This window comes from Anguilla rostrata, chromosome 12 (assembly GCF_018555375.3).
Source record: "Anguilla rostrata isolate EN2019 chromosome 12, ASM1855537v3, whole genome shotgun sequence".
Taxonomy (NCBI): Eukaryota; Metazoa; Chordata; class Actinopteri; order Anguilliformes; family Anguillidae; genus Anguilla; species Anguilla rostrata.
Window position 1 is genome coordinate 40,101,785 of NC_057944.1, and position 70,359 is coordinate 40,172,143.

At 49.8% G+C, this 70,359-nt stretch overlaps 3 protein-coding genes across 8 annotated transcripts in view; 2 read left to right on the top strand and 1 right to left on the bottom strand.

Annotated features, from left to right (window-relative positions):
- Nucleotides 1-4,924: 4,924 nt before the first annotated feature.
- LOC135236636 (collagen alpha-1(XXVI) chain-like) lies at nt 4,925-36,421 on the top strand. 2 transcript variants are annotated; one of them, XM_064303113.1, is made up of 14 exons: nt 4,925-5,828; nt 7,825-7,947; nt 11,163-11,260; nt 24,061-24,122; nt 24,580-24,706; nt 27,119-27,235; nt 27,370-27,501; nt 29,746-29,850; nt 30,370-30,422; nt 30,743-30,805; nt 32,198-32,233; nt 32,777-32,821; nt 33,024-33,108; nt 33,294-36,421. In XM_064303113.1, the coding sequence occupies exons 1-14, from the start codon at nt 5,668-5,670 to the stop codon at nt 33,452-33,454; spliced, it is 1,368 nt and encodes a 455-aa protein (XP_064159183.1). In that variant the 5' UTR covers nt 4,925-5,667; the 3' UTR covers nt 33,455-36,421. The 2 variants fall into 2 exon arrangements, with proteins under 2 accessions (XP_064159183.1, XP_064159182.1); XM_064303112.1 differs by having other exon boundaries at nt 4,927-5,828; nt 11,157-11,260.
- Nucleotides 36,422-37,166: 745 nt separating this feature from the next.
- LOC135236639 (myosin regulatory light chain 2B, cardiac muscle isoform-like) lies at nt 37,167-42,251 on the bottom strand. The gene is made up of 7 exons (XM_064303117.1): nt 42,145-42,251; nt 41,078-41,164; nt 40,746-40,821; nt 39,738-39,842; nt 39,163-39,241; nt 38,462-38,510; nt 37,167-37,385 (listed from the first exon to the last, which is right to left on the bottom strand). Exons 1-7 carry the CDS (start codon nt 42,145-42,147, stop codon nt 37,281-37,283), a joined length of 504 nt encoding a protein of 167 aa, XP_064159187.1. The 5' UTR covers nt 42,148-42,251; the 3' UTR covers nt 37,167-37,280.
- A 7,325-nt stretch (nt 42,252-49,576) lies between these two features.
- Nucleotides 49,577-70,359, top strand: part of LOC135236635 (protein CASP-like) — an 88,785-nt gene continuing 68,002 nt past the window's right edge. For all 5 annotated transcript variants that reach the window (XR_010324637.1, XM_064303111.1, XM_064303108.1 and 2 more), the window contains exon 1: nt 49,577-49,730. Coding sequence is in view for 4 of the 5 variants with exons in the window: in XM_064303111.1 (XP_064159181.1) it covers nt 49,668-49,730 (63 nt within the window). In the remaining variant the exon portion in view is untranslated. The remainder of the gene's footprint in view (nt 49,731-70,359) is intronic.

Sequence of the window (70,359 nt, forward strand, 5' to 3'; positions counted from 1 at the left end):
TTAATTCGGCATGTACAATCATTCTTATTGGTGGAGATCCTTAAACCCAAACTAGTCGATTTTTGAATTTTCACTTAAAATCCAAACTAGACGGAAAACCTTGAATCACTGCGCATGTGCAGTTTCTTCATCCTCATCACCAGTATGTGCTGTTTTCATGTACCTAAATTTGTGTTAAATCCTGTTTATGTGAAAATAGAAACCTGTCCTCAGTCCTGGCCCCGGAGAGCCTCGGCATCCGCTTCGCACTCTGCCCTGTTATGATGAGCCTGGCTGATCACACACTGGACTGACCTCGGGGTTTTTTCGGCTGAAGCTGCTTAGTTTCAGTGGGGCGGGTGGATTCTAGCTGTCCGGGACCCCTGAGTCAAAATGTAAACACCAGCTGCAGTGTGTAAATGGACTGCATTTTATATAGCGCTTTTATCCAAAGCGCTTCACAATTGATGTCTCACACACCCATACACTCACACACCAACGGTGAAAGGCTTCCATGCAAGGTACCAATCAGATCATTGGGAGCAATTAGGGGTTAGGTGTCTTGCTCAGGGACACTGACACACCCAGGGCGGGGGATCGAACCGGCAACCCTCCGACTGCTAGACAACCGCTCTTACCTCCTGAGCTATGTCACCTGGGATGACATAGTGTTTAACAGTCCCGAGGGCGGGCTGCGTATTATGGTTTTAGACCAAGTTGTCCTATGAATGAGTCATTCTGGAGATTCTGGTTGGAGTTCAGGTCAAGTGTGGGATCCAGTGCGCGTTACAGAAATGCGCTCTGCTGCTGCTGCTGCTGTGTTCGCTGCTCATCGCTGCAGCGACCTCACCGATGTCAAGCGACCTGGACTTGGAGTCTGCAGCTGCAGAGGTACGGTAACTATGTTCTGTTCTTCTTGCTATTCTGATACTCCGTCTTCTCTGGTCGTTTCAAATGCTGATGACTGAAAACAAACCCACAACCATACCCTTTCAGTAGATTCTGGAAAGTTGTATGATTTTGACAGGGGGCCACTGACCTTTTATCGTTGGCTGTCATTAAGTGTGTTACTTGAAGGGGCCGTGGCAGTACACCAGGCTATACACCGCAAGCCCAGTCTCCATGAGCAAAGCCTGTTACGCTTTCTTGAAATGCAGACGGTGTGAGTAGGGTGTAGAGGTCACAGTGCAGACGGTTTGAGTAGGGTGTGGAGGTCACAGTGCAGACGGTTTGAGTAGGGTGTGGATGTCACAGTGCAGACTGAGTAGGGTGTAGAGGTCACAGTGCAGATGGTTTGAGTAGGGTGTAGAGGTCAGACGGTGTGAGTAGGGTGTGGAGGTCACAGTGCATACGGTTTGAGTAGGGTGTGGAGGTCACAGTGCAGATGGTTTGAGTAGGGTGTAGAGGTCAGACGGTGTGAGTAGGGTGTAGGGGTCACAGTGCAGACTGAGTAGGGTGTAGAGGTCACAGTGCAGACTGAGTAGGGTGTAGAGGTCAGACGGTTTGATTAGGGTGTAGAGGTCAGACGGTTTGAGTAGGGTGTGGAGGTCACAGTGCAGACGGTTTGAGTAGGGTGTAGAGGTCACAGTGCAGACGGTTTGAGTAGGGTGTAGAGGTCACAGTGCAGACGGTTTGAGTAGGGTGTGGAGGTCACAGTGCAGACGGTTTGAGTAGGGTGTAGAGGTCACAGTGCAGACTGAGTAGGGTGTAGAGGTCACGGTGCAGATGGTTTGAGTAGGGTGTACAGGTCACAGTGCAGACGGTTTGAGTAGGGTGTAGAGGTCACTGCAGACTGAGTAGGGTGTAGAGGTCACAGTGCAGACGGTGTGAGTAGGGTGTAGAGGTCACAGTGCAGACGGTTTGAGTAGGGTGTAGAGGTCACAGTGCAGACGGTGTGAGTAGGGTGTAGAGGTCACAGTGCAGACGGTTTGAGTAGGGTGTAGAGGTCACAGTGCAGATGGTTTGAGTAGGGTGTAGAGGTCACAGTGCAGACGGTTTGAGTAGGGTGTAGAGGTCACAGTGCAGACGGTGTGAGTAGGGTGTAGAGGTCACAGTGCAGACGGTGTGAGTAGGGTGTAGAGGTCACAGTGCAGATGGTTTGAGTAGGGTGTAGAGGTCACAGTGCAGACTGAGTAGGGTGTAGAGGTCACAGTGCAGACTGAGTAGGGTGTAGAGGTCACAGTGCAGATGGTTTGAGTAGGGTGTACAGGTCACAGTGCAGACGGTTTGAGTAGGGTGTAGAGGTCACAGTGCAGATGGTTTGAGTAGGGTGTACAGGTCACAGTGCAGACGGTTTGAGTAGGGTGTAGAGGTCACAGTGCAGACGGTTTGAGTAGGGTGTAGAGGTCACAGTGCAGACGGTGTGAGTAGGGTGTACAGGTCACAGTGCAGACGGTTTGAGTAGGGTGTAGAGGCCACAGTGCAGACGGTGTGAGTAGGGTGTGGAGGTCACAGTGTAGACGGTTTGCGTAGGGTGTAGAGGTCACTGCAGAGGTTCGAGTAGGGTGTAGAGGTCACAGTGCAGACGGTTTGAGTAGGGTGTGGAGGTCACAGTGCAGACGGTTTGAGTAGGGTGTGGAGGTCACAGTGCAGACGGTTTGAGTAGGGTGTAGAGGTCACAGTGCAGACGGTTTGAGTAGGGTGTAGAGGTCACAGTGTAGACTGTTTGAGCAGGGTGTAGAGGTCAGACGGTTTGAGTAGGGTGTGGAGGTCACAGTGCAGACTGAGTAGGGTGTAGAGGTCACAGTGCAGACGGTTTGAGTAGGGTGTGGAGGTCAGTGCAGACTGTTTGAGTAGGGTGTAGAGGTCACTGCAGACGGTGTGAGTAGGGTGTAGAGGTCACAGTGCAGACGGTTTGAGTAGGGTGTAGAGGTCGCAGTGCAGACTGAGTAGGGTGTAGAGGTCACAGTGCAGACGGTTTGAGTAGGGTGTAGAGGTCGCAGTGCAGACTGAGTAGGGTGTAGAGGTCACAGTGCAGACGGTTTGAGTAGGGTGTAGAGGTCACAGTGCAGACGGTTTGAGTAGGGTGTAGAGGTCACAGTGCAGATGGTTTGAGTAGGGTGTAGAGGTCACAGTGCAGACGGTTTGAGTAGGGTGTGGAGGTCACAGTGCAGATGGTTTGAGTAGGGTGTAGAGGTCACAGTGTAGACTGTTTGAGCAGGGTGTAGAGGTCAGACGGTTTGAGTAGGGTGTAGAGGTCACAGTGCAGACGGTTTGAGTAGGGTGTGGAGGTCAGTGCAGATGGTTTGAGTAGGGTGTAGAGGTCACAGTGCAGACTGAGTAGGGTGTAGAGGTCAGTGCAGACTGAGTAGGGTGTAGAGGTCACAGTGCAGACGGTTTGAGTAGGGTGTAGAGGTCACAGTGCAGATGGTTTGAGTAGGGTGTAGAGGTCACAGTGCAGACGGTTTGAGTAGGGTGTAGAGGTCACTGCAGATGGTTTGCATGTGGTAGCCCATGCATACACAAGCACGCGTTTAATTATACTCCTCGTAGTGGAGGCTGCGTTGTAAAACTGCACGCTGCTCATTTGGGGGAAGATTTCCTCACAGTGCTGGAATTTACCCGTAAGGAAGAAGGACAGACGGACCGCCTCCCCGCTTCAAGTTCGTACCTGCCGCTCACCTCCGGTCCTCTGTGTGTGAAACCGGGACTGCTGGCTGGTAAGGACGAGGGCTCCTTAATCTACTGTTAGAAGAGTGTCACGTGACTGTTTCATTAAGAAAACAGGGACAGAAATATGAGACGTTTTTTTTAATAAGACTCTTTATCTGAGGGTGAAAAACTGTATAAATTCCTGATATTAACATGGAAATGCTGATTATTATTATTATGTACAATCCAGATTATTTGATGTGTTCCCATGTACTTTCAGTGTAATAAAGGTACCAGGTTGCTTTTAAACGTAACTCTGAAGTCTTTGCCTGCCAGTTCCCCCTCCTCTCCCCGGAATGCCCTGTGTGTTTTCGGTGAGGTGTAAATTCGGCCGTCGCCCACGCTCTGGAGCGCAGTGCTCACGTTCCACTGCCCCGTCACCGAAAAGCAGCCGGCGCAGAGCTCCGTATGTTTCTGACGCGTGGGGGAAAACTGGCCTCGGAGTTTAACGTCTTTTTTAATTTTTTTTTTAAAGATTGAGTCATTAATGACCTTCTTTAGCCATCCTCGTGAGCACCACCAGCAAGAGCTTTACCACTGAACAAAGCAATAACATAATTTGACCACAAGAGGAAGCTCTACTTCTGCACCAAAGCAGTAACGTCATTTGACCACCAGATGGTGCTCTAGTACTAAACCAAAGCAGTGACATTAGCTGGCCACCAGAGGGAGCTCTACCACTGAACTAATGCAGTTGAATAATGATCTTGATGTGTATAATTATTAATGGAGCGATTCTGAGGCATTGCATGTCTATGGACTAGCGACTTTCTTCTTACACTTAGTCCCTCGGTCTGTTTATGTAACAAAGCTCAGGTTCATCAGATATTGGTGCGATTGATTGATTGATTGACTGATTGATTGTTTTGTACTTTAATGATACGCAAAGAAGAAGCAATTTGTATTGCTGATATTCACATTATGCGTTTTCAGATTTTTATATTAGTTTCACTTCAATCTTAGAGGGCAAGGAGATGGTCGGGGGTGAGTTTAATTCTGTCAGTATTTCACTACATAGAGATACTAATATTGAAGCTTCACACTTAATTTATCAATGAGTTTGAGTCTTTATTGTCTTTATTGGTATTACAGGTTTTATGCATTGCATACCACCACCCCCCCTGCATTTGTAAACCCTGGGTTGCGTGCGTTTCTCTGTACTACTCCGGGGTCGCGGCTTTCCACAAAATAATTGAATAAAATTGAAAACACATCCAATCCTTCTGAGCGCCATGTTTCCCACGTCTTCACGGTAATCTTTTAAAGCTGACGTATGAGATCAGGTTTGAGAAATTAGAGACGTAATGCTGTCTTCTTGAATTGGTCTTCTCCAGTGTGGATATAAAATCACGTGGCTCTATTCGGATTATCAAACATTCTATATTGGCTGTTCAGCACAAGCCCGTGCTTGCTGAAATACCAAAACGGGGAACGTGACATTTCAATTAAAAGCAGTTTCTGTCATTTAATTGTGAGGTTTAAGTACTTTCAGAGTGCATTTGCACACCTGAAAGGATAAGTCATGCAGAATATAGCCATTTTCATTTATTGTAAGTAATGATCATTAATGAGAAGGTTCACCTCGTTTTTTCTGTAAGATTATTGTCAGATAAAAACGGTTGGCCTGCTTTCAGGAACTGCAATCACTTCGAAACTGGCGCTCTGAACTGAAAACCCTGCTCCCTCTCCAAACTTCAGTGCGTTTTAGCGCGCGCTTCCCAGACGCTGGAGACATTTAAATCCCTCCCGCAACGGTGAGAAGCAGGCTGCTCTGTTGCCACACATTAGTCAGAGAGAAGGGTGTGTGAAGGCAATTGTGTGCGCAAGATTAGCTCTATCTCTGAACGAGCAGTATATCGAATACGTAAACAGCGCGTTTACCCTTGCGCATTTTAGTTATCGGTGATATATACGCATATTTTCTTTTCCTCTACGTTGTTCGTTCGTCCGGCCGGCGCTATCACATTAGTGCTCACTTCCAGTGTGTCGGCAACGCTCTACTACAATCTCCGAAGCAGACGAACAGCGGAATCGGCAATGAGGATAACCGTAGTCTTGCACGTTTTGTGCATCTGGATGTTTTCGTCCTGTCTGGCGCGAGGGTCCCGGTTTATATACCAGTTTCCCGCGGTGACCGTACCGCACTTCAACTCTGAACAAAGCGCGGGACCCCCGGCCACCGGCGGCGCGCATCGCAGGTAAGTATAGGCACCTGGAACGGTACATTGGTGAAACGTTATAACTGTACTTTGTTTCCGCTTGGTTTTATTACGGCCATATTGTGCGCAATAAGCAACAATATGGATAAAATGAATGCTGCGGTTTTAACGCAGGCGGCCGGTTTTAATGTGGCTGAAAAGTGCAGGGAGAACCTCCCGCGAGGCGCGCGACTTTGCCTGATCAGCACCCTTTAGGGGCTGGACGCTGCAGATGAGGCAGTCCTGAGAGAGCTGTTCGGGAGAGGCCAAGTTTCAAGATTCTAGAGAAAGTATCACACGTGTAAGCATCTATAATATTTAATTGGGCGATGTGTAAAAGACCTCCCGGTCAGTAGTTTTTTGGGCGACATGCAGAAGAGTACATATAAATTTACTCCTAGTTTTACAAAGTGTGTGTTGCACATGCATCATTTCAGCTTATGTATGTGCATACTTTTTTTTTTTTGCATACTAAAAAAAATTGGAGTTTAGATCTCCCAAACAACAGCAAGATGTATCATAAATGGTTTGCGGTTCTTCCACATTTAGGAAGAGGTTTTGTTCCGTGATTGCAGGTGCAAGCATGTTCACATCGGTGATTATGTGTGAACAGTATAAATCATGGTCAAGGAAACTATAGCAGTAAGCATTTTAGACTTCCAGAACAAAAGGTTGTCCGATGCCAGTGCTACTGTGTCTGTCTCTGGGGCATTATGACTGGAGGATTTCAGTCTGGAGAACTGCAGGCTGGCTGGTTTTTGTTTTAAAATTTGTCAGCAACCTTTTCAGACCCAATGAAGCTGGTGAGATGAGTTCACTGTGTGATCAATTGCTTTCATTTAGAAGTTGAACGCAAGAGTGAATACTATACCTTTGGATTAGAGGTGTGGAGTGCTGCTGCTGTTAGCTCAAGGGTGTCAGACTCCAGTCCTGAAGGGCTGCAGTGTCTGCAGGTTTAACTCCAGACCTGGAGAGCCGCAGTGTCTGCTGGTTTAACTCCAGTTCTGGAGGGGGCGCTGTGTCTGCGGGTTTAACTCCAGTCCTGGAGGGGGCGCTGTGTCTGCAGGTTTAACTTGGAAACAAGGTGTATGGGCTCGTTATCCAATCAATGATTACCTTGAATTCCAGGAACACCAAAAAAACCATGAACCCCCCCGAATAAGCATTGGAGGTGCCATTGTTAGATATGGTGTCCCAGTCCCCCTAGTGGGCAGAATGGGAGGTGCACCCGCCAGTGTCTCATCAGTCAAAATCAGCCTGATGCTGTGAAATCCCCCCATTAATTAAGACGCTTCTCTTCAATCAGCACTTCCTCGCTTATCTCCCAGCGTCCTTGGCGGGTTGCCTGGGCAACACGCTGCCTCTCCCCTGGCGCATGGCGTGCGGCAGGAATCCGCGGAATCTTCCGGCAGATAAAAGCTCCGCTCGCAGGCCGCTGGCAGAACGAGCCGTTTTTATTTTAAAAAAGAGGACAGAGACGGATGTGAAAGCACCTTCACGAGTTTCTGCACTGCGAGCACTTTTAATGGGAATGTGACGGCAGGAAGGTCAGTCAGCAGCTCTGCATGGTCCTGCTGGTGGCTGCAGACTCTGAGTCTCCCTCACAGTCACTGTGTGTGTGTGTGTGTGTGTGTGTGTGAGAGATGTGCAGAAATGGAGTGCATTGAATGGATCTTGGGAATATGATTTTTTTTATCTGGAAGAAAGCGGCCACACTTGAATGACCTTCCAGACAGGTCCTGTTTTTGGATGATTCATTGGGGGCTGGTTCCGGAGGGTGACCTCTCCTCAGCCAATCAGAGACCAGATTTATGACCCGAACAATGTCAAATTACAGAGATGCGGAACTTGCGTGCGGGGTCTCCATGCATATCGGCACGTTAAAGTTTTGGGTTTGGGGTGGGCAGGGGGGGGCGGTGATGTTTGAGCTCTCTGCATCTCGTGCGTGAAGGAAAGACTGGTACTAATGCGCCCCCTGGTGGTGTGTCTCTGCCAGGAACTGGTGCCAGTACACCGTGTCGAAGACGGTGTCCTGCCAGATGCACAACGGCACGGAGAAGCTGGTGCAGAGGCTGCTTCACAGCTGCCGATGGCCGGGACCCTGTGCCAACCTCATCAGGTACATTACCACCAAGTCCCCACGTACACCTTTACCACCGAGTCCCCACATACACCTTCACCACTGAGTCCCCACATACACCACACACCTTTACCACAGAGTCCCCACATACACCTTTACCACTGAGTCCCCACATACACCACACACCTTTACCACAGAGTCCCCACATACACCTTTACCACAGAGTCCCCACATACACCTTTACCACCAAGTCCCCACGTACACCTTTACCAAGGTCCCCACATACACCTTTACCACAGAGTCCCCACATACACCCTTACCACTGAGTCCCCACAAACACCACACACCTTTACCACTGAGTCCCCACATACACCTTTACCACTGAATCCCCACATACACCTTTACCACCAAGTCCCCACATACATCTTTACCACAGAGTCCCCACATACACCACACACCTTTCCCACCGAGTCCCCACATACACCTTTACCACAGAGTCCCCACATACACCTTTACCACCAAGTCCCCACATACACCTTAGCCACAGAGTCCCCACATACACCTTTACCACTAGAATCCCCCAAAACTACACACCTTTACCACCAAGTCCCCACATACACCTTAACCACAAGTCCCCACATACACCTTTACCACAGAGTCCCCACATACACCACACACCTTTACCACCAAGTCCCCACATACACCTTTACCACTGAGTCCCCACATACACCTTTACCACCAAGTCCCCATACCCACAACCTTTACCACAGAGTCCCCACATACACCTTTACCACAGAGTCCCCACATACACCTTTACCACTGAGTCCCCACATACACCTTTACCACTGAGTCCCCACATACACCTTTACCACAGAGTCCCCACATACACCTTTACCACCAAGTCCCCACATACACCTTTACCACCGAGTCCCCACATACACCTTTACCACAGAGTCCCCACATACACCTTTACCACAAGTCCCCACATACACCTTTACCACTGAGTCCCCACATACACCTTTACCACCAAGTCCCCACATACACCTTTACCACTGAGTCCCCACATACACCTTTACCACAGAGTCCACACATACACCTTTACCACAGAGTCCCCACATACACCTTTACCACCAAGTCCCCACATACACCTTTACCACCAAGTCCCCACATACACCTTTACCACTGAGTCCCCACATACACCTTTACCACTGAGTCCCCACATACACCTTTACCACAGAGTCCCCACATACACCTTTACCACAGAGTCCCCACATACACCTTTACCACAGAGTCCCCACATACACCTTTACCACCGAGTCCCCACATACACCTTTACCACTGAGTCCCTACATACACCTTTACCACAGAGTCCACACATACACACACCACATTCTCAGCCCCATGACCCAACTCCCTTCCAATCTGAGTCATTACATTTTTACACAGTTTGCCTTTTTCATACAGTCCATTTTACAGATTCATCATTATATGACAGACAAAACTCTGTCTCTCTCGGGCATAACAGCACACAGCTGGGGAGTCTCTTTTTTTCTTCTTTTGGGTTGAAAGCTGTGTCACAAATGCTTAGCCTGTAGCACTTGAATGTATGAATGAATATGCTTAATAAGAAAGTCATGCAGAACATGTGCTGTGCTCAGTTGTGTGACAAAGATGTTGGAGTACGGTCAGGGGCGATAGACTGTGTGTGTTCATGGGAGTGGGGGTGGGAGAGTGGGGGAGGGGGGGTGTATCTAATGTGAAAAATGTTCTCGGAGGGCCACAGAGCAGGGACTTCAAAGAGCCGCCGCTCTCTGCCAAACTTCGGGCCACGTCGCCCGATAAGACCTTAATTCCACATCCTGAGTTCAGCGGGAACATGGCCGCCATCGCAGAGGGCCGAAGTGCTTTGTTTAGGCGAGCCCTCGCCCCCGTCCTCAGTCACAGCACTAACGGCTGTCCCAGTGAGGCGCGTTTACCGCTCGCTGTCGCCACCGCTGGCTTACAGGGGCGTGGCCTGCGGGGGCGTGGCCTACAGGGGCGTGGCCTGCGGGCCCCCAGACGGGCGCGTTCAGCAGCCATGCGAGCCCCCGATGTCGGAAACCAAAGCTTCTTTCTGTGAAGTCGTTACATTACATTACATGCATTTGGCAGACGCTCTTATCCAGAGCGACGTACAACAAAGTGTGTAAGTTACAGTCAGGACAGTGTAGGAACTCCCTGTGCAACAAGAAGCGCTTCACCAATGAAAGTGGATGTTTTTTGCAATCGCTCTGGGCCAGCGGGAAGATCACTGAAGCACAACACAAGTGTGTGCCTCGGTCTCTCTCCACACGCCGGGGTTCTGTCCTGGTTTAAGTGCCCTCAGATCAGCCTGACATGATGCACATGTCAAGCCCTACCTGGCCTCAGCTGTGAGCGCCTCTCTCTCTGTTCAGGAAGGACATGTACTTTGTTCCGAAACAACGCTTGCTCAAAAACACCAAACTGCAAACTCAGCAGCGTGAAGCGTTTACGCCGATAGCTTAGCTGTCTCTGTCTGTCTCTGACGGGGCTGTTCGCTGTGTCGCAGACACAAAGCACGCACACCTCCACGTCTTGTTTTTATTTCCCCTTGGCAAGTCCAGGCATCTACTGCCATTCCATCATTCAGGTTTTATTGATTTGAAAAATGACTGTGACATCCGTTTTATTTATTTGTTTATTTCTAGTTGTATCTTGTCTTTGGCACTCATCCCAGTCTTATGGAGGGACGTGATGAAACCGTAATGAAGGTGTTGCTTTGCTCTGAGGTCTGCGATTCACCTGCACAAGGTCTTATTCAACACCTCAAACCTGTACCTAGGACTGCAAGAGTAGGGAGGGCTGTACCCAGGCCTGCAATATACATGCAGCATCTAAACTGTGTGGTTTGTGATCCCTGCCCCTGATGCCCCCCCTGTGATTCCCCTGCTCCTGTGATGCACTGCCCCCTGTGATGCCCTGCCCTGATGCCCTGCCCTGTGATTGACTCCCTGTGATTGCCCCTGCTCCCTGTGATTGACCCTGCACCCTGTGATTGACCCCGCCCCCTGTGATTGCCCCAGCCCCTAGTGATTGACCCTGCCCCCTGTGATTGCCCCTGCCCCCTGTGATTTCCCCTGCTCCCTGTGATTGACACTGCCCCTAGTGATTGACACTTCCCCTAGTGATTGACCCTGCACCATGTGATTGCCCCTGCTCCCTGTGATTGACCCCGCCCCCTGTGTCAGTTACAGGACTGTGATGAGACCAACCTACAGGGTGGTGTACCGCCAGGTGACGGCCCTGGAGTGGCGCTGCTGTCCCGGCTTCCTGGGCGACAACTGCAGTCAGGGTGAGTCACACTAGTTCAGCCAATCAGCTTGCCAGCTCACATCTAACCGACCAATCAGAGAACTGCCATGTAGTACACTCTTTGGTCGCCCTTGTCTAGTTAGTCAATGGTGTAAAATTCGGTTTGCTTAACCATAACGAGCAGCGAAAATGAAACAACCTAAGGACAGGTATGTGAGGGGAGAGGGTACCTGTCTATGAGCCATGTTGTTTTTAGAACGGAGAAGGGCCGGTGTGGGGCAGGATTCAGTTTTAGCCCAGCGCTATGATACCTGATTAAACTAAGTAACTATTATTCATGGTCATCAATCAAGAGCATCTTGCTCCAGAGTACCTGGGAAGTTTGTCAGATTGGCTTCCCTGTAATCTTATTGGTCCTGCTTAGTGTCCCTCTCACCCCGCCTCCCTCTCTGTGCCGTTCAGGGTCAGAGTTTAGAGGTCAGAGGTCAGGGAGTATCCATTTTAGGGGGCTGAAATTTAATCTGAAAGTCGAAACCTCCAGCTGAGTCTGGTTCCTCCAGGGTTTCCTCCTGCATGTCGCCCAGCGAGGCTTTCCTGCCCCTGTCACCTGGGCTGGCTTTGTAGGGGTTTTAGGCCAGAGTTCATACTCTTAATAAAATATGTGATATAAGTTTAGATCTGGTTGCCACCAAAAATATACAGTTAGAGCAGTGGCTTTTCACTACCGTGTGTACGTGGTTCTGGATTAGAGCGTCTGCAAGTGACTGCAGTCTTTTGGGATGTCAAGTGGTGAAAATTCGATTTCCATTATATTTGTGCCATTTCATGCAAGAGCATTTCTTAGCATTCAAAAGGCTAAGCAGCACAAAGCATTTCATAGAGAGCATTATGGGAAATGAAGTCCAGGGCCTGAGATTTTCAAATGTGTTTGAGTAGCGCCCAGACTCCACTTCCCAAAAGTGGTGGGGTGTTAATATCGATGGGATGGTCCTGCTGTTTTGAGCAGCTGACCACCGAAGTGTATGCATTGGTAGAATTTTCTGTTTTCATATATATGTACAAAGTTTGAAACTTGCTTTGCGTAACAGGAGAATATTCATCCTGTGTCTCCAGACTTTCTGAAAATAGTGCATTTTCTCTCGTTCTGTCATAAGACATGGAGCCTGTTCCCATTCAGTCCTTATGGTGACATAAACTCCGTCCTCATTGGCCTGAAAGCAGTCAAATCTGCTGCACATTAACGACTGTTACGGACACCGCGGCCTGTGTCGAGTCAGATAATGAGTCTGTCCTTAACGTTTGACTCGCACATGTGCTTGCATATGGATGTGATGGAGGGGACTGTTCACCCGAAGTGTCTGGGGGGTGAAGGGGTGGGGGGGTGGGGGGGGGGAGGGACCAGGGAACTCAGGCTTCAGTCAGTAATCTGCAGCCTGTTAAAGCGTGTGCTCTCAGAGACGTGCAGAAACAGCTCTCTTTCTTTATCTCTTTTTCTCTCTGTCTCCCTCTCTTTTTTTCTGTCTGTCATTTGCTCTTTTTCACTTTCTTTTCCCCTCTTTCTTAATTTCTAACTCTCTCTCTATTTTTTACTCTTCTTACTCTTTCATTCTTTCGCTGACATTCGTCTCTTTATTGATTTCTTGGTCTTTCACTTTTCCTTTTTCTCTTCTTTTGTTGTCTCTCTTTCTCCCTGTCTCCATCTCTCTCAGACTAGAGAGGTCCCTGTTATCCCCGAGTTACCCCTGTGTTTAGGCTATAGTCTGCATACGGTCTTATCTACATTGAGCTCCAGACCTCTGTGGAGACACTGAATAGTTGAATCGTTACGGCATTACCTAACCCCCCAGCCCCCCCAGAAGCATACATACCTGTCCTCCCGCAGAATCTTTACACCAGAATGAACAAGATTTATAGTCATGTTAGATATAAAGAAACCAAACACACACACCCATACACAAAAACATGCTTCTTCACGCATATGCACGCACACGCACACACACACACACACACACACTCAGTGCACCTGCACTTTTGAAAAAGAGGTCATCAGCTCTGTTCCTAATGCAGCATATCCTCTACCCTAACCCCCACCCCCTAACCCTAACCCCCAACCCCCATAACCCTAACCCCCTCCCCAAATGTTTCCCTGATGCACTTGACAGCCCCATGACCTGCACACACAGTCAGGCACACATGAGACTTTGTGCTTCGACCATTTGCGAAGCACAGATTCCCCGGTAGGACATGTTCTCAGTGTAAAGGCACCCTAAAATGGCTGAGGTACAGCTATCTCTCTGTGGGGATAGCACTCCTGCCAAACTCCCCCCCCCCCCCCGATTTCTCCTCTGTGAAAGAAATGAGATCATCGCAGGATTAGGCACTCTGCCCCCCCCCACTTAAATGGTTTCCATTGACAGCGATGTTGTGTTGATGGAAACCAGTTTCTGCTGCTGGGTCAGGATTTTGGCTAAACCCCCTTTCAGGCTCTTAAGCTTTGGTCACACGGGCGTTCCAGACCTGAACGGTACCGTTCCCCGGTCCCGGCGTGCGAGGTCCCGTCCCATAACCGCTGTGGGGAGACCGCAGGGAGGGTTTGGGCTCTGCAGTGCGGCACTGAGCCTGGGCCAGGAGGGATTTCAGCAGGCCGTGTTTCAGTGTCTCACCGCACACTAGCGCCCCCTCTGGTCAGGAGGCCACACAGCACCTGCCCGTGAAGCCTCCTCCCCCAGTGCTGCCGAGCATTACATTACATCACAGCTTATCCACTCTTATCCAGAGCAACTTACGCAACATTTTACAGCATTTATAATGCTCAAGGGCACTATGGCCATGTCCTACCCGGCAATCGAACCTGTGACCTTTAGGTTACAAGACCAGGTCCTTACCCATTATACTACACTGAGTAGAGAGCAGCACTGGCCTGAGGAGAGTGGGCGCTTTCTTATTTGTATTTTTAAGAAAGAGAGGCAGTCAGCGGCTGGGCCCGGACAGCTGTCTGCACCAATCGGTGAAGCTTCTGCTTTCATCGCCTCTGAAGGCAGACAGAGACAGCTGCTTCAGTCCAGAGCTCCAACCCCACAGCACAAGCCTGAGAAGCCCTCAGACAGGGAGCGCATTGAGCGAAATAAAAATAAAATATACACATCACTCTGTGTGTTGGTCAGCTGTCAGTATACGGGGAAAAACATTAAACATCGTGTTGTGAGGGCGTGTTTTATGAACTATGGTGTGTGTCTGTAAAGTAGGGGGGAATTATTTGGGGGGGGCGGAGGGGAGGTGAGAGTGATGGGACTGCAGCAGCAGCACTGTAAAATAGTGGGCCTGTTTCTCTGAGGTTGCAGGTTTTATTCCCAGGTGGAGCCATTCCATCACTGAGCGAGGTACAGCTCCTGCCCTGCATCAGTAATTACCCATCTGTGTGAGTGGATTGCATGTGAAGATATGAGCTCTGAGAGTCGGTCTGGGTAAGAGCTCTGGTGTTAAACCGTGAGAAACACAAATGTGCGTTAATGTGTGATTAATGTGCGTATGTTATGATATTGTGCGGTTATGTGTTGGTTATGTTGTGTGATTATGTGGCGTTTGTGTATTAATGTCGTTTGGCGGTGTTGGTTTATGTGTGTAATGTCGTTGATGTGCGGTAATTGTGCTGATTAATGTGCGTTTAGTATGCGGTTGTTGTGTGCGGTTGATGTGTGTGGTTGATGTGTGCTGTTAATGTGTGCGGTTAATGTGTGCGGTTAATGTGTGCGGTTGATGTGTGCGGTTTATGTGTGTGGTTAATGTGTGCGGTTAATGGCACAGAGCTGGCTGGGGTCTGGACAGGCTGGGATGGCCTCAGATTTAACACACAAACCAGGGGCAGTAAATATCTCCATGACCCAGGGTAACACATGGCAACAGCATGGTCCCCCATAACGTCTCCATAGCAACGGCATGGTCTTCCCCACATTTCCCAAGCTGAACTGTACATCGGACGTGAGGCTTCGTGCTCAGTATGAAGTCACACTCACTAAGCGGGACAAGCCCATCAGTCACAGTGTTCAGCTTCATAAACAGCTTTGTAAGCCCACCCTGAGTTTCCCAAAAAAGACTTGCAGAGGAAATTCTGCGCCTACTGCCCCACTACCCTACTGCGCCTACTGCCCCACTACCCTACTGCCCCTCTACCCTACTGCCCCTGCTGCCTCACTACCCTACTGCGCCTACTGCCCCACTACCCTACTTCCCCACTACCCTACTGCGCCTACTGCCCCACTACCCTACTGCCCCTCTGCGCATGCCCATTTCTTTAGTGCTGTCTGTTTTATGTATCGTTCAACAAGCAAACTCTTCTCGATTGTGGTTAATTAAGGAGAGAAGGAAGATTTGATTGAGGCTTTCAAATTCATAAAGGAGATCAACATAGTGAACGATAAGAGATTCTTCAGGTTGAGTTCTGTTAATAGAACGAGGGGACATAAATGGAAATTGGAAAAAGGTAAATTTTGTACATATTTTGTAAGAATTTTTTTCAGGCACAGAGTGGTCAACATGCCAGGTCACGTAGTAGAGGCAGAAATTTTGATTTTCAAGACCAGGCTTGATACGGTGTTAGATAATATCTAGTCTGTAATCAGAGCACTAGGTGCAATTTAGTCAGGAAAATGGCGAACACTGTTGGGCTGAATGGCCTGTTCTTGTCATTAAATGTTATGTTATGTTCATACACTTTCTTTTTACAGTCTGTGATCATGTCAAACTTTACCTATATGCCCATTGTACAGAGAAAAAGGGGTTTTACTGGTGTCTGTAGGGTGCAGTAAATGGTGTCTGTAGGGTGCGGTAAATGGTGTCTGTAGGGTGCAGTAAATGGTGCGTATGGTGCTGTAAATGGTGTCTGTAGGGTGTGGTAAATGGTGTCTGTAGGGTGCAGTAAATGGTGTCTGTAGGGTGCGGTAAATAGTGTCTGTAGGGTACAGTAAATGGTGTCTGTAGGGTACAGTAAATGGTGTCTGTAGGGTGCGGTAAATGGTGAAGTGAGGCACGTGTGCGGCTGGATTTTTTCCCACATCCCAATGCCTGGGTGTGTGAGAGCCGTGTCCCATTCAGGGGATTCTGTTCCAGCGGCTGGGGGGGGGGGTGGGGGTGTGTGAGATCAGTTAGCTCAGATCTCTGACTCGAATGCGGGATGGGGGTAGGGGGGAGGGGCGGGGTCGACGGTATGACCACTCTTGGCTCGTGTACTCCCAGAGCACACAGGGCTTTGGCTGGCAGGGGTTAAGGGGGGGGGGGGGGCGGAGGCGGAGGGGCAGGGGTGTTCTCATAGAACACAGCACACTGGGCTTTGGCTGGCAGGGGTTGGGGGGGGTGGGCGGGGTTGATGGTGGGTTGGGGGGGGGGGGGCAGGGGTGTTCTCATGGAACACAGCACACTGGGCTTTGGCTGATAAGCTCCATGAAAACAGATTTCCCACCCTGGCTCAGCGTCTGAGCACTTCCTCTCTCTGGCACAGCTGTAGCACAGGGCTAGAGAGTCTTCACCTGGGGTGTGTGTGTGTGTCTGTGTGTCTGTGTGTGTGTGTGTGTGTGTGTGTCTGTATGTCTGTATGCATGTGTGTGTGTGTGTGTGTCTGTGTGCATGTGTGTGCGTATGTGTGTGTGTGCGTGTGGTGTGTGTGTATGTGTGCGTGTGTGTACATGCAGAGTTGCAGTGGTGATGAAGATGTTACCCAGTTCACACAGATAGGATACTGACACATCGCTTCTGTTTATTAAAATATTTTGACAGATACTCATTCACTTCACTCTCTCTGTGGTTCCCCTCTCTTGTGTTGGGGTCTTTTCTATGGGTGGGGCCAGGACACATTTACAGATATGCAGGGGGTAACCCCCCCATTAGGGAGTGTGTGGAAGAAGCTGACGATTTGCAGGGAGATGTGTGCTACCCTTTTCCTGATACTCGCATTCCTTCCTTATTCCAAAACCAGTGAGTTAATTTACAAAATTAGTTTTTTTTCACATTTGCAAGGTTTCCTCACCACTGTTCCAAAAATACTTTTATTAGGTTGGCAGGGGGTAATTGCTCTTCTGCATTTGCATACATTTGCACGCATTTCGGCAAACATCTTAGTTGTTGGCACTTTCGAATATTGCAGTTTATTTTGTAAACCTTGGGACCTTGTCTTAATAGTTTGTGCAGGAACCCTCAAATGACTGTCAGTGTCTCCAAGGTGGACCATTCACAGAAAAGAGGTATTTAGACAACTTGAGAAGCTGTTAGTATGAATTTTTTTTATTAAAAACATCCTCAAACACACATGGGTCAGCCTGATCAGTGTGGGTGGAATTGCAATAGTTACCTGAAAATAAACCAGTTTTTTAAAATTGCAGCTGTGATAGGTTTTATGTTAATGCTTGCCCTTTTTTTCTTTGAGTGATCAGATATAATTGCATGAGCTGCCTTGTTAGGATGTTTTCACACCCTGTTGGGCAGACTAATCGGTCTGTAACTCTGAGGTTCTGTCGTAACTCCGGTGTGGAGAGGTGAAGCTTTGCTTGTGTCTGTCAGAACACAGTCCGGAAAGAATGGCCCTGAAGCAGGGGTGTCCAACTTTATTCAAAAAGGGTTGCACCCGCTCGGATGAGACAGCCCCTGGCCTAAAACCCTGTCCTTTCTCAACATTATCGGCCCCCTAGTACCGAAGATCTTTAGTCCTTTAGCCCGTTTTGCTTGTGATTGATGCTGCTGCTCCAGCAGATTACTGGCTGTGTACAGGGTCCATTTCAGACCAAAGTGGGGGAGGGAGGGATGAATACAAACAAAGTCAATTCGCATGAAAGAAACAAACCAGCATATTTTGGCTGTTTGCTTAACCTTTGCAAACGTATACATGGATTTTTTCCCTCATGGTTAAAGTGTTGGGAAAATCACATCCATATGGAGGGGGCTGACCCTGTCCCCCCCCCAGAGGAAACCTGCCAAACAGGGGGACAGAGGGGAGGGGAGGGCAGTCTATGAGGGAGCTCTGATACACCCCAACTGAGCTTCGAGGGAGGGGGGGGAGTAAGGAGGGTGAGAGAGAGATCGAATGAGTGAGTGAAAGTCTCAGATTGTGTGTGTGTGTGTGTGTGGACTCCAACCTGCTTGGTTGTGGGGCAGCTGTGCTGTGCTAGCAGTGGGCAGCATTGCAACGAGGGGGGTGGGGGGGGTGTAGGTGTGGAATGGGGGGGTGTTGCTGGGGGATGCTGGGTGATGGGGGGGGTGTCCTGCTCACACACACAAGTCTAATATGTTCCAGATGAGATGGCTCCCCCCCCACTCCTGCTCTCCCCCCTCCTCTTCTTCTCCCCTTACAGTCACAGGAGTCCACTGTTCCTTCCTGATCCGCTGGGGGCTGGGGGCTGGGGAGTGGGGCGGGGGCAGAATGAGCTCACAGTCAGTGCACAGACAGCCTCCCCTGTCTGGTGCATCTGAAAAACCACATCTCCGTTTCGGTTGCACCAAAACTGCTACAGAGCGTAATGAGATTCTTTGACTCTGTATTCAGAACAAACAGACGATGTGTTCCCTTGAACATAACGGAGACAAGATCTTTCACAAACCCCCAGTGGAGTGCTCTCCCTGCTCGGCACCCCTCCCTGCTCTGGACCCCTCCCTGCTCTGTTTATTTATCAAACTCAGTGGGAGGCGAGAGCGGGCGTCGGGAGCGTCCCGGAAGACCCGGGTCCCACCGGCAACCCAGCGCCCAGCGTACCACACCGCCCGTCCCACCGCACCCAGCGGTCCTGCACCACACCGCCCGTCCCACCCACCACACCGCCCGTCCCACCGCACCCAGCGGTCCTGCACCACACCGCCCGTCCCACCACACCCAGCCGTCCCGCACCACACCGCCCAGCCACCCCGGAGCTCGCGACAACCAATCAAAGACAAAATAACGTCCCTACGACATTTTACAACTCGCTAAAATAATAAAAATAAAGTAAAACAGCGGTTGCGTTCGCGGTGTGGCCAGCAGGGCTGAACAGCGGCGGGGCGCACCGGCGTGTCCCGTGGAGGTTTGGCTCGGCCAGCGGCGTGTTCACGCCACCCATGTGACCCGAGCGGAAGCCTAACGAGGCCCTGCGCGGTGGGAGGTCCTACCATAGACCAGAGCGAAGGTCGAAGGTCAGAGGATGGGCTTCTCTCCCTTTTGTGTCTGGCGTGTACTTTCATTCGCTTCGTCCCTCACGGTGTGGAGATGCAGCCCACGGCCATCGGCTGATTCTGCACTGAAACAGGTCCGTAAAGGAGCTGGGCTGTCTGCGGGGGTTCACTGTGTGTCCATAACAGCCACCTGCTGATCCACACATTATTACCATGAGTGTAACTAACCCATTAACCAGCTATTACCTGGTTATTCACTACCTATTAACCAGCCGCTAACCGTAACTCAAGACTGCGCATGTAGGTCATTATTCAGTCCCTGGAGAAATCTGGACGAATGACGAATGCCAACCTTCTCTTCAGCTGTTCAGATGGATTCTTTTAGGCCAGAATCTTTCCTACAACACAGTGTCCCTAACCAACTGTGCCAAGCGGCCATCTTTACAGCATGTCCACAATCAGGCTGGGGACTCCTGTGCCAAGCATCCATCTTTAAGGCATGCTCTCACACCTGATATGTGCCTCCTTGGCGTTGACGTCATGCCTTGTTGAAAGATGGCTGCTAGCCTTCATATTTTGGGAAAAAGCTGCCTGCTTTCTCAGAGTTAGCTTCCAGGGAGTTTATCCTTCCTCTGTCTCCCTCAGGCTGCTGTATGGGGGAGTTAGGGTGGATATGCAGGGAAATCTGTGAAATGGGGGTAGTGTGTTCAGCCCTCGCTCCCTAAAGCTTGGGAAAGAACAGAATCTAACCCTTCTGCTCTCTATCCCCTTTCCCTCTCAGACCCATCTACTCCCCCATTAACCCCCCCCCATCCCACGCTAGCACACCCCGCCCCCCCAGCCCACACCAGCTTGCTGAAATCTGGAGTTTTGCTGTCCTCAGCACAATGAAGGGCTGCTGATTATAGAGCCTCCTGTTAGCTGGCTGTTTTAGTCCGACCTCAGTACCATTACCGCCCCATTACCGCCCTGTAACTGCCCCGTTACTACCCCCTTACTGCCCTGTTACTGCACTGCAACTGCCCCATTACCGTCCTGTAACTGCCCCGTTACTGCCCCATTACTGCCATGTTACTGCACTGCAACTGCCCCATTACTGCCCCCTTACTGCCCAGTTACTGCCCCGTTACCGTCCTGTAACTGCTCCATTACTGCACTGCAACTACCCCGTTACTGCCCTGTTACTGCCCCGTTACTGCCCTGTTACTGCCCTGTCACTGCCCCCTTACTGCCCTGTTACTGCCCTGTTACTGCCCCGTTACTGCCCCATTACTGCACTGCAACTGCCCCATTATTACAGAAACGGCGACTCAGTGAAAACACACACGCTCCTCCAGAGTGGGGCTGCTCAGCTCCCCCCCAGCGCCCCCACCCCCACTCAGCCCGCGCCCCCCCACCCCCACTCTCTGTGAGTAGGCACAGGGTGAAGGAGAGCGTGGGCGTGGAAGGAGGCTGCTCAACCCAACCACCAAGCCCCCCCCCCCAGCGCCTCACCCGTGTGACGGGAGAACAGCTGGGAACAGCTGGCCTCAGCCATCAGTCTGCAGGCTGTCGAAGCCAGGGCCAATTTTTTAAGGTCTCATTTTTGTGGTGAACCCACGTCAAGCTGGGCTCAGGTCTGAATCAGACCGCTCTCTCACCCCTGCCCACCCCCACCCCCTTCCCCCACCAAAAAAACGGTTGTACATACTCAGATATTCAGGTGGGAGAAAAGTCAGTGAAGGATCTCCTGCAAACAGGGCTTCTCCCTTTGAATCACCCGATGTGGGTTGATCTTACGGTCATACTGGCTTTCATGCAGAATCCCTGCGGGACATGTTGAATTTGCCTTTGTTTGATGCGAGGAAGTTAAGTGTAACGATATAGTAGTAATAGTAGTGATGGTAGTTGCTGAAGTAGAACAAGTAGCAGTTGTCATGGTGGCAGTAGTAATAGTAGTTGTAGATCTTGTAGTAGTAAAACAGTAGTAGTATCAGTAGTGGTAGTTATTATGGTTGTAGTAGTAGTAGTAGTTGTTGTTGTGGTTGTTATTGTTGTCATGGTAATGGTAGTTGTGATATCCCTCTCTCCTTTGTCTGTATCCCAGTCCTGTATTTTCACTCAGCTGTGGGGCAGACTCACATCCAGGGAGGGTTGAGACTCCAGTCTCAGTCTGTCATCAGCCCCCCCCCCCCCACACTGATGCTGCGTGTGACCCCAGCCTGATGGGGGTTGTGCTGAGGAGTGCTTGTGTGGGGGTGCTTGAGTTTAGGTGCTATGGAGACCTGTTTCTCTCACCGTGCCCATGTGACTGTCTGCCTGCCTGCCTGCTCTGCCTGCCTGCCTGCTGTCTGCCTGCTGCCTGTCTGCTGTCTGCCTGTCCTGCTGCTGTCTGTCTGCCTGCCTGCCTGTCTGTCTGTCTGTCTGTCTGTCTGTCCGTCCGTCTGTGTGTCTGTGCGTGCATGCATGTGTGCGTGCTTGGAGATGGAACTTTGAATGTGAAGAACACAAAGCAGAGTGTCTGGTGGGCCTGTGGAATGTGTGGCTGCTCTATGCAGCGATCGCTCCTCAGCTCTTTCAGTAGCATAGCAAAGTATTCTGTTCTGTCTGTCTGCCCCAGCAGATACAAAGTGTGTATCGAAACGTTGAATTCCTCACTAAAATACTTTGTGTGTGTATTTTTGTTTTGTTTTTCTATTCGTGTAATTAAAGTAATTTTCGAGCGGATATCCTGTCTCCACCCATGGATGGAGAGTTCCCCTCTGGGGCGGGTCATTATTATTATGGCACGGCAAATTCCTCCCGTTTACAGTCGACGCCCATGCTCAGATTAGCCAATCGGGAGAGTTTAGGGCCTGGAATTGGGCTTCTGTCCAAAGCGGTTCCACACAAAGTCACATGATTACCTGCCACAGGTGAGCTCGCTGCAGACCAATCACAGGCTGTGTCTCTAGTTTAAAAATCAGAAGTACAGTTCGTCCCAAACTCAGAGATCTGCCTCACAGGTGAAGTATTCAGCATCGCAGGTTTTTAGTCTGTTCAGTTTCTCACATTTCACTTTCACTTGAAGACAAACAGGCTAATCATTATCCTGGTGTCTTTTTTAATGTAAATCCAAATATATTAAATAATAAGGTGATTATATCCTACTAATTATAAGAACACACATACTAGGAACTGCTCCTTGCATAACTTGACCAACTGGTATTTTGAATGGAAGTGATTAAAAATGTGCAAGCGCAGATCCACACTCGCAAACGCCCCAAGTCCAAAATGTAACAGAAAAGTCCCTGCGGTAAAAACCACAGCCGCTCTGGTCTAAAAGCGTACGTCCTGCGGTCTGCGACATTTCGGTCGCTCGCTGTTTTTCTCCTGCTTCGGCCCCATGTGACGGGACTGAAATCAGACCTCACTTTCTGCTCTTTTATCAGGAGAAACCTTGTGGAGATATGGGGGGGGGGGTAGGGCTGGGATGCAGTGCGGTGGCCAGTGTGGGTTTTATTTTAAAACCTGTGAAAATCACACCTCATGGTGTGGGCGTATGCATTTTATCAACCTGCACTGAGACTACTGATCACCTGCAGGCCTGAGAAATTCATCCTGTTCTCTCTCTGCTCTGCTCTCTACCCTCTGCCCTAGCGCACAGCTGTAGAAATGCATCCTGTTCTCTCTTTGCTCTGCTCTCTGCCCTGGCGCACAGCTGGAGAAATGCATCCTGTTCTCTCTTTGCTCTGCTCTCTGCCCTGGAGCACAGCTGGAGAAATGCATCCTGTTCTCTCTTTGCTCTGCTCTCTGCCCTGGCGCACAGCTGGAGAAATGCATCCTGTTCTCTCTTTGCTCTGCTCTCTGCCCTGGAGCACAGCTGGAGAAATGCATCCTGTTCTCTCTTTGCTCTGCTCTCTGCCCTGGCGCACAGCTGGAGAAATGCATCCTGTTCTCTCTTTGCTCTGCTCTCTGCCCTGGCGCACAGCTGGAGAAATGCATCCTGTTCTCTCTTTGCTCTGCTCTCTGCCCTGGCGCACAGCTGGAGAAATGCATCCTGTTCTCTCTTGCTCTGCTCTCTGCCCTGGCGCACAGCTGGAGAAATGCATCCTGTTCTCTCTGCTCTGCTCTCTGCCCTGGCGCACAGCTGGAGAAATGCATCCTGTTCTCTTCTGCTCTGCTCTCTGCCCTGGCGCACAGCTGGAGAAATGCATCCTGTTCTCTCTGCTCTGCTCTCTGCCCTGGCGCACAGCTGGAGAAATGCATCCTGTTCTCTCTCTGCTCTGCTCTCTGCCCTGGTGCACAGCTGGAGAAATGCATCCTGTTCTCTCTCTGCTCTGCTCTCTGCCCTGGCGCACAGCTGGAGAAATGCATCCTGTTCTCTCTTTGCTCTGCTCTCTGCCCTGGTGCACAGCTGGAGAAATGCATCCTGTTCTCTCTCTGCTCTGCTCTCTACCCTGGTGCACAGCAGGACTCCCAAGTTTCCCATCCCTGTTATTCATTTAATATCAGGCCATTCAGTGACTCCTAAATACGCCGTTTAATTTTCAGAGTTAAATCAGATCTGGGGTCATTTTATTCTGATCAGAGTTCATGTGATCCCTGTTGGACTTGCTGTTGGTTGGATGGATACCCGTTTAAACTCTGAGCAGAATTAGCACTGAATATTTCCCTGTGTTTAAAGCTTCTTACGTCTCTCTCTCTCTCTCTCTCTCTCTGTTTCTATCTGTCCATCTCTGTCTCTATCTCCAGAGTGTATGAACTGCAGCAGCTATGCTGACATGAGCAACAGACTGAACGTTATTGAGTCCAAAGTGAGTACTGTAATAATATCAAAATAAGCTGAGCTCAAATAATGAGCTCAAATTTAAGTGTAATTTATTGTGTTCGACTATTAAAGATAACTGGACCAGCCTGCATGTGAGACTTGACTGGTTCCAGACCTGTGTAACATGTCATGAAATGCTTTATCAGTGAAGTTCCTGCTGATAACTAATGGTCAGTTAATTGTTATCACTTGAAAAGAAAATGGATATTTTGTTAAGACTGCATCTTCTTTCGTGGGATTATACATTTTGATTAATGAAATCCTTTGCTGAAAATTCTGTAGGAGTTTTATTTGTTCAAAAATGTCCTGCAACTTAAAGAGTTGAAGTAATACAAGTGCGTATTTGACTCTGGGTCTGCTCTGTGTAAAGTTCCTGCAGGCTGGTGGGATGTGATTGGCTCTCATCGCAGAAAGCTAAACTCGTCTGCTCTGATTGGTTCTAGATTCTGCTGCTGGAAGAGGCAGGGCCTCCACCTTCATCAGCCAATGGCCTGCCAGAAGGATCGACAGATAACGAGGTGGACACACCCAATCCCACGCCCCTCTCCCCTCCCGCTGTAGGGCTCCCAGGTGTGTGAGCCACTGGCTTTCTAACACAACAGGCATATATTTCTATGGAGATGCAAAATATTGCCGTTCTCGATTAACCATTTTTTTGTCACCATGAAAGGTTGTTCTGATAGGGTAAGTGTTTTTAAATGCTGAAAACACTATCAGGCTTTGCACAAACACTGATCTATTTGTGATAAAACAAACTTATTTAAAATCTACAATTATTTAATGAATGATATTAGAAATATATTTCTAAATATACCAAATATTTCTCAATGAGATGTGTCTTAATCTAACAACAGAATGTATTATTCAGCTGAAATGGCAACACTTTGAAATGTGTTGTCGAAGAAATTCGGAGTGCCTCAGTGCATGCTGTGCGTTTTTGAATATATGGCAGTGTGTGTTCATTATCTTTGGACTTTCAGAAGTCTGAAGCTCCCAAAAGCGTGAGGAATGGAAACTGATTCATACCGTCTAGAGACACTTTTCACTGTTTTATTTCCCTCCCCAGCTGCATTATCCACATGCAGTCCGTGGCTCTCCCACCTTTAAAGACGTTAAGTGGATCATTACTCAGCCAGTCTGTGTGGGGGGGTGTGGGGTTTGGGCTGTGTGGGGTGTGTGTGGTGTTGGGGGGGGGTGGGGGGGTTTGGGCTGTGTGTGTGTGTGGGGGGGTGTGTGTGGTTTGGGCTGTGTGTGTGTGTGCGGGGGGTGTGTGGGTTTGGGCTGTGTGTGTGTGGGGGGGGTGTGTGGTTTGGGTTTGTGTGTGTGTGTGGGGGGGGGGTGTGGGTTTGGGCTGTGTGTGTGTGGGGGTGGGGGGTTTGTGTGTGGGTGGGTGTGGGTGTTGGGGGTGTGTGTGGGGGTGGGGGGTTGTAGTGTGTGGGGGGTGTGTGGTTTGGGCTGTGTGTGTGGGGGGGTGTGGGTTTGGGCTGTGTGGTGTGTGGGGGGGGGTTTGGGTTTGGGCTGTGTGTGTGTGTGGGGGGTGTGTGGGTTTGGGCTGTGTGTGTGTGTGGGGGGGGTGTGGGTTTGGGCTGTGGTGTGTGTGGGGGGGTGTGTGGGTTTGGGCTGTGTGTGTGTGGGGGGGTGGTGTGGGTTTGGGCTTGTGTGTGTGGTGGGGGGTGTGTGGGTTTGGGCTGTGTGTGTGTGGGGGTGTTGTGGGTTTGGGCTGTGTGTTGTGTGGGGGTGTGTGTGGGCTTTGCTGTGTGGTGTGGGGGGTGTGTGTGGTTTGGGCTGTGTGTGTGCGGGTTTAGACTGTGTGGGAGGGTGTGGGGTTTGGGCTGTGTGTGTGTGTGGGGGGTGTGTGTGGGTTTGGGCTGTGTGTTGTGCGGGGTTTAGACTGTGTGGGAGGGTGTGGGGTTTGGGCTGTGTGTGTGTGTGGGGGTGTGTGGGTTTGGGCTGTGTGTGTGTGTGGGGGTGTGTGGGTTTGGGCTGTGTGTGTGTGTGGGGGTGTGTGGGTTTGGGCTGTGTGCGTGTGTGTGGGGGGTGTGTGGGTTTGGGCTGTGTGTGTGTGTGGGGTGTGTGGGTTTGGGCTGTGTGCGTGTGTGGGGGGTGTGTGGGTTTGGGCTGTGTGTGTGTGGGGGGTGGGGGGGTTTGGGCTGTGTGGGGGGTGTGTGGGTTTGGGCTGTGTGTGTGTGGGGGGTGTGTGTGGGTTTGGGCTGTGTGTGTGTGCGGGGTTTAGACTGTGTGGGAGGGTGTGGGGTTTGGGCTGTGTGTGTGTGTGGGGGGTGTGTGGGTTTGGGCTGTGTGTGTGTGCGGGGTTTAGACTGTGTGGGAGGGTGTGGGTTTGGGCTGTGTGTGTGTGGGGTGTGTGGGTTTGGGCTGTGTGTGTGTGTGGGGTGTGTGGGTTTGGGCTGTGTGTGTGTGTGGGGTGTGTGGGTTTGGGCTGTGTGCGTGTGTGTGGGGGGTGTGTGGGTTTGGGCTGTGTGTGTGTGGGGGGTGTGCACTTTAGGGATCAGTGTGCGTATGTGGATAGCTGTATGCTGGGCTCAGAACAGGCTTGAGCTCTTCTAGCAGTGAGGACTGAACCCTGACCAGGGCAGATTCTGCTCGGCTGCCAGACGGTCAGACTCAAGAGAGTCTAGTCGTACCCGTTCCTCAGGCACAGGCCACTTTATAAAATCAGTCCCGTTCTCCTTTTGCACATACCGGTTACGGTTTTATTTGCCTAGCACCTGCCCTCATCCAGAGCAACATGCAAAGTTTGCATATGATATATAAACATGTCATGTGTTCACACAGTTGGTTATATATGCTGAAACAATCCAGGTTAGTTGTTCTTTTTTCAGCAGTGCAATGGCTGTTCCCCTCCTGGGATTTGAACTGGTAACCTCTGAGTTATTAACATGATTCCTGAGCTGCTGTGCCACACTGTCACTGGGGCCCCTTTTTCTGCACTGGGGGGGTTTATTGTTCACTATTTTCCTTCAGGGGTTAGGGGCCCCCCAGGCCCAAGGGGCCCCCCAGGGACGCCGGGGTCGTCCGGCCCCCCAGGACCTGCTGGAGAGACTGGACCCATTGGGAAGCCAGGGCCCATGGGATCTCCAGGTGACCCCCCCCCCCTCCTTACACATTCATAGAATCCTGCTTTTCATCAGTCCTGATTGCTCCTATTGATTATGTGTTCCTGTGTAAAATGTGTCTATATGTTTATATGTTTCTGTGTGTTTCTGGGGTCACAGGCCCGAAAGGGGAGATGGGGTACCCTGGAGAGACGGGCCAGCCTGGGCCCCCCGGCCCCCCCCGCCCCCCAGGGCCCCTCCCTGCCTTCCCCCTGCGGGGCGATGTGTTTGGGCTGACGGAGCGGAAACAGGGTGAGCACCCCCCCTTTGGCCCACCCCTGACCCTTATAAACAGTCCCAGGGTTCTGTGGAGCAGCAGAGAGCTCTGGGGAGGAGCAGAGAGCTCTGGGGAGGAGCAGAGAGCTCTGTGGAGGAGCAGAGAGCTCTGTGGTGGAGCAGAGAGCTCTGTAGAGGAGCAGCAGGAGCCTCTGTGGAGGAGCAGAGAGCTCTGTGGTGGAGCAGCAGAGAGCTCTGTGGAGGAGCAGAGAGCTCTGTGGTGGAGCAGAGAGCTCTGTGGAGGAGCAGAGAGCTCTGTGGTGGAGCAGAGAGCTCTGTAGAGGAGCAGCAGAGAGCTCTGTGAGACTGCGTTCATTCTTACTGGTCTGTATTTCTTCAGGGAAAGCTGCAGTTTCTGATATCTACATCCTGAGCTCGATACAAACTATTTGCTGAGCACTGAGCTGGACTAACGCGTGGGCTGCAGCGGGCTGCTGGAATAGAACTGTTCGGGTCCTTGGGGTTGGATGACACGGGCAGTGTTTCCGCCGCGGGACGGGGGACGAGGGGCGGTTACGCCTCCGGTCCAGAAAGCGGCGGTCCGTTTGGGGCGACGCGGTTAGCCTCGCTAGCGCCTGACCTTCCTGCTGTGGGGGAACACGTCCGGTATGTTCTCCGTCTGGGTCAAAACATATTTGCGTCTGAAGACAGTCTGCTTTTCTGTTTCCTGTTTTCCTGGTTGATTCAAGGCTCCTGTCTCATGGTTCTGCTTTGACATTCCAAAAATATAACCACCCTTCTTTTGTGGCACAAGACGGTGTGATCTGTTTTCTCCCTGTCCAGACTTTGGACATTGCGATTACAATTTATATTTTCATTTTAACTCAGATATTTTTATGATGTTTTTCTCTCTCCCCTGGGTCCCGTCAGCCATGGCTTTGTAAGGCCTGAGTCAGACCTGAGGGACTGTTTCATCTAACTGTGTGAGACTAGAGCTGTCTCATGGCATGTACGAAATGTTTATTTATCCTTAAACGGAATTTTTAAAAATCAGTTGTATAATTAAACTCATTTGTATACTTATAAATTATACCAGCACCAATGAGACTTCCAAGAATATCTTTCTTACAGCATTGGGTTTTGTGGGAAGGAACCTCACCAGTACTGCAATGTGTACACTGTACTTCTGCAAGTCCACCACCAGAGGGAGACACGCGCCCTCTCTTGCAGAAGCCAGGGGAAGGAAGCTGTGTCCAATTAGGAGGCTGGCTGTGTCAGGGCTTCCACCGTCCGGGTACGGTCGGCCTCCTGTAAATCAGACCCAATTTGTAGCCTGTCAGCACTGCTGTCTGGTTCTGGAAGCCAAAGGCTGCCCCTCGGGCCAAGAAACCTGCTCAGTGAGACGCGGGGAGAGGTACGGTGGCGGGGTTTGGAAATCAAAGCGGCGGTGCTGGTGAGGGGTGCTGCGAGCGCACTGCAGGAACACCCAAATGAGTTCCAGAGGGACGCGTCCCGTTACTGGGAGCTCTGCAGCTGCTCGCCGATGTTCTGCCCAAACCGCCTGCCCCCTCCCCCCCAGCTCCTGGGCCTGCTGATCACGCCAGCAGGAAGTCACTGAGGCAAGCGAGACTCTCACCCAGGACCGTGAGAAGAGAGGAAAAGGCTGCTCTGCACTGCCTGACTCTTTCCTCCTCGTCCCCGTAATATTATAACATAATTCCTGCTTTAATATACACACCGCATTCACAGGACAGCACCAAGACCCTTCTTTTAGGACCCCTATTGGTAAAGTATACCGTGAGCAGGGAGAGAGAGGCACTCTTAACAGCCTTGGGGGGGATGGTCCATTCGTTTTCTTTACTGGATTTCCTGGGACTTGTGTAAAGGTTTGGGGACACGGTGCTGGCAGACATCGCGTTTCGTCTGAAGCTGTGAGTCCCCTGAGCCTGATTGGCAGCAGGTGGCTCTGCATGGCTGGGCTGGATTCAGACAGAGGGCTTTCTGGTGTGGCTGAGAGTGTGTGTGCTTTTACACCAGGGATTTCAAATCCTGGAGGAGTCTGCCAGTTTAACTCCAGTCCTGGAGGGCCGCAGTGTCTGCAGGTTTAACTCCAGTCCTGGAGGGCCGCAGCGTCTGCAGGTTTAACTCCAGTCCTGGAGGGCCGCAGTGTCTGCAGGTTTAACTCCAGTCCTGGAGGGCCGCAGTGTCTATAGTTTGAAAAATATCTATATTTTTCATACTTTTACCATACATTTCTACCATTGTTTCTGTGCTTAATAGATGAGGACAGTCCCCTTCCTTCTTCTCTACCTGCATCTGTAAACCGACAAGCCACACCTGGCTCCCCCGGCCCCCCCGGCCCCCCTGGCCCACCTGGACACACAGGTAAGCAGCGTGTGGAGAGAGAGAGACTCACACACACATCCCTGATATTACTCAACAATGCGAATCACTCAATAACAATCAGAACTTTGAAATGCTTTAAACTCCAATGAAATTCCTGCAGATTTGCCAATATTTTTAAAAAGCAACATTATTTGGAAAATTCTACTTGCGTGTAATTTTTACATTTTGGTAAATTTGTAATATGTCAGAAAACCTTTCAAGTATTAGCAGGAACATTTCCAATTTTTACTTTTAAAATATTACAGCATTTTAAATGGATTATCAGCACACCTGGCAAAAATATGAGACTTCACCTGATTGCCTGATTTCTGGGGTGGGGGTGTGTAAGCTCACCCACTGACATGCTTTCTCTGGGGTGTGTAAGCTCACCCACTGACATGCTTTTCTCTGGGGGGGTGTGTAAGCTCACCCACTGACATGCTTTTCTCTTGGGGGGGGGGCGTGTGTAAGCTCACCCACTGACATGCTTTTCTCTGGGGGGGGGTTGGTTTTTTGTAGGTCCCCCAGGCCCAATGGGACCCCCTGGGGCCCCTGGCACTCCTGGACAGGAAGTGAGTAAAATGCGGTTGCACTTCCTGTCTTTTTGCTTTGGGCTTCCGTGTAACACTCAGAGATCTGCGGTCCCCTCTCTGCCTCCTGCCTCTGACCCAAACTGTGTGTGTGCGTGTGTGTGTGTGCACGTGCGTGCGTGCGTGCGTGTGTGTGTGTGTGTGTGTTTGCGCGTGCGTGCGTGCGTGCGTGCGTGCGTGCGTGTGTGCGTGCGTGTGTGTGTGTGTGTGTGTGTGTGAGTGTGTGTGTGCGTGTGTGCGTGTGTGCGTGCGTGCGTGCGTGCGTGCGTGTGTGCGTGTGTGTGTGCGTGTGTGTGTCGCAGGCGCAGAGAGGCTCTTCTGGGAAGACCGGGGAGCCGGGACCCAAGGGAGACGATGGGGAAAGGGTGAGGCTGCACGCTGCGTTCGCTCAGTCTGCTCGTTACGTCACGCCACTGTCACCCGTCACCCGCTGGAGTCACATGATCAACGCCACACGCAGTGTCGCTAGGCAACTCTGCCTCAGCTAGTGACCGATGCAGCGGCACCCAGCGCTGGCGTTTGAGTCTGCGTGCTGTGCCCCTCACCAACACAGTCAGGAAGCTCCGCTGTTCTTCTGGAAGCTTCTGAGAGCTTGCACTGGGGAACGGGGGTTCGAGGAGGCGGGGTTTCCGCCCTGGCGGGGGGAATGTTTTCCTGGATTTATCGAGTTACTGACTCATTTTCAGCCTCATAACGGAAAAAAGGTCCCGTGTCCTTATTTTGACCGCTGTTTGGGACGATAGGCTCTCCCGAAATGAGCAAGTGGGAGGGCACTGTCCCCCTGGTGAGGACAGGATGGGGGGATGGGGGGATGGGGGGGGGTCAGATAAGGGTTATAAAGGACCTCCGTGTGTCAGAGGAGCCCCCACCATGGGGGATGGGGGGGGAGGGGGCTGTGCTAATGTACATCTAAAACCTCACGCATCACAGTGAAAAAATCAAAATGTAGCCGGACGGGCACCCTCTGACCCCCTGGGAACGGCCGAAAAGAGGAAGTGAGCGGTGACCCCGAGATTTGGGGAGGTCCCCGTAATTCAGAAAGCAGATCCGGACCCTCCGACCTGCAATGGGACGGGCGGGCGGGGGTGGGGGGGCGCGGCCGTGAAATCAAAGGAAATTTGAGGGGGTAACATGAGTGACCGTGTGATCCTGCCGGTCCTGTCTGCAGCCCCCGTCTAAGTGCTGACCTGGGGTCACCGTCTGAACTTTACAGATGAGAGTGCGACTGTCCCGTCCTGCCAGACACCGGTCAAATTATTACTTTAAAAGCTTTAACCCCCTTTTTTATAGACACTAGTAAAATGCCCGTACTTTTAAATCTTATTTTCCTGTGCATGTTCGGCATCAAATGCTTCCTTTATGTGATCTTGCATATTCCTCTACACTCTTTTTGGTTTTGTTGGGAATTTTCAGGAGGTTCGACAGGAGTGCTATAAAATTTTATACCTAAAGAGTTTTTATTTTTAAAACAGTAAAAAGGTTGCTTTACAGCAAGCAACAAAAAGAAGATGGCAAAATAATCAAACAGAGCAGACATAATTGCATACATTGAACACACTAGGGTGTCATTGGGCAAGAGCTAGTCTATGAGATGATGTTTTGTTTTTAAAAGTGATTTAAAAGGTGACCCTGAGTTTGGCAGTCTAACTCCCTCAGACGGGACATTCCAAAGCTCGGGGGCGCTGATGGAGGGGCCCGCTCACCCCCCTCTGTCCCGAGAGCAGTAAATGTGTGACAGGTGCTTCTGTCTCACGCAGGGCCCCCCGGGACTGACCGGAGAGCAAGGTCAGCCGGTGAGTATGCTCTCAGGAGCCTGACCTCTTTCACTGGCGTCGGTTTACAGGCTGTTTCTCCCAGAGGAGGTTAATGTCATAGATAAAATTTCAGCGGAGTAGGTATTATTAAGTAGCACTGCCAAGCTGTTATATTCTGGATGGCTACGCTGATGTTTTCCACTTTATGTCCACTCTTTGCCAGTGATGTAATGCAATGTAATGTCTATTTACGGTTGTACCCTTTCCTATCAATGAGACATTATGTGTGTGTGTTTACTGTGTGTGTGTGTCTGCTTACGGTGTTTTGTGTGTGTTTACTATTTTGTGTGTGTGTGTGTTTGCTGGGTAGTTTGTGTTGTGTGTGTGTTTGCTGAGTAATGTGCGTGTGTGTGTTTTGTGTGTATGTGTGCGTGCATGTGTGCGCATGCTTGCGTGCGTGTGACCGTGTGTGTGTGTGTGTTTACACTGTTGTGTGTGTGTGTGTGTTTACACTGTTGTGTGTGTGTGTGTGTGTGTGTGTGTTTACTGTGTCCCTGAAACTGTCTGTGCTCCTGTTTGCAGGGTGCCCCAGGTCTTAAGGGGGATCCAGGAGAGAGTTATTCAGAGGTGGGTGATTTAAAGACCTGCTTCTGGGGAAGATCATTCCAGAGCTTAGGAGCACTGGGGTTAAATGTGTTTCTGTAGCAAGCGCCACTTCTGTGATGTCACTCTTTTGTGCTAGAGGAAGTGATGTCATCACGTTGTGCTGTGTTGCTGAGGCGCTCATGGGAAATGGAGTTCTGTAGCCGAGTGCTTTTCTCTGCATCAGGGTGAGGGTGTGCAGCAGCTGAGGGAGGCGCTGAAGATCCTGGCTGAGCGGGTCCTCATCCTGGAGCACATGATCGGCATCCATGGTGAGAGAGACACCGCTGTCTCAGCCTTTTGCACACATACACACACATGCTCACACACACACACGTACATGCACAAGCGCATACATGCGCGCACATGCACACACGCATACACACACTCAAGAAACAGCAGAACAGGAATGATTTTTAGTCAATGATTTTCAGATTCTCTCTCTCTCTCTCTGCAGAAACCACAGTGGAGCCTGGCTCTGGATTGGGCGTTCTGGGTGACCCCACCCCCTCACCTGTGGTGAAGATTAAAAGGGCGGAGCCAGTGGACCCCCCTTCCCTGCTCCAGGGAGCTAGAAACCTGATTGGACAGAACCGAGAGAGGCGGAGCGACAATTAATGCATCGTGGCCAACAGGGGTGCTGAATGCACATGTGACTGAGCTGTGATTGGCCAGAGGCTGATGCTATGGGGGCTTCCGGGGGCTGGAACAGACAGGGCGGGGCTGTCTGTCTGACTCTGGGGTTGGGTGTTTGTGATTCGTCACCAGGCTGGTCAGGTGACCAGAAATACCCCCTCTCCAGGCTGAGCTTGATTTCCTCCACCCTGGAAAGCACATGCATTAAAGATTAAACTTCTCTTTTTTACCGTAATATGACTGCAGTAATAAGATAAATAGCAGTTTCCTTATAGCTAGTGCACTTCATGTTTTTTTTATTGGCCCACGGTTTGTCTCAGAGTCCCAGCAGCTTTAGACAGATCCAGCGATTCCCTAACTCCAGTTAATAAGCAGCATATGTTTGCGTTTTGTGATGTTCGCTTCGATAAGCCGTTCCCAGCATGCTCTCCCGTTGACGTTTGTGAAGTGATGACAGGAAGTCCTCCCTGCGCAGGTTATGCCGCTGACCTGCGGGACAGACGTCCCTGACTCACTTCTCTCACTGAGGAGCACGCAGTAAACTCCCGCGACTTCATCTTCAAACCACATTCTTCCTCAGCTGAGGTTCGTTTCAGTAGCACGGCTTCTGATCACGTTTCCGTGCCCACCAGTCGTGAGGGATTGCTCTTAGCACTGGACTGAAACAACTTCAGCTGGAGATTTCTGAGTAATCTCCTCACATTCTCTCTTTTAGGAATCATCACGTCAGTCATGGTTGTCATGGGAACTCTCAGACAACCAGCAGGTAGCACAGGTGGAGCTTTGGATAGCTTTCTTAGCTTTTTTAAAAAATCTTTCATTCATAAAAATCATATTTAACAGAAACAGTATATTTTACAAACATAGCATTAAATGTGTAAGTCCAATATAATATACGTTTATATAAAGGGAAATTAAAGTCCTTGGGACTGAGATTTTGTCCTTGCTGACGTTTAGGAACACTTGGTACATTGTATTATAATTCTTAGTGACCAAGCTGTAGTGTTTTTTTTTTTTTTTTTAGAAGAAACATTAAGTATTTTCACTTTTATTTCTGAATGATTGATTTAAACAATAATTTAAGTAAAAAAATCTTGAACTTGGGGCAAAAATTAACTTGAACATAAAATATTGTACACCTGTATTATTTACATAAATTAATTTTGATTTAAGTGTGCTGGCAGTGCACAGGGAAAGAGCATTACATATTAAATACTTATCTTATATTATTTTTATTTTATTAGTTCAAGCTCTGTTCCCCAGTGTCAGACATTGTGTTATGAACATGCCGTATGAACAGCCAGTGCATTTGTGGCAGTTATTCGAAACCATCCGATGATATTTGAGCTTAAGTAATGGAATGCAGTTCCCCTTCCTGCACTGCAGGGGGCAGCGACAGTCCAACTGCTGTCTCCGTCCACACTGGCCTGGCTTCAGCAGAGCATTCTTGTATTAATCCCAGCGATTGCAGACTCGCCCCCCGCCCCTCAACGTTCCTGCCAGTCAATCATCACTTCTTCAAAGCTAGAACCCTCCTGTCCACAGAGCATACTGTTCCTACTGTCCCTGAATGCTCATTTCATCATTTATTTCTCCTTCTATTTACAGCAGACGCTTCCAAATGTATGACATTTTTAAAAAAACACTAAGGATAAATAGCCTGACTATAAAGGGAATGAATTGGTGGAAAGGAATCTCAATATCTGAAACTGTATTTTTTTTTTTAAAAACGTATTCCTGCTCAGACCATGACTGTATTTTGAGTGGAAGCCAGCCAGCCAACGTGCAGACATGCTGTTTGCTTTCATTTCAGATCTGTGCCCCCCCCTCAACCCCCCAGCAATAACACATCAGACTGACAGTCTCTTACTTTACTGCCTGTGTGCGTAATCCAGCAGGTTACAGCCCTGCCCAGTACAGCTGCCATTGACCGATGGCCGTCTCATAGCACTTGTATGGTTATTCCTGGGTGTCATTTTATGAGGAATTTCTCCTTGGACTGGCTGGTGTCGGCAGCATTTATCCCAGTGGGAGGGAACTCCTCATTGCTTCAGTGTTTCTGTGGGCTGGCAAACCATCCACTTATAATTCTTTTCCCTGAGTTTGTATTTTTCTGATTTTTTGTGTTATGACGTTACTGTATTAGCTCCTGGGGTTCAGAGAAAGCCTGCTGTGGTTGTGTGGTGTGAGCCAGTAAGAGCCGGGTTCTGTGCCGTTCATCAGTCAAACGCAAGGTCAGAAACTCCTGAAAGTGGCTGACAGAGGATCGGCTGACGTCACGGGGCGATTTCGTCCCTCGCACCTGTTTGCAGGACGACGTCGTGCTGTCGTTGGTACTCCGCTGCGAGGTTTGATTGACAGCAGGCCGCAGCTCTGTAAGCGTGTGGAAACGCTGTGAGTCACGTTCATCTCCACCGCTGCCTGGTTTGGCCGGACTGAGAGAGCTCTGTTCTCAGTGTGCTGCTGAGGGAAACGCTGGCCTTGTAGCTGCTCACATCTCAGCTTTTTTTTCCCTTTTCATTCATCAGCGCTGTTATTCCATTGGCAGGAAAAGAATGAATACTGTAAGACCGACGCGTGCCACCCATTCCGATTTAATCCTGTAATCCTTCACAGCATCTCAGTGAGGACTTTTGAATGGCTTTTTTTCTTGTGTTTTTTTAAGTGTCAGACATATTATTTATAGTGTGGTATGTGGAAATATAGGATATAATATGTTTGATGTTTTTTTTTTTTAAGTGTAAAAGAACGTGGTCTGGCAGGCATGTCACAGAGTAGTTTAAAAACAGTAATCCAGTAGTGTGTGTCACATGACCTGTTTCTGTGTTGTATGTTTCTGGCCTATCGGGGGAGGTTCTGGAGTGTCTCCCGTGGTTACAGTGCCTGATGTCTGCGGATCAGATCCCTGAACCCGAGGCTCTCTGTGTTAATAAAGGCACACCAGCTGCAGATGTTCTGTGCCTTGAGCTTGTATCTCATTTTATTTTGTATTTTATAAATGAAAACAAAATCCTAACTATAGAAGGTGAGGACAGTGGTGTGCAGTGGAGATTTTAGGCTTCAGTCAGGTTTTAGTGTCACCCCACCCACCCCACCCACTCTCACGCACTTCCCTCACACAGACACACACACTCTCTCACACACACACACACACTCTCACACACACACACACACACACACACACACACACACACACACACACACACAGACTGCATGGCACATGGGGGATCTCAGTGTCACTTCCCAGATACTAAGTGTCTCCGGGCCGGGCCTGGGCTGGATCAGGGCTGGTTTTGGGGTGACTCCGGGCCGGGCCTGGGCTGGATCAGGGCTGGTTTTGGGGTGTCTCTGGGCCGGGCCTGCACTGGATCAGGGCTGGTTTTGGGTCAGACTCGAGGTGCAGATCCGATCCGGAGTCGCTCGCTGACGGGGCTGTTACACTGAGCCCCAAAAATCTCTGGGCACAGCAGCGTGATTTAGGAGATCGGAGGCGACTCCCTGCACCCGTCCTTCTTATAATGGGACACTGTCATTGTAGTCTTCAGCAAGGAGAACTGCTGCAGTAAAATCTCCAATTCTAAATGGACTGTGTGTTCAAAAAGGTTAGCTCTACGTGTTACTCTAGTTAAGCGCCTTTACTAAATGCATAAACGTTGACAGGATAGTGAAACCGTAAGAAACTCTGAGGAAGTCATAAGGGTATAAGGGTTTTTATTGAGCTGGCGAAAAGGGAGGCGGAGTCTGGGAAGGGAGGATGATCATTGGCTGTCAGGCTATTTACAGGCGGGTGTTCCCAGCATCCTCTCCCTCACTCTTGCTCCTTGTCCTCCCCGTGGGTGATGATGTAGCACAGGTTCTTGTAGTCCAGGTTACCGGCGACATCCAGGGGGAAGTTGGTGAACATCTGATTAATCTGCAGAGGGACCAGAGTGTTAGACTCTGTCACCCATGTCTGTCTGCATGTCTGTCTGTCCCTCTTCTGTCAATGGAATTAAATGTTTTCTTTATTGATTAAAATCTATTTAGATTGCCAAAAGAATAATCTATAATGCTGTCCTAAACATAAGGGTCATGTACTTACACAGTATAATGTTCCTGAACAATATGATATGTGTTTCTAATTTTGATTTACCACAGGAATATATATATACATGCGCTCAGTTCTCTGGCTCGTGTCCCAGGTGCTGTAAGGCAGTACATCATGGCTGTGGGGGTGTGTGTGGAATGGCAACCATGCTGATTATCCCATCTCCCTGGCAGTGCTGTGGGAATGTGGCTTTAGTCTCTGTGTTATGGATATGGATGTGGATGGATGTGGATGGATGTGGATGGATATGGATGTATGTGGGTGGATGTGGATGGATATGGATGGATATGGATGGATGTGGATGGATATGGGTGCATGTGGATGGATGTGTATGGATGTGGATGGATATGGATGTGGATGGATATGGATGTGTATGGATGTGGATGGATATGGATGGGTGGATGTGTATGGATGTGGATGGATATGGATGTGTATGGATGGATATGGATGTGGATGGATATGGATGATATCGGTTTTCCTTGCCTTACAGCACTGCGCCATGTAAGTGTGTGTTAACATCGAACGCCAGGTGCTGCCTAATGTCTGTCACAGGAACGAGAGCATTAGCTCACTGTAAATTTATACGGCTTCTAGGAGAGCTCGAATTTGAGCAATTTTACGGTGTGTTTGAAGGAGGGAGAGAGGGGGGGTCATGGGGTTTGAAGGGGGGGATCTATGATCCATACTTTTGTACACTCTGTGAGTTGGACCGTGTCTTTCGCACACTGCAGATGTTTCTGCCGCAGATTTACTCTACTCTGATGTGCTGTGTTCTGGGGCTCGGCGTGTTGGAAAGCGTGTTATTAAAAGCCGGACTGATACATGGAACAGGGACGGGCAGCCCTGGGCAGGTAAAACTGGACCATCTCGCCTCAGCGTCTCAGAGAACGCACGCGGCTTACCTCCGCTTCAGTAAACTTGTCCGCTTGAGACATGAGGTTGTATTTGATTCTGAAATTAAGAAAAAAAAAATTAAGTACAGGTGAAGAAAAAAACTATTTCCTACGCAACCAGTATGCATCCCACACACTATTGCCCCCCAACCCCCGACACCCAAGGGCTAGAGACGGATGATGTAATAATACCACTGGGTTTGTCTGGTCACTTCCAAAAAAAATATGTATCTTTTAAGAAAGCACCTTTCTGTGAGTGAAATCACCTGCAGTTTTCCTGACGGTAGTCATTTCTCTTGTGCATTGAACTGCAACATGAAACTGATTTTAATATTTTTAAAAGTCACTTAGCATTTAAAAGTGAACTTTTGGGAAAGTTTTCAGCCAGTTGTATGTCCCTTACAATTCAGAGTTAAAATTATTGTGTTGGTCCAACCAAGCAGTTTCACTGGGTTTTTATTTCCCCTGAACCATCCCGGGGTATTTTAACCCTTTCAGACCTGGTCATTAGTGCTGGGGGGAAATGCAGTGACTGACCAGTGAATGCACTCTGCAGTTTCTCCCACCGTCCCCTGTGTGTAACGTACATAACTCCTCTCAGTATGACTCATTTCCGCTGCGTTTTGGTCAGTGTTGCGGTCGGGGTATGGATGGGCCGCTGCGTTTTGGTCGCGGTTGCGGTCGGGGTATGGATATGCAGCCAAACTTACTCCTCCCCCCTCAGAACTCCTTTTCCCTCCGGGTCAAAGATCTTGAAGGCGTTGAGAATGGTCTCCTCAGGGTCCGTGCCTGAGAAAGGACGGAAGACTCCGAGTCAGCCTTTCACATCAAGTCACATCAATGCCAGCTAAATGGGAAGACTCTTGCTTTTTGTAAGAATAACTTTATTAGGTAATGCTTGCCAGGACAGTTGAGCAGTCTGGCAGTTTTGCACTTAGACTGTCTCAGTCTGTCTCTTAGGCCTGCTCAGTAGGACGCTACTGCACTGTGATTCCTTATCTAAGGGCCTGTGATCCTTGCAAGTTGTTCAGGATAAGAGCATCTGGAAAATGCCAGCCGTGTAATGTAATGTAATGTAGTGCACTATAATGCACAGTCTCAGTCAGCTGGGTACTGGAGAGGCTGCTGCATTAACTCCAGGTGATGGAGGAGACTGTAGGCCGGTCCTGGGCCCAGGTGCATGTGCCACAGGTGCATGAATAAAGGGGGTGGGTTGCGTGCGTGTGGGGGGGGTGTTGACAGGGTCAAAGTGACACAGTCGCAGCTCTGTCGGACGCGCGCTGACCTTTCAGCTTCTCGCCGAACATGGTGAGGAAGACGGTGAAGTTAATGGGGCCCGACGCCTCCTTCAGCATGTCCTCCAGCTCATCGTTCCCCACGTTCAGCCGCCCTGACACGGGGACACACGCGCAGGTAAGCACGCACGCACACACACACACACACACAGGTACATACACGCAGGTATGCACGCACGCACACACATATACACACATATACACACGCACACACACACGGGGACACACACGCAGGTAAGCACACACACACACACACACATATAAACTTGCACACACACACGGGTACACACGCAGGTAAGCACACACACACACACACACATATACACATGCACACACACACGGGTACATACATCCAGGTAAGCACACGCAGGTACACACACACACACACACAGGTAAGCATGCACGCACACACACATATACACACACATATACACACGCACACACACACGAGTACATACACGCAGGTAAGCACACACACACAGGTATGCAGGCACACACAGGTATGCAGGCACACGCAGGTACACAGCACACACACGGGCACAGCGCACACACATGAATAAATGCTAATTATTTTAATACCATTTAGCACAGCTGTAACATGCATACTCAAACAGGCTTTAACACAAACAACAGTTACACACGCTGCATTGCCAGGACTGTGTTGTGTGTAGAACTGAAATGCTTGTGTGTGTGTGTGTGTGTGTGTGTGTGTGTGTGTGTGAGAGAGAGAAAGCGTTGGGCGAGGGCTGTGTTGTGTGTAGAACTGAAATGCTTGTGTGTGTGTGTGTGTGAAAGCGTTGGGTGGGGGCTGTGCTGTGTGTAGAACTGAAATGCTTGTGTGTGTGTGTGTGTGTGTGTGTGTGAAAGCGTTGGGCGGGGGCTGTGCTGTGTGAGGGCTGTGTTGGGTGGGGGCTGTGTTGGGCGGGGGCTGTGTTGTGTGGGGGCTGTGTTGGGCGGGGGCTGTGTTGTGTGGCTTTGCACAGGAGAGGGGCAGGTACCCAGCGCTGCGAAGGTGTCCCTCAGGTCGTTCTTATCGATGAAGCCGTCTCTGTTCTGGTCCATGATGGTGAAAGCCTGGCAGGAGGAGACAGGTGAGTGTGCAGGTGAGTCGGAGGAGACAGGTGAGCTCACAGGTGAGGATGGAGGAGACTGTGAAAAGGGCCATTAAAGTTCTTTCCAATATCATGGACAGTAGCACTAATACCCACCGCAACAGCCACTGGATTTATAAATCATGATTTTTTTGCTTCGGTGGAAAAGCGCTGAAACGTTTAGACTGATTTCTCAGAGGTTCTGAAAGATGGGTTCCCTCGCCCTGTGTCCCACTGACCTCTTTGAACTCCTGGATCTGGGACTGCTCAAACATGTTAAACACATTCGAGCTCGCTCCCTCCTTCTTCTTGGCCTTCTTTGGTGCCTAGAGAAAAGTAGAGTGTACTAGAGTACAGTACAGTATAGTACAGTACAATAGAGTATACCAGAGTACAATAGAGTAGAGTACACTAGAGTAAACTTCAGCACAGGAGAGTACTCTACAGTACAGTAGAGCGCATTAGAGTACATTACACTAGAGTACAGTAGAGTACATTACACTAGAGTACAGTAGAGGACATTACAGTACATTACACTAGAGTACAGTAGAGTACATTAAAGTACACTATAGTAGAGCACACATTAGAGTACATTACAGTACATTACACTAGAGTACACGAGCACAGGAGCGTACATTAGGGTTGAGTAGACTAAACTAGAGTTCAGTGGAGTGAAATAGAGCTAATTAAGTAAAAACCAACAGTGTTAGACACTGAGAATGACTGGAACCACATTCTGCATTTATTGGCTCTACTCTGAAAAGTTTAATTAGATTTTATTTTACTATTAATGAAGTAGTCAGTCTGCTCTATGGCATTAATGATCTCAAACAACCAGGTCTGACATACCTATAATGCCTATTAGCAAGCCTATCAGCTTCTGACTCATCAATGTCAGCTGAATTTTGCCCAAACGCCTGACCAACATCCGGAAGCACCTCAAACACCTGATTTTAATGTGTTCAGCCGCAAGCAAAGCTGTTTCTGGAGATATTTATGAAGCCCAGTAAACAACGGCATCTCACACACATCCCTGTGATAGAGCTGTTGAGTTGTTATCACAGACAAACCAAGCCAGGAATATTCTAATCTGAGCATTTGGGTTAGCAGTACTGTACTCTACTGGCATGTACAGTAGCAGCCACTTTTACCCAGAGTAACGTGCAGTGCAGTGGGATCTGTGGCCAATCAGTGACTAGCTATCAGGTAATAGAGAAACCAACAGCTCTACTGGCCTGGAGGGCCAGACTGCAGTGTCCCTGAGTGGTTGTGTGAGTGTGGAGTGGAGAGCGCTGGTGATCCCTACCATGGCGATGAGCTTCCAGTCCTGATCCTTTGTCTGCAGAGACCCAGAGGGACAATGCTGTCTGACCCCTCCCACCCTGCTTTTATATGGATGCCATTGGCTGGCCCCGGCACCCGCGCTCTGCTTAGAGAATGCAGGGGAACAGCTGGGTCGGGAAAGGGAAATAACTTACCGTGCTGGTCAGCGTGCGCTTTTACCCACAATCCTCTCCACCCCCTTGTAAAAACAGGCATGGCAGGGATGCTGGTCACCTTGACAAAAGGTGTTGCTATCTTAAGACTGGGGGGAGCTGGGGGAGCTGGGGGTGGCTGGGGGGGTGGGGGGGGGGTTTCTGTTCCTCTGAACCACTCATGGCATGGGTTGCCCTTACCAGATGTACCCCAGAGGGGGCCTTATATTGTTTGATTTCTCAGATGTGCCCCACCCCCTTGTTAATCTGATTGGTCCTTTTATGGGTTTGAATGACAGCAAGCCAGGAAACGTCCGGGCAGACTGGTGGGTTTTAGGCGGTATGGTGAACTTGGTGGAGTAATCAAGTGTGAAGTTGTAGTCGCAGTCGATTTGTCCAAACGCGGCGTTTCTGGGTGCGCCAGAATCGGATGGTTGCTCGGCGAGCAGACATGCAGAGGTCCACAGCTGTGCGTCCATCAACAGTTTAAAAATGTATTTATCACTGCGGTCTGCTGGTGGACGGTCAACGTGAGGATCAGCTGCTCAGAGAAGGCAAAATATTTCTTGAATCATTCTGCCACCTGTGGACCAATGTAGAGGCGATTTGCCACTGCTGTATTATCATTATTTACCGTTATTTATATAGGGAAGGTTGGCCTTGTGAACCTTGGCCCTGTTACTACCAAGTACCCTAACCTGCATGTCTTTAGACTATGGGAGGACACCAGTGTATTTGGGGGAAACCCACGCAGACACAGGGAGAACGTTCAAAACTCCACTCGTCTGGGATTCAAACCCAGGACCCTTGTTGTGAGGTGACAGTGCTATCCACTGCACCACCATGCCACTTAACACTGCTAACAGCTGTAAGAGTTTAATTAGAACAGAGCCTACTACTGAGGTACTGCCAGCAGGAGCCTCAGAAAAGCAGGACTGATGTCAGCTGAGGTTATGGTCAATGTAAGCCCTGCTGCAGTCCACATAAAATCCTCAGACTCAGTGTGGGTAATGCAGGCATCCCTGTATAAAAGTGTATTTTCAGTGTGTGTGTGGGGGCAGAGTTGGGGTGTAATACGCGCGTCAGGGTTGTTTTATGGGGAGCGGACGTGTGTGAAGCGTGCCGCCTGAAAGATTGCGATGACCTCACTGCTTCTGAAATGCGGGACCGATGGTGAGCTGAACTCCCCAAAACCCTAAATGCCCTGCTCTGCGGATCGGACTGTGGGAGGAACGTTACTGCCCCGCGCCCCTCACCCCACACCCCACACCCCGCACCCCGCGCCCCACACCCCGCACCCCACACCCCACACCCCACGCCCCGCACCCCACACCCCGCACCCCGCGCCCCACGCCCCACGCCCCCCACCGCACACCACCCCCCACGCACCCCGCCCCCACACCCACCCCACCCCACACCCCACGCCCGCCCGCACCACACCCCACCCACACCCGCACCCCCGCCCCACCCCACCCCCACCGCACACCCCACGCCCCCCACCGCACACCCCGCCCTGCTCCAAGGTTACTGCACGGCCAAGTCCGGGGTGATTTACTGTGACCCTGAGCAAGCGGCTTAACCACAATGACTGCTGGGAAACTCCCAGCTATATAAAACTGATGGTGTGTTTTATAAGGATAAAAGTGTGCTGTGTAAGGCTGGATAAGGGTCTCAGTTGAGCAAATAAGTTTAAAGTGTAAAGTGATGTGATGGTCAGTGTAAAGATATAGCATCATTTGTGTGTGTGTGTGTGTGTGAGCTTTGGCTCCCAGCCACATGAGTGGCACCCGTGCACGAGCTGACCCCACCCTCCTACCCTCGGCAAGATCATCGACGATGGACAGCTAAGAAGGAGGAGGAGTGTGTGTGCGTGTGTGTGAGTATGTGTGGGTGTGTGTGTGAGTGTGTGTGTGTCTGTGTGAGTGTGTTTGTGGGTGTGTGTGTGTGAGAGAGAGTGTGTATGGGTGTGTGTGAGTTTGTATGGGTGCGTGTGTCTGTGTGCACGTGTGCATGCTTGAGCGTGTGCATGTGCGCGTGTGTGTGTGTGGTGTCTGTATGTGTGTGTGTGTGTGTGTGTGGTGTCTGTATGTGTGTGTGTGTGCATGTATGTGTGTGTGCGTGTGTGTGGTGTCTGTATGTGTGTGTGTGTTGTGTCTGTATGTGTGTGTGTGTGTGTGTGGTGTCTGTATGTGTGTGTGTGTGTGTTGTGTCTGTATGTGTGTGTGTGTGCATGTATGTGTGTGGTGGTGTCTGTATGGTGTCTGTATGTGTGTGTGTGTGTTTGCTATAAAAGGTTGAAGGCAGCTAACTGGGGTGTGCCTGTCAAACAACAATTACTCATCTGTAAGACATGTCATGGTCCCCCCCACACCCCCCCACACCCCCTCAGCCCCACCCCCTCAGCCCCACCATGTGTCAGGACCTGTCAGGCAGACGGGATTTAGTGATAGCCCTGATTAATGTGTGTGGGAATATCTGGCCATAAATCGCTGCCCTTCAGACAGACGGATGGGGGGGGAAACCAAACACATCCTATTGGACACCCACACAGCTCCCTTCCCAGCAGGCCACAGGGGACAGGAGGAGTGGGTAGCCTGCGCTCTGATTGGCTGACGCCCTGCCAAACCGACTGGGGTCATGCTAATTAACTGACGTTAGTTAATTGAGTCCACATTAATCCCAGGAATGTGAGAGGCTGAAGCTAAATTATCAAATATTCACGCTTCTCTGTTCATAAGGTCTTAACCAGGTAAAGTGCATAAACCTCACTCTGCTACAATCAGAAGACAGGTGGTGCCCCCTAGTGTCTATAGGTGTTAGTACATCATCTCCAGTCTGATTTCCTGCCTTTAGCAGTTGCAAAACTAATAACACAACCAGTGATTGGTGCAAAACAAGTATCATGCCCAATCATTGGTCGCAGTATTGGTTCTGCATGTGCTAAAAGGTTTGTCACACAGCACAGCATTTTCCAGTGGCCATGAGGACTAATATACGGCACTCCATTTTATTAATTTTAGGATTTTGCATTTTAAACCGTTCAGTTCAGTCTATTTATTCCATCACTCACCGATGCACTGATATTCACTCACCAAACTACATAGAAGGATAAACACTCTCAGTGAGCAGTGCGTGTTTAACATGTGAGATATGTACCAAATTCCACTTTGTTTCACATAAATTGCGTTTCAGGTGGGGGGACTTTAACTATCCTGCTTGGAATCGGGTGCAATACTGTCAGTGTCCACTAGCTCTCTGAGATGGGCCGTCTTGGGTGTTGATATTACTTACGGTTCTTTGCACCTCTTCAATGCAATAGAGTAAAACAAAAATACTTTCCAATTCTTCTTTCAGATAAAATATTGAAATTGCATGCCTCTCCAATATGTTCAGTACAAATTTTTTTTTTTTTTTGAAAGAAATGTCTGGTGCAAATATTTGTTAAATGACAGAAGTCAGATCTTTTGTAATGGAGCATGAAGTATGATTTCAGCTTCATCTAATATATGATTTGGCCATCCAGGATTACACTGTCCTTTCTACAACTTTGCTGAGCTGTATTTTTGGAAATTAATAGGATTCGTGTGTCACCACATACTCACCTCACACGAGCACACATACACACACCCAGCACAGACTCACATGCAGCCACACAAACCCAGCCACACACACACACACACACACACACACACAGAGCACGCTCCATGTGTTCTCCCCCATTATTTTAATATCTAACATCCTCCAAAAGGCCACGTGTTGTTAATTAAAATGTAATCTCATTCAGCGTGTTCTTATCCTTTTCCTTAAATTGGGCCTGTTCTCCAGGGAAGCCTTATTTGATTAAGACGGAGGTGGAGGAGCAGGTTCCTCAGACAGCAGCAGGCGTGAGGGGGAGAGCCTGCGGGGGTGGGGTGGGGGGTCAAACCCAGGGAGAGGCAGGCAGGTCTGGAGGATCAGAAAAACAAACTGCCTCTGGAAGTACGGCGCAGTCCCCCAGCCCCAGCGTGAGGCGAGAGCGTGGGGAGGAGGAGCACTCTGAGCTGGCCTGATCTCCCACCGGGGGCCCCGGTCTCCCTCGGGCCTACTCAGAGAAGGGGCACCGGGAGGCCGGTGTTTTTTTGGGGGGAGGAGGTTACCACAGTGAGTCAAATGAGCAGACTTTGGGGGAAACCCACTCCAGCGCCCCAGTGTGGAGGCTCCTCCTCCGACGGCTTTAGATTCTGTGTTTGCCGCCTGAGGAGCGCGGTGCTTTGCTGGCTGAGGAGCGCGGTGCTTTGCTGGCTGAGGAGCGCGGTGCTTTGCCATTACTGGCTTTTCCACAGAGCCCTGCGGCCCAGTGTTTGTGTTTGTGAGTCACGCATGACGGAGGATGCTGGGGGTTTGTGGGTAGATGTGATTCCTCCAGAGAGGGGCATTGCTTGTGTGTGCCAGGCCAGCCGATTAACTAATCTCATCACCTTTTTCTATCTGGTTGTACCAAAAACATTAGTTATCTTGAGAAGGGTCTACACGTCAGCTTTTGTTAATTCTGTACTTTGACCTCTCATTTTCTTTCAGATTGAGATTCTCTCTCTCTCCCCCTCTCTCTCTCTCTCTCTCTCTCTCTCTCTGCTGGTGGGTGGGGCGCAGTCGTATGTGTTTGCTTTAGCATTACTAAAGGAAATGCTCAGGAGTGTCAGCACTGTGAGTGCCTCGTTAACATTTCAACGGTTTAGGAGTTGAAGTCATCAGCTAAAGTAGTATAAATCCCTGGGTCTGTGACTATTCTCCATGAATCCTTGCAACAGAATCCTCGCACAAGTTCTCACTTTTGTTCTGTACCTGTGCAGCTGCCTGATTTCTGTTTTGTTTAACATTCCCGCCACAAAAAAATCTGTTTTTCTAAAGGCCTAACTTACAGTGCAAGCCACTTTGGTCATTGGGTTGCAGAACTGCTTCCAAGCAACCACCAGCAACATTTTATATTCTTCTGAGAGATAAGCAGTATCCCTTTCTTCTCTTCTTCTTGTATTGTTTTTATTTTATTTCCCCCAAGGGACTGAGTGTCTCGCTGCTGTCTGGTAGGGGAGTGAACGATCTGGGAGGGTCATGACCTCTGCCCCCAGACTTGACCTCCGGGGTCGAAGGTTGTGTGAATTGGGCGACCCAGTGTTTCGGAATACAGTCTGCCCTGACCACAACCTGCTCTTTGACTTTGACTCCTTTTTCTTTGGAAAGTATCTTTCATGTCTGAAGCTCACTTTCACCACTTGCCCCCCCCCCCTTCCCCCCAAACACTGCCAGTGTGGAGATGTCAGGGAATATTTATAGACTGTGCAGGCTTATCAAAGAAACAACAAGAGAAGAGAGAGGAAAGAGTGGAAGAAAGAGACTGAGACGCTGGTCTGCAGAGATACGTTCACTGCTTGAGACTACATTACGTGTCACGGCGCAGTGTGTGGGCCTGAGTGTGTTTGCTCATTGTGTGTGAGAAAGGTGTACCTGCGTTCAGCACTGGGGCTGTTTTATGAGCAGACAATAGGCCCAGAATGCTCCTGTCTCCCACAGCAGACGGTGAGATTAATGGGGAGGGAGCGAAGTGTCGTTATTGATAACTCAGAAGCGTAGCCGCCATGAAGCAAAGGGGCAGAGTAACCTGTCTTTCAGGTTTGCTGGGGAAGCTGCTCGCCCCACCTAAGATAATTATCATCTGGCAGGACAGGTACGGGAGTAAGGGGCACGGATCTGAGCTCAGTGATACATCTCTAATCCTGCTTTTGTGTGGGCGGCTGGCTCTTTGTGCTCGCGGGCGTTTTCCATTTGCATGAGTACGGTCTTAAACTTAAGCTGAGAATTATCGGGTTCTACCTGACATGTCAGAATATCAGGTGCATGAGAACGTGCTTAAGAAGGGCTGATTTTATGCCCTTTCTAGCATCTTAAAACATGCGCTTACACATTTAAAATATACACACAGTATATGTAATGAACAACACTACAAACATGTCTTAGAAAAATGCTAAAGCTATTTTCAAAACTACATAGAAACCTATATCTCTCAAAATTTGTCACTTACGAGACCGTTGGAACAAATGTTCACGTGTACACGGTGATGTGTAATTTTCCGTTTTGAAAGTATATTAGACCTACGGTGTAATCGACATCACTTGGCATTGCAAATGTGGCAAATGGCAGCTATCTGCTAAAGTATGCTTAAGCTTTTTTCACTCCCAGTGTTAAGATGAAGACAGGAGACATGAATTCAGAGGGTTACAGAATCTGTTGCAAATGGAGAAATTGGTTCATAACTAAGACAATGCACTTATCAAATTATTGAAGAAGTTATTCACACAGGAGCATCGCTTTTACAATTCATGTTTTAGCAACACATGTTGAAAAGGCAGAGAAAACGATTTTTGTATTTTGTAAACTATTTCTCTTCGGTGGTGAATTGCCCTGCACATTGTGTGGTGTAATTCCTATTTTAGTCTTTAGGGGCGCTGTTATACAACTACTCAAGTTCAAGTTCAAATTCCTCGCACTTATTCCGAATGGGCCGTTGTGAAAGACGATTGTTGGCCGGTGTAATGTGCCACACTGTGGTAGAAACATAGTGTAAATCGTCAGTCAGTGACATAAATATTAACAACCGTCAAAGAAACCCTCTACAGGTTCCCTTCAGATTACAACACTGTTTACCTGCTTGGGGATACACCATATGAAAACTGCTTCACAAATACAACCTGAATGTATACAGTCGTACGATCATTGGGGAAGTTTGAAGTTGTAGTACTGGGTATCAATCGAAAAAAATATTGTAGGTTTGGTACAAAAATAAATAAATAAACTGTAAAACGTTGGCAAGTTGCTAATATAACAATGATTTGTTTTTGAATACTTGAATTCTGAATAGACAGAAAATTACATTTTAGTATAGATTGATAACAGATTATACATAATGAACTAATTAAAAATAATTACAAATAAATAGAATATAACATACAATTTAAACGCATGTCGCGTTTGTGCATAGCGCCGGTGTCGACTTCATTAAACCCGCAGTTAATAATGAAAAAATGAATACAAAATAGTTCTTTTAACAGTCTTCCTTCACCGTGCGTCTGTAGGTAAAATCCAGTCCGCATTTTACCAGTTAAAGAAATTACCGGCTCCCGTTCAATAACTGTATTCCATAGCACTATTCAATATCGCAGGTTTCTGTTCAATAACTCCATTCCGCGCCACAGTTCAATAAGCGAAGGCCCAGTTCGATAGATCCGCTCCGTGTTTTGTGCGCTTCCCCCCTCCTTCCCGTGAACTCCAGCCCCTCGCGCTCTCTGTATCAGCCTCTCATTCCGTCTCAATATGTCTCAAGATGGCGGCCAATGCGGGATCGATGTTTCAATATTGGAAGCGCTTTGATTTACAGCAGCTTCAGGTCTGCCTTTTCTCTCTTAAGTTGCTTTGCTGTGTTGAAGGACGTTGCGATGAAAAGTGTTTTTGGAGTTAGTTGCTTCGCTCTTGAACCCCTTTGGCCAGTGTTTAGGGACGCTTTCCGAGCTGCTTTCTCCCATTGATTAAAGCGGCTCTCTCGCTGATCGGAAATTGATCCTCTTTGTTCAATTCCCATCGATCCCATCATGGCGCCCCGGCGCCGCCGCGGGGAAACGGCTACCCGGGCCGTCCTGGGGCTAAAGCTGACCCGAACACCCACGAGAGAGTACTTTACTCTCTTGCCGCTAACTTTGCGCTCTGTAGCGGTTGTGTTTTTGACTGGTTTTTGTGTGTATCGGTTGAATTATTTTGTGTAAGAAATGAAGTGCACCCGCTGGTGTTCGCTTTCGTTGGTGGCGCTGTGTGACCGGAGCAGCGGTGTCGGTAGCTTAGCTTAGCTGGCTAACCCAAACGACAAGTTTACTTGACTACGGTACTTTTAAAGTAGCTATTTAACTATTCTGCTGTGTTTTACAGTGGAAACACGAATGTGCAAGTTTCATATTTTAATGATCATGCCTAGTCTAGTTGTTATTGTATCGTGTTTACCGAGCCAAAGCTTATGCTTATGAACCTTTTTGGGAGTAGATTGTTTTGACGCGTTGAGAAGATGGCTAACTGGACCGATAGCTTAGTGAAATGAATAACAATCCATTGATCTTTTTAAAAATGATAATTCAGCTGTTGACAAACTTAGGATAAGTTCCCTGGAAGCTAGCTTTATGTATGACTAAAGCTGGCTAAGTCGGTTAAGGAATATTTTGGTTAAATGTGGTACGTGGCCAACGATACTCATGAAGTCTAAGCAGTTTTTATTTTCTTTAGAGCTGTACTAGCCAGCTGGTGTTAGACAGTCGAGGTAGCAGGCGAGGTGGTTAGGTAACCTTACTTTGGTAGAGCTAAGACATATTTGAAGTCCAGCCAGTTGTGATAATGTTATGTAGAACTGGGGCATCCAGCTATTAGATAATAAGCTAGCTGTTTGCAATGTGAGGTTTGGCTAGAAACTCCGTGTTTGTGCTGTCAGGGTGGTCTAACACTCTGTATAGCTAGTAAATGCGTTACTTATCAAGCTGGACTGCTCGTTATTTTGCCTCTGTTTTGGACAGTGGACCTCTCTGACTACGGAGGAAGCTCGTCCACTTTAAGTGCAGCTCACTTGTACACGACAGCAATATTGTTTACGTAGCTGACTGCGTGCTAGGCTTGCTAACATGAGCTAGCCAGCCGTCCGTCGTGGTCTGAGACTTTGACAGGCTGAATCTGCTTTAGCTAGCTTTCGCACTGTGAAACTAGGCTGTACGTTCAGTTTCAGTTAGGTAGTAGTAGTGCTAGATAGGCTCTTAATTTGACTAGCTAAGTATCGATAACTAACTTTAGCTAACTTCTCTAGTTAGACCAGTCTCATGAAAGCTTGGCTTACTGCTGGAACGTGCTTGTAGCACGGTAAAAAAAAAAAGCTTGCACTATGCAACTTGGCTTCAGTGAATGGACTGCATTCATTATAAACGCGCTTGCCCTCTTTCTGGAAGAACATTGCTTTTTTTGCATTTATCATTTTGGTATTCTATTAAGCAACCGGCTTTGGACGCAACTTGAAAAAAAGGCTTATGAAAAACTTTGCCACCCTTTCCACTGTAACGTGAAATTGGAGTAAAACATTAGCTAATGCCAGAAATCTGCGTTAAAGATACCTTAACGTTAACTGAGTTTTATTTTTAGGCTAGATGTTACGTAGTTTTTTCTGTTTGTGAAGCATTTCCTAATGAGTGTTTTCCACAAGTAAAATATAGTTTCCTTTAATTATTGTTTTTGTTGGATTGGACGAATAGAATTTCTCAAGCTTCATAGCTACCAAACGTTCCACGTATACCGTCATGTGCTTGTTGAGCGTCGTCTATGCAGTAGGTATTGTGTAATTTAACCCAGGACGTAAACTTTCCTGCGGCGTTATAGCAGGCCAGTCCCCCCTTATAAATTCTAGAATCACCGGTAATTGGTTTCTCTGTATTTCAGATGTGTTTAGTCTAAATGGCGAGCCATACATGTAGGCTGTTTTGTAGATTGTTGTAATTTCTTCTCATTTTATTGCCTGAGGCCCATGTTTACAAAAAATGTCTCCGTGAAACTGGTTTTCTGAAAATCGTCCAAAAAAATAAATAACAGAAAAAGAAGTCACACAAATCTCTTACTATCAGATGAGTGAATCACCATCTTAAATGTCATATTCCAGAATTCACAGTTAAAACTTCACTCAAATTATAATAATTAAGCCTGACTAGAAACTGTGTTCTCAAAGTATAAATAAAACTAGAGGCATTCACAGTATTTAGGATAATTTGGATTTCCAGATGTTTCCAGTCAGACTTGATAATTATAATTTGGTGACGCCTCGTCTGTGCTGTAATTCGACATAAAGGAGCGTTAAGAATAATGAGTGATTCACTGGTCTGATTTTAAGTGATTTCTGCACTTGGTTCCTGGTTCTTGGTTTGATAGGACATTGAGAGCACAAGAGTAAAATGTGTAGTATAGTCTTGTTTCAGCACTGCTGTCGTGCTTTGTATAAACACAGTACATAAAACTGCAAGTGCGGCTTATTCCTAATGCTGATGCAATTCAGCTGGCATTCCTGGAATTTCAGCAAACCTCAGCTTCAGGTAGTCTGTGGTTCATCATTATATTTCCCGTATGGCTGTTAAGTCTGCTTTTTCTCCGCGTATCGCACAGCGCTGTCCGGGGTTTGCGTTCCCAGAGGGTAATGTTTCAGACGTGGGTTGGGCGGTGGTAGGAGCCGTCCTGTGCGGATGTACTGTGACGGCGCTTCAGGGATCGGGAGAGTACAGACTCTTCTTTCTCTTTGTTCTGTTTGCCACGTCTCACCTGCTCTGACTCCCGCGTTCCTGAGTGACAGGTGTCACAGTCGCGCGCTCTGCGGCCGTTTAGACGTGCAGAAAACTTTCAGTTCTCCCCTCCCGGTCTGCTTTCAGTGATTGAGTGTCACGCGCAGCTTCGGCATAAAGTAAATATCACATACGGATGTGATAAGAGCCCTGTTGTAATTGTTCTGCCATTACATTCATTTTTCATCTGCCTATCAGATGCTATTAGCAGAGACAGTAAATCTGCTGCAGCTTGCTGCTCTGTCTGGAGGATGGAAACATGTGGAGGATGTGTGTGTGTGTGTGTGAGAGAGAGAGAGTTCTGAAGAGCCACTGTCTGTTACTGGTGACAGCTTATTTACTTTGCTTGCATGGAATGGTTTCCAGAGAGTTCCTGTTTGCGGATAGTCTTTCATGTAATTGTCATGTGATTGTCTGCGGTGTTCAGTCTGGTTGAATAATGCAGTGGTTGTGTTTCCCCCCTTACGTAAAACTGCTCCCTCCACCTTTTAACCATTAGACCCAGATATCCCCCAGTGATGGTGCTGAACCCCACTGACTGGAAGGGACTCTGTGTGGAACCCCTCTGTCCTGTGCTCTCAGCTTCAGTGGAAAGCACCGGTTCATCTTTCAGTAACACAAAAACTTTGATAAACTTTTTGGGGAACCTCATGATCCTGCAATGCCCCATGCACCCCTCTGATCAGCACAGTGATAACTGTAACCCAGAGAGTCATCACAAGTCCTGTAATTGGTGAAACTTCTCAGTCATTGCCTGATATTCATTTGTCCAGACCCATTGCTCACCACTGATTCGTTCAAGCCAGTGAAGTCAGGGAGAGCACAGCTCGGTCTTACTCTGTGTTTCTGTGAGTCAGGGAGAGCACAGCTCGGTCTTACTCTGTGTTTCTGTGAGTCAGGGAGAGCACAGCTCGGCCTTACTCTGGTGTTTCTGTGAGTCAGTGAGAGCACAGCTCGGTCTTACTCTGGTGTTTCTGTGAGTCAGGGAGAGCACAGCTCGGTCTTACTCTGTGTTTCTGTGAGTCTGGGAAAGCACAGTGTTCTCTTTCTGTGGTGGACCAGGATGCATTCTGCTGTCTGCTGGCCTGTTTATGAAGCCGTTTGGCCTGATGAGTTCCACCCAGGGGAAATGCCCTGTTTAATAATGCCCTCACTCCTCTCACTCCTACCATCTGACTCTTCTGTGGTCTCAGGTTATTTTAAAGCATCTTCTCCATTTGGACCTGCACTGTGTCCCTGGTGTTCAGAAAATGAGACTGACACAGACATGCTCACACACACACACATGCAGACGCACACGCATGCACACACACCCACACACATGCAGACGCACACGCACACACATGCACACCCACATACACACTCACATGCACACACTCACACACACACACATGCAGACGCATACACACTCACATGCACACACGCACACAGACACAGGTTTCACAGGCAGCCTGTGTGATGTGGTGTCTCCTGGTGCTTTAGTCTTTGTGGGCTGGTAGTGTTTGGCGAAGCCAAAGCTAATGACAGGGGGCTGTTAGGGTTGTCCCAGGACACAGGCTCTCCGTACTACCTTCATAATGACATTGTGAAATGTGTCGGTTAGGAATATTCCTGTGCCGTTAAATTGGTTTACCCTGCTGTGAGAGTCGTTCTGTTTTCAGATATTATTAATAGTTTTGCTGCATATGTTTTGCGCTGTAAGGCGTGAGTTCCATTCTTTTTTTGCTTACCAGGCAGTAGCAGACTAGTCCTGGTGTGAAACTCTGAAGATCTGATGATAATTAGCTCCTGTTCTCAGAACGTGCTGTATAATCTCACTGAGTCTCTGGCTCCCTGTAATTGTTGACAGATTGTGTTAATTTAAAAGAATTTATGGATTTTTCCATTCCCAACTGTTTCCTGTTGTTAGGCTGGAAATGAATGCTTTTTTCCAAGTCGAGTATGTGGGGCAAAAAGAGTGAAGATAATCATCAGTTACGCCTCTTCTGGGGTAACTGGAACCAGATCTGTCTGGGCTGTGGACAAGGGAGTGTTTTGTAGGTAGCCAATGTTTACAGCTAAACAGTGAATTTCCATTGATGGTAGCTTGAGTTGTTTGATGATGTCATAGCTGTATTGGCACCAGCCCATAATAGTTTAAAACAAGCCTTGCCCAGTGCTAAGGCTAGGGCTGATATGGTAACAGCACCTGCGTGTGTCAGAGGGGCTGGGAATATAGTGGAAAATGAAGGGAAAATGTGATATTCATAATGCAGCCTCATCGTCTGAACGTCTTATTTTGTGTGTTTTTAATGTTTTCTCTCCGGACTCTCTGGGGTCTGGGCTTTCAGCAGGGGGCTCTGCCGGGTCCCAGAACACGTTGTAGGGGGGTCCCTCACCAGACGTGATCTGCAATGACCATATTTAGATTTGGGAAAATATTAAAAATATCAAATCCTATTTTAAATGGAACTCTTTTTAACATTTAGCCCCTTTTTAAATTACGACGGGGGTCCCCTGGAAGCCGTTGAGCCTGTGTGGGGGTCCTTGGATCAGATACGGTAGTCTGAAGCAAACCTTCCCCCTTCATAGGATTATTAGCCAATAAATGTCTTCCATTTAGGTCATGTGACACCTTTGGTAGCAGTTCCCCTTTTTTGTGGTGTGTATGCTCAATGGTGCGCTGGACCTTCTTGCCTTCTGACTTTGCGTGTGATATTTCCCTGCGCAGATGTGCATGTTGTGCCCTGTTAACGCGGTTACAGTGACACAGAGTAAAACGGGGAACGCGTGCTAATGGAACGGAAGCGCAGGCAGCAGCCAGTAACCGTGGCGATAGTTCTGTGTTATTGTGTGAGGATGAGGAGCCAGCGGAGCAGAGCGCTGAAGAGGAGGCAGAGCTGTGTTCACTTCGCTCCGCCTCCCGCCCTGGCCACAGCTCTTCTGACCACTTCAGCTGATGACATCATCGCTGGGTCTCTTTGTTTAGCTGACCGTCTCATTGGCTGACTTCACTGCCGCTGCTGAGCGTCTGGGGTCTGTCTCTCATGGGGGGGGGGCTGTGCTGATGTGCGTTCCCAGTCGCCGGGTTACTGAGGTGAACGGGCCAGGGGTTCAGAACCCAGCAGCTCCTCCCTGTGTCGGCTTCTCACACACTCAGAAGTCACTGCTTGTGTTGAGCTCCATGTCAGTTGCATTTATGTTGCATTTAATTTCTTAAACCAGAGTCTGATTTTAGCCAGATTACCTTTCACACAGCCTGCCTTGACTCTTCATGATGAATTGACTGCTACATTTACTTTAAATGCTTAGTTTTTTGTAGAGGCATGATGAAGTTAGGAGTGTAGAATGTCTTGGCTGCGTGAGCCCAGTGGTACAGCTGTCCGTGTAGTGTTTTGGCAATATGGGCCCAGTGGTACAGCTGTCCGTGTAGTGTTTTGGCAATATGGGCCCAGTGGTGCAGCTGGTTGTGTAGTGTTTTGGCAATATGGGCCCAGTGGTGCAGCTGGTTGTGTATATAGTGTTTTGGCAATATGGGCCCAGTCATGCAGCTCTTTGTGTATATGGTTTTGGCTGTGTGTGCCCAGTGGTGCAGCTGGTTGTGTATACTGTTTTGGCTGTGTGGTCCCAGTGGTGCAGCTGGCTGTGTATACTGTTTGGGCTGTGTGATCCCAGTGGTGCAGCTGGCTGTGTATACTGTTTGGGCTGTGTGATCCCAGTGGTGCAGCTGGCTGTGTGGGCCCAGTGGTGCAGCTCTTTGTGTGTACTGTTTTGGCCGTGTGGGCCCTGTGGTGCAGCTGTTTGTGTATAGTATTCTGGCCGCGTAGGCCTTGTGGTGCAGCTGTCTGGCTCGAGCCGCAGCAGTAGTCGCGGCCGGGCTCCCAAGCGTGAGTCACGCTGCTTTAAACAGGACGGGTAGCGGCCGTGTCTGGCAGCCCTCGCTGAAAAGCAGGCCGGCTTTTCCCCAGACTAATTTTAGAAATGTCTTCAGAGCCGTAATCCAAGATGCAGTGAGCAACAACAGATCTGTCAACCCCCCCTCCCACCGCACCCGCACCCGGGCCCTTACTGATGCGTACGGGAAACCAATTCCCACATCGGAGACACGACAGGGACCCCTGACCAGGTGCACAGACAGTGCAGACATAAGTGCCATGTCTGCAGGGCCCCTGCCAGTACTGCCTCTCCTCCCCCCTCTCTGTCCCTGCAGCTCCTCCCCCATGAGGCCGTGCGTTAGGGAGCCACAGCGTTCACAGGGCTGTTCTGCTGCTGTGTCTGTGTCTGTGTTTCCCTCACTGCCTGCCTGTCAGTGGACCTGGCTGCGTGTGCTAGCCCTGATCCTCTGAGCTGAACAGCGGGCATCGGGCTGACCGATCTCAGCTGGGCTCTGTTTATTTCTCTTAAAATGTGCTTTGGTGTAGAATAAAAATTATCTTGTAAAACTGTGTACTGCATTCGGGATTATTGTAATGTTCTGTTGTGGGTTTTTTTGTTAAATGATTAATTGGTCTAGTAAGCAATTCTGACAGTTACACTTTGACAGACCAATTAAAATATGTTGTTCAGACCTTATTTATGTGAAACAATGTGATATTATTGGGGACAGTTTAAAAAAAATTATTTCTTTGTTCTGATCCTCCCTCCCCCACAACCAAAATAGGTCACTTAGTGTTGAGCAGAACTGGCCTAATTATTCAGGGTTTGGAAATGACAAGGTGCTGCAGTCAGCAGGAAAAAGAAAAGATGCCTGCCATTAGTTTTTTTGTGAGTACATGCTGGAGCCTTGTGGAGGTGTGGGGGGTTATTTATCACGGTGGGCTGCCATGGATACCCCGCTATCGGGGGCTGGGGGAGAGAGAGAGAGAGCGAGAGACTTTATCTGCTTTTGTGTGGTACCATCTGGGGACGGTTATGGGGAAAATGACGGAATTTGGAGTTCTCTGGAATTAGGAGTAAGCGGGAGAACATCCAGTCCCTCCCCTGTTCCTCCCAGGACATCCAGGAGATCTACTGTTTGGACTGCTGAGCCAGGGACAACCCTACCCAAGCGTCCGGTTCTGATGCAGTGGCCTGGTTCTGATACTGATAGAGCAGCACCCCCCCGACCAGTGATGCTCAAGAGCTTGACTCACTCATTCAGAAATGGGGCCTCTTTCCTGTGAAGTTCTTGTGAGAAGCATCTTGCAGCCGGACGGTACACTGCAGAACTCTGCTGCTCTCTGCAGCCGGACGTTACACTGCAGAACTCTGCTGCTCTCTGCAGCCGGACGTTACACTGCAGAACTCTGCTGCTCTCTGCAGCCGGACGGTACACTGCAGAACTCTGCTGCTCTCTGCAGCCGGACGTTACACTGCAGAACTCTGCTGCTCTCTGCAGCCGGACGGTACACTGCAGAACTCGGCTGCTCTTTGCTGTAGAAGGTTAATGGCGGGTTTATTGAGTGAATTCTTCATTTGAATTATGTAACTTTATTTATGTAACATCGCCAGTACGCTGTGTCTGTGCCCACTGGGCTGAGACATGAGAACAGCTGTGGAAAACAGGGCCTGTGAAAAGGGAAGGTTATTGGTTCAGATCCTAACTGGGCTCTGATCTGCGTCTAATCAGTGCTCATAACCAGAGTCACAGCAGTAGGGATAAACAGGTGCATCAGATATGTGAGATACTGTAAAGACATCTGTGCAAGCTTATCAATAATTATATTAACTCATAAAGCCCTGTATTTCTAGTCCCTTAACGGTACCTCTCTGTAATTTGCTGCAGATGTTGTGGGTTAAAAAATGTAATAATGACAAAGATGAAAGCCAGAAGAGAATTAGCTGCTTATGATAGCTTATAAAACTAATGAGCAGCGTCTTGCTGGAATCTTGGATCTTCTTTTTAGAGGGCTCAGCAGTCAGGGGGTATTTGCCCCGGTGCATGCAGGTTTAACTCCAGTCCTGGAGGGCCGCAGTGGCTGCAGGTTTAACTCCAGGCAGATGTTTGCGTTACTGGGTCTGTAGCTGGCGTGCTGTGGAAGGGAAGTGAACAGCGGTCTCTTCCTGTCTCTCACACGCGCATCACAGTCCGTGGGGGGGGGATCGGGGCCCTGGGGCCACATGGCGTGCTCAGCAGCCAGAGAAATAATTCAGCAGCAGGAGAGCTGATCGTGAGAGCTCAGGGAACCCTTAAACTGCCTAGCTGCTTCATATTTGGGGTGTGTGGTGCTACACAACTACGCTGGGCTGCCTGCATGCTCAAACACACACACACACTGCAATCATGCATACACACACACACACACTGCAATCATGCATACACACACACACACACTGCAATCATGCATACACACACACACACACACACACTGCAATCATGCATACACACACACACACACACTGCAATCATGCATACACAAACACGCACACACTGCACACACACACACACACACACACACACACACACACACACACACTGCAATCATGCATACACAAACACGCACACACTGCAATCATGCATACACACACACACACACACACACTGCAATCATGCATACACACACACACACACACACACACACACACACTGCAATCATGCATACACACCACACACACACACACACACACTGCAATCATGCATACACACACACACACACTGCAATCATGCATGCACAAATGCTCACACACTGCAATCATGCATGCTCAAACACACACACACACACACACTGCAATCATGCATACACAAACACGCACACACTGCACACACACACACACTGCAATCATGCATATACACACACACACTGCAATCATGCATGCACAAACGCTCACACTGCAAGCACTCATGCACAAATACGCACACACTGCAGAAACGCACACACACACACACACTGCAATCATGCATGCACAAACGCTCACACTGCAAGCACTCATGCACAAATACGCGCACACTGCAAACACGCACATACACACACAGCACAAGATAATGAGGAGAGTCTGCTGTGGTGTGAATTATTGACCTTTGGCTGATGAGGGTCTCGTGACTGCTGCATGCCTCTCTGAGAACAATGTGCAGAACGTGCGGGTTCGCTAAGCAGCCACAGAGCAGGAGGAACCGGTCCCCAATCAGCCCATCTCTTACAATAACACCCCAGTTCCTCCAATCAGCCCATCTCTTACAGCAACGCCCCAGTTCCTCCAATCAGCCCTTCTCTTACAGTAACGCCCCAGTTCCTCCAATCAGACCTTCTCTTACAGTAACGCCCCAGTTCCTCCAATCAGCCCTTCTCTTACAGTAACGCCCCAGTTCCTCCAATCAGCCCTTCTCTTTTACATTACATTACATTCATTTGGCAGATGCTTTTATCCAAAGCGACATACAAAAAAGTGCATTTCATGGTCGTAGACAACTGCTGAACACGGGTTCAGTAAGGTACAATGTAATGTCACTGCTTGCCCAGCTTCTGCTGCTGAAAAGCTCGCCTTCCAGTTTCTTACAAAGATAAAGTACAGAATTAATCCGTAAGAAATCAGTCATTAGAATGTTTTGTGTTTGTGCTAGGATTCCCTGTTTTCTACATCTGGTGTCTTCTTTGAAATCTGTCCCTTGTAAGATAGCCTTAATAATGAGATCAGTGATGTATTCTGACTTTCCAACCTCGCGTTTCTTAGAACTGTGCAGTTTCCTGGGAACTGGGAGTAAAACACGGATACTGCGAATGACTCAGAAACAGAATGGTGCCAGAAGGACAGCAGAATGGTGTCCTTGCCTCGTGAGAGTAACATATGGGTTGTGTGGAGTGGAGGTGCTCTTTGGTCTGTGTGGAGCGGAGATGCTCTAGGTCTGTGTGGAGTGGAGGTGTTTGGTCTGTGTGGAGTGGAGGTGCTCTTGGGTCTGTGTGGAGTGGAGGTGCTCTTTGGGCTGTGTGGAGTGGAGGTGCTCTTTGGTCTGTGTGGAGTGGAGTGGAGGTGCTCTTTGGTCTGTGTGGAGTGGAGTGGAGGTGCTCTTTGGGTTGTGTGGAGTGGAGGTGCTCTTTGGTCTGTGTGGAGTGGAGGTGCTCTTTGGTCTGTGTGGAGTGGAGGTGCTCTTTGGGCTGTGTGGAGTGGAGGTGCTCTTTGGTCTGTGTGGAGTGGAGTGGAGGTGCTCTTTGGGTTGTGTGGAGTGGAGGTGCTCTTTGGTCTGTGTGGAGTGGAGGTGCTCTTTGGTCTGTGTGGAGTGGAGGTGCTCTTTGGTCTGTGTGGAGTGGAGTGGAGGTGCTCTTTGGGTTGTGTGGAGTGGAGGTGCTCTTTGGGTTGTGTGGAGTGGAGGTGCTCTTTGGGTTGTGTGGAGTGGAGTGGAGGTGCTCTTTGGTCTGTGTGGAGTGGAGTGGAGGTGCTCTTTGGTCTGTGTGGAGTGGAGGTGCTCTTTGGTCTGTGTGGAGTGGAGGTGCTCTTTGGGCTGTGTGGAGTGGAGGTGCTCTTTGGGCTGTGTGGAGTGGAGGTGCTCTTTGGTCTGTGTGGAGTGGAGGTGCTCTTTGGTCTGTGTGGAGTGGAGGTGCTCATTGGGTTGTGTGGAGTGGAGGTGCTCATTAGGTTGTGTGGAGTGGAGGTGCTCTTTGGGTTGTGTGGAGCGGAGGTGCTCTTTGGTCTGTGTGGAGCGGAGGTGCTCTTTGGTCTGTGTGGAGTGGAGATGCTCTTGGGTCTGTGTAAAATCTCCTGCCGTGCGGAGGACTGGACTCTGGGTCAGCCCAGGACACCTGCCTCTCATACTGTCTCCAGTGTGCTGTCTCTCATGTTTCAGCTGGCAGTGGATCTCTCTGCAACGAAGATGATTTAATAAATAGCCATTTTAAAACATTGCCGATTGGCTGATCTGTTGGGATGCTTTTATGTTGGAGACAGGCCTCTCCGCCCAGCTTAACTGTTCAGACGTACACTGTGTCCTCAGTGGCTGCTGAGTCAGCTGTATTGGGATTTGTCTGTAAGATGGGAGCTGAAACAGCTGGATTTGTCTGTAAGATGGGAGCTGAAACAGCTGGATTTGTCTGTAAGATGGGAGCTGAAACAGCTGGATTTGTCTGTAAGATGGGAGCTGAAACAGCTGGATTTGGCAGTTAAATGGAGGTTTCTGTTGAGGGGAATTTGGCCTGTTCTGATTGGGCGTTGGCGTGGCTCCTGCTTCTCCGTTGTCATGACAGTGATGAGTCACTTCAGGTGGGCTCTCTCCGAGTCCCCCAGTCAGGCTCCCCATTCAGGGGTGTTATCAGCGGTCCTTTACTGAACGTGCTGCTGTGGGCCGGGCCTGCCCAGGGGCTCTGTGGGTCAAAGCACATCTATCACAGCTCATCAGAACAGCTGCTCAGCTGCTTTTAATACTGCAGACACGGGGCCCTGCAGTGATTCCCTCTCCGCTTCCAGCAGCCCTGTGTGTGAGGAGCTGTGGGACGGTCACAGCCCTGTGTGTGAGGAGCTGTGGGACGGTCACAGCCCTGTGTGTGAGGAGCTGTGGGACGGTCACAGCCCTGTGTGTGAGGAGCTGTGGGACAGTCACAGCCCTGTGTGTGAGGAGCTGTGGGACGGTCACAGCCCTGTGTGTGAGGAGCTGTGGGACGGTCACAGCCCTGTGTGTGAGGAGCTGTGGGACAGTCACAGCCCTGTGTGTGAGGAGCTGTGGGACAGTCACAGCCCTGTGTGTGAGGAGCTGTGGGACAGTCACAGCCCTGTGTGTGAGGAGCTGTGGGACAGTCACAGCCCTGTGTGTGAGGAGCTGTGGGACAGTCACAGCCCTGTGTGTGAGGAGCTGTGGGACAGTCACAGCCCTGTGTGTGAGGAGCTGTGGGACAGTCACAGCCCTGTGTGTGAGGAGCTGTGGGACAGTCACAGCCCTGTGTGTGAGGAGCTGTGGGACGGTCACAGCCCTGTGTGTGAGGAGCTGTGGGACAGTCACAGCCCTGTGTGTGAGGAGCTGTGGGACGGTCACAGCCCTGTGTGTGAGGAGCTGTGGGACAGTCACAGCCCTGTGTGTGAGGAGCTGTGGGACGGTCACGCTCAGCGCAGGATGGGGAAACTCCATGGCGAATCATTGTTTGCTTTGACGGCCCCTCCCACCCTGTGGGCCTCAGTTGTGGAAACGGAGCTGAGAGATCCGGGTGGTTCTGTCGCGCCTGTAATTACGCTCACGCGGAGAGAGAGAGGGAGGGAGGGAGGAGGAGCAGAGAGAGGGAGGGAGACGGATGGGGAGGGGGAGAGAAGAAGAGAGAGAGGGAGGGGGAGGGAGAGGGAGACCGCAGACCAGACAAACTTTTCCTCTTTTAGGCTGACATTGTGGTTCCTGCATTCCAAGCAGTGTTCACTGGAGTGCGTCCAACAAATGGGGAGTCCCTCTACCTCCCCCCTGCCCCCCCACCTTCCCCTCTGCTCCCTCTACCTCCCCTCTGCCCCCCACCTTCCCCTCTGCATGCTCCCTCACCCCTGTCTCCCCCCACCCTACCACACTGCCCCCCCCCCACTGGCCTTAGTCCAGAAGCGCGGAGCTTGAATACTGCTAGCTGGGTAGGCTCTTTCATTTAAAGCAGCATTTGATCTAAAAGGTGTGCGGTTTGAGGGGTAAATGAGCCCATTGGTCGCTAGAGGGTGAGATGAGGTGAGGCCGTGGGGGGGTACGGGCGGGGGGGGGGGAGCGAGCTCAATCGACTCTGCCGGCAGCTCTGCTCCTGATAAATACTTTACATCTCTGCGAGCGCTGTCTGGAGCCTGCAGCCGGTCTCATGCATTATTGAGCTAATGAGGACTGAGGTGTTACTGGCTCCTTCCTCCCCCAGCCAGGTGCAGGAGAGGAGGGATGCAGGGCCTGTGTGGGTCCTGCCTCAGACGGGTCCCCACAATGTAGGGTTAGGGTAGGTGTGTTTCTGCGGTCTGCTCAATCCTGAAGGTTTTAAGAGCAGTGGCTGCTGCCCGTACTCCCTCACTGTCCCATACTCACTGTCCCGTACTCCCTCACTGTCCCATACTCACTGTCCCGTACTCCCTCACTGTCCCATACTCACTGTCCCGTACTCCCTCACTGTCCCATACTCCCTCACTGTCCCATACAGCCTCACTGTCCCGTACTCCCTCACTGTCCCATACTCACTGTCCCGTACTCCCTCACTGTCCCATACTCACTGTCCCATACTCCCTCACTGTCCCGCACTCCCTCACTGTCCCATACTCACTGTCCCATACTCCCTCACTGCCCCCTCCCTCACTGTCCCGTACTCCCTCGTCCTCCTGTGAGCCCCCTGGTGCGTTGTGTAGATGTTATGATAGGACTTTTCTTAATTGTTGAACGTTGTCTTAGTGTCTTGATTCTGAAGCAGTGGTGGAAGCTTAATGGTTTGGGTGTGATGTGGGAGACGCTGGCATGTGTTTTGTTTTTCCATCGGTGGCTGAAATGTCAGCACATAATGAGCCTGCAGGTCTTTTTCTGATAAGAACATGTAAGCATTTCAATTGCTTGGTTACCAGCTTCCAGTATGTGGGCTCTTCTGTCGAGCTTCAAATGGAGCAAGGCCTCCTTACTCATGTACTAATTGAAGCAGAATGTGGGTTAAAGATGGCCGGAGTGTGAGGGGGGCGGGGAGGGCGGGGGACAGGGGTGGGTTCAGGGGTGGGAGACGCGCGTCCAGCTCAGCACTTCTCACTCTGAGATGGACGTGTTTGTGCAGACGCGTGTTTGTTCCTCTCCTCTGGTTTTCCTGAATGGGAGCCGGTAGTGGAGGCTGCTCTGCTGCCTGTTGGCTGGCTGCCCGGATCATTATGGTCTGGCCGCGAGGCCGTGTTCAGGAAGTGGGCGGATGAGTCGCTGCCAGCGCGGGCGAAATAAAGCATCGCGTGAGCTTCTCAAACAGAGCTGTGACTGAGCATCCAAACACGTGAGCTTCTCAAACAGAGCTGTGACTGAGCATCCAAACGCGTGAGCTTCTCAAACAGAGCTGTGACTGAGCATCCAAACGCGTGAGCTTCTCAAACAGAGCTGTGACTGAGCATCCAAACAGAGCTGTGACTGAGCATCCAAACAGAGCTGTGACTGAGCATCCAGCAAACCGGCTGTACGGTTCTGAGAGAGCTTGCACGACCCAATCACATGCTTTCACTCTGCAGTGCAGTATCCTATCACCAGCCCAGCGGAGGCGATGCTCCCAGCTCAACTTCCTGCTCAGTGGGAGGAAAGTTCCAAATGTAGCAGAACGCTCTGTCTTTGGTGTTTGAGTGAAAGTGGGGTCAAGTGTGGGAGGGGCCAGGACAGGGCCCCGCCCCTCTCCGGAACACACTTCCCTCACCGCGTCCTATCCCCTCATGCTCCTTCCTTTGTGTGGAGTTTTTGAGCCGATGCTCTTACCCAAGGTGACCTACACAGCATCTGCGAAGAGCAGCAGCGTTAGCTCGTTAGCTCGTTAGCGCGGCCGATAGCAGCTGTAAGTATGCAGACCTGCAGCACAGCCTAAAGCGCCACACTGAGCACGTGCAGGAGGTGGAGTGAGGATACTGGGCTATGAGCAGTGTGATGGGCTGCAGGGCTGAGGGGTAGCTGAAGCGTGATGATGCCCTGGGGTCCAGGCCCTGGGGTAAACGCTCAGAGATGCCCTGGGGTTTAGGCCCTGGGCTACACGCTCAGAGTTTAGGGAGAGAGAGAGAGAAGCTGTTTGTACAGGTGGGTTTTACCTGAGCTCATAGACTGTGGTATCGGCCGTCTCCTGGCTTCCACACCAGCCTGATCTTCTGTGGGTAGAAAAGGAAGGGTAGATGTGAAAATGTGAGAGACTGATGGCTGGTTGTGTCTGGTGCTGGTAAGCGCTGGGATGGGTTAATGGCCTAGCTCCATTGTGCTCTGAGTCCACCGTGTCTAGGCTCTATCCCCACCCTGGCCTGAGCTCTATCCCGGTAGCTCTCCCCCACATCCCCTGCCTAGCCTATCCCCCCACATCCCACTGTGCTCTAGAGCTCTATCCCCCCCCCCCACATCCCACTGTGCTCTAGAGCTCTTCCCCCCCCCCCCACATCCCCACTGTGCTGGTTCATTTTATAAATGGTGCCAGACGGGCTGAGTAGGTCTGTTGGGTTGATAAGCCTGGGATGAGTATGAGCCCCCCCCCCCGACTGGGACTGTCCCATCCCCCTCCCTCCTTTCTTCCCCCCCCCCCCCCCCCCATCTGGTTTATCTGATGCTGCTGGTCACAGACCTAATCCATCTCCAAGCCAGGGCTCTGCTGGTTTTCACTGGGGGGGGGGGGTGGAATGCAGAGATAAGGGGCCCATCTCAGCCAGCCGAAATAACAGCGCCCCTCTCTACACCTCGTTCATCTGGGCCAGGATGAGGAGCCCTCCATCAGTCTGCTTCCTGCTCTGTATTTCCCCAATGCGCTCACCCCCCCCCCCCCATGTCTGATGCTCTTAAGAGCAGATGCTGATGAAGCTGACCTTGACCGCGGCCGACGATCCGTCTCGCTGTCCCTTCAGCTGACGTGACCCCCCCAAACCCCCCCGTCTGTGTCCGCGTTCACCATCTGTGCCTCATTAATCTCTGTCCCTGCTACAACTGCTCTTTTTTAAAGAACTTTTCTACTTTGGTTCCGACACCGTGCGGCCGTTTGAAAGTTTGTCAGTGCACTGCTCTGTTACTCTGGTCTGGCTGTTTGAGGGTTTGTCAGTGCACTGCTCTGTTACTCTGGTCTGGCTGTTTGAGGGTTTGTCAGTGCACTGCTCTGTTACTCTGGTCTGGCCGTTTGAGGGTTTGTCAGTGAGATCTGCTCTGTTACTCTGGTGTGGCGGGAGGGCTTGTCAGTGCCCGTGCTGTACTGGAGTGGCAGTTGTTTGGGGTGTGGCGATGTTGTTCGTCTGGACGTTGAGCGGCTGTGTACTCGCTCTTTATCTTCTGGGTGGAAACGGTTTCAGTGCCTGCATCTATGCCAGGGTATCAGCTCGTTGCAGGGTGTCGGACTCACGCTCGTTACCTCGTGCTGCTGTCTGCAGCGCCCTACAGTCCACACGGACTGTTCTGATTAATGGCGTGACAGTCTGCCTTGGGGTTTATCAGTTGCTATGCATGTTTTGTACTGTATTTTGCAGGAAGTATTGACAGTGCCTCTACTGTTCATCATTCGTAAGGTTCTTTGGCTGTTTGAGGAGTTCAGTTGTGTCTGTACATTGGATATGTTAGAGGTTGTCGAATGTGCATGCGTTATCTGGTTGCCTTTGAGGGTTTTCAGTCACTGCTCTGTTACTCTGGTCTGGCTGTTTGAGGGTTTGTCAGTGCACTGCTCTGTTACTCTGGTCTGGCTGTTTGAGGGTTTGTCAGTGCACTGCTCTGTTACTCTGGTCTGGCTGTTTGAGGATTTGTCAGTGCACTGCTCTGTTACTCTGGTCTGGCCGTTTGAGGGTTTGTCAGTGCACTGCTCTGTTACTCTGGTCTGGCTGGTTTGAGGGTTTGTCAGTGCACTGCTCTGTTACTCTGGTGTGGAGACGAGGCGGGCCTGGTGGCGGGCCCGGTGGCGGGACAGGGGAGAGGAGAGCAGATGTAGCTCTGGGACGGGTGGGGCGATGTTTCGTTCTGGACGCTGCGCGGCTGTGTAGCGTCAGGCTCTTATCTCTCGGGGAACCGGTTCAGTGCCCGGCGATCCTATCGCCCAGGCAGATATCCCAGCATTCCAGTCTGCGAGGCGCGTCTGGGAGCCTCACGGCATCGCTGAGTACCTCTCGCTGCCTGCGCTCGCCAGCGCCCCCTACAGTCCCACAACCGCGGACTGTTCTGGATTAATGAAACGTACAGTCTGCCTGGGGTTTATCCATGTGTTTGCTATAGCAGTGTTTGTAATGTATTTTTGCAGGGACAAAAGTAATTGGAAAACTAAAGTGCCCTCCTACTGTCTCAGTACATTACAGTAATGTTCTTTATTGCTTTGGACCTGTGAAACAGTCTCAAATGACGTTCGGTAGTTTGTACATTGTTGGAAAAATATGTTAAAAGAAGGTGCCGGAATGTGCAGGGAAGTTTATTTGCGTTGCCTTCGTGCGGGAGAGGCATGTTTTTCTGTCCCTGTCTCTCAGAAGCTCTCTCGTGTGAGAGAGAATGTAAGTCTCATTCTGTAGTCTGCAGTGACTGTGGTGTAAATGTGACGCTGTCCCTTTAAGAAGGAGCCTTTATGATGGCCGTGTGTCTATAATGGCCCCATTGTTGCTTATCTACTCATTTGCTCCTGTTTATGCAGAGTAATCTGCGGAGGGGAGGGGCCTTCCTTCGATAACTGACATTTGGGGCCCTTCTGAGTTTTACTGTGCGTGCTCAGCACGTTTCATGTCCTGTCCCAGTTTTGGAGCAGGCAATAAAAGCTCATAACATTGGCTGAAATTACAGCATTGGCTATTAAACCAATCAGCTGCTAGCTGAGTTTGCATATGAAGCTAGCGCTGGTCTGACTGTGATGTCAGGCTTATCAGCGCCATAATAGCCTGATAGCCTGTGTGCTGATAGCGCTCTGAAAGTTGGGACGGACGCGGGCGAGGGTTTGAGCTGCAGAGACGCCGGAGCTCACCGAGCCCAGGAAGTGACCTCCGAGCCCGCGTCTCGCCTGAGCCACTTCCTCTTTAAAACAGGGAATTGTGGGAAAACGCAAGCCAGGAGATGCTGTTGGAGACGTGTTGGAGTCCCAACCCCACCCCACCCCCGTGCCTCTGTGGAAGTCACGCAGCACATCTGTGTCTCACACGGCAACAATCGCCGGCCTGTTATTGTTCTTATGCCCCACCCCCCCCCCACACCCCCCTCTTTTCTTTAACTCAGAAAAGGTTCTCTGTTCATTCACTGCTCCCAGCTCTGCTAGTATTCCGTCTGAGTGATAATTCTGTGCTCTGGATAAATGAGTGTGTTGAGAGTATCTGAATACATGAGTGTGTTGAGAGTAAACGTGCTCTCCCTGCGTCAGAATGCAAATACGTGCAGCAGCAGCGCATCAGATAAGGGCCTGTATTACTGCAGATAAGGCCCTGTTTGTGTTACCCGTGCACCCCACTGCCCACACACACACACCCACTGCCCCGAGAGGCTGACCCAGACTGTACACACATGCGCACTAGCACACACACACACACACACTCACAGCCTCAAGAGGCTGATCCAGACTGTACACTCACACACACACAGTCGGTGTGTGGAAGTTGGGTTGTGGCCCCTGAAGGCTGTGTAGCCACTGTACTTCTCCTGTTCCTCCATGTTGGGTTCAGGGGTGTGTGGTGTCTGCACTGCTCTGGGGAAAGCCCATAATAAACTGGTTGCAAGATGGTGTTGTGGGATAAAGATACAGGAGACGGGTGTTTTTTTCTCATCACCTCTTGTTGTGGAAGACTTGACTGGTTCTGTATGTTTGGCTGCTTGGCTCCTGAACGTTCTGCTGTTTTGTCATTCATTGGTCCTCTTCAGTCAGACTCCGGGCGGCAGTTCTAACTCAGGGTGGGGGTCGGTTTACTCGAGTATATCAGCCCCGCCAGCAGATCCGTTTAGTAAAAAATGGGAAATCATTTCTCTCTGATTAGCCTCCTTTAACTGGGCCCGTTGCTGTAAAACAGGCTGTAGACACACAAAATAAAGTGTCCTGGAGTAAACAGAGAAATCAGCGTGTAATCGTTGAGAGAACCTGGTGAAATACCCCAGCCCTGATTCTAACGCCGTCTCGCTGGTACTGTGTTCTGATTGAAGCAGCCGGTTGAGTCTGTGCAAAGAGCTTTAGCCCCTGACTGTGTATCAGAATGCCAACACACACCATTATGTGCTCAGTAACCCTGTGGCAATTCCAGACCAGTCTGCACACCTGTATAGGGCCTGTGTTGTCTTCCAGACGGTTAAAGTATCCTCTCCCTGTAACACTACACAGCTTAAGTGAGTGGAGAAACATGGGCTTGTGGGAATCAGACTTGTCTCTAAACTTTAAACTTTCAACACCAGTCATGGTTTTCTCCATAGGTAGTTGGGGGGGGGGGTGTTTATGTGATGGCTCTTGTCCACGCTGTACATACACCCACGTCTGTGATTCACTGTCTGAAAGTTTGAACAAGAGCCAGGTGAACTAGGTGCAGCCGATTCTGAAGAAATTCTGTTAGAGCGGGGTCATGTGACTGATCCCCGGTCCGGCTGGTTACCGTGTGCTCATCAGAGCGTGGGCTTCTCCCCGGGTCCGTGACGGAGAGATCTGATCCGGTCCTGCCAGTCCCTCTGCTGGCTGTCATCGTTACACGCGGGTCACATGGAGCTCTGCACCTGATGGTCTGGTAGTGCTGGAGATGTGAGCTTAATTGCGTGGAACAGCTGGAGCACCATTAAACCCTCCTGCTCTGCTCATTAGGCAGATCAGCTGTGTGTAATGGGCTCAGTACCTGGAACATCAGCCGCTGCTGCGTGTGCAACGAGGGCCTGGACTGGATCAAGCCTGTCAGAACTCATCTCTGTGAAAACAGCGAGCCAGCAGCTGCTGCTGGGCTGTGTTATCCTCTCCTCTCCTCTCCTCTCTCTTTATCTCTCTCTCCCCTCCCCTTCCCCCCGTCCTGCTTTTCTCTTGTCTCAGTTGTTCATGCGTTTTTGAGATGAGACCCGTTCCCACTTCCCCCTTCATTACGAAGAAGGCAGGAATTCTGGGTAATTCATCACCGCGAGTGCTGGGCGGTATCAGTGGAATGTGGGGGTTGATGGGGGTGCAGGGTCACTGCCTT

Coding starts and splice junctions, on each gene's coding strand:
- LOC135236636 (XM_064303112.1), top strand. CDS start 5,668: ATGAGGATAACCGTAGTCTTGCACGTTTTGTGCATCTGGATGTTTTCG. Junction 32,822..33,023: donor CAGGAGAGAGTTATTCAGAG/GTGGGTGATTTA, acceptor TCTCTGCATCAG/GGTGAGGGTGTGCAGCAGCT. Junction 33,109..33,293: donor GCACATGATCGGCATCCATG/GTGAGAGAGACA, acceptor CTCTCTCTGCAG/AAACCACAGTGGAGCCTGGC.
- LOC135236639 (XM_064303117.1), bottom strand. Junction 39,843..40,745: donor GGACACCTTCGCAGCGCTGG/GTACCTGCCCCT, acceptor TCCCCGTGTCAG/GGCGGCTGAACGTGGGGAAC. Junction 37,386..38,461: donor ACAAGTTTACTGAAGCGGAG/GTAAGCCGCGTG, acceptor GTCCCTCTGCAG/ATTAATCAGATGTTCACCAA.